Genomic DNA, 71,364 nt, shown 5'->3' with positions numbered 1-71,364 from the left:
GGCCACTGCCTCTTCAAAGTGTTCAACTGTGGTCCCTGTCTGCTGAAAATATGCATGATAATGATTTAATGTGTTGACTGATTATTCCTCCTCAGAATCTGCCCCCACACATTTAAACACAGAGAACCTACTCTGTGCTGTCCCTGGTACTAGGTAATGATGGTCCTGGTCCTGAGCTATGAGATGCTGCTTACATGAAGGACATGGTTCATCATTAGACTTCTCACTGAACTGGTGAAAGGGTCTTGACTTCACTGTCTATTAAGGTAGCTCCAGTCCCATGTGGCTACTAAGCACCTGAAACGGGCTTGTCTGAGAGATGCTCTGATTGTAAACACACACTGGACGTCAAGCATCTGTTAAGACAGAGAGACAGTAAACTGCCTTTTCAAGAACTTTTCAGAATTGATTATAGCTTGTGCTCAGTCGCTCACTTGTGTCCGACTCGTTGCGACCCCATGGACTGTAGCCCGCCAGGCTCCTCTGTCCATTGGATTCTCCAGGCAAGAATACTGGAGCGGGTTGCCATGCCCTCCTCCAGGGGATCTTCCTGATCCCAGGATCGAGCCTCCGTCTCCTGTGTCTCCTGTGTTGCAGGCAGTTTCTTCACTAGCTGAGCTATCAGGGAAGCCCCCATCCTTAATAAAACCTCACTTATTCCAGAAATAAGTCAACATTTGATGGGATTAAGGAGGTGGGACGTAAATAAGGAGGAAATGGGAACCATATTCAATAAAATCCCCTTGCAGGGGAGCTGAGTGGCAGTGGGGGCATGTGGAGGCCACAGGTGAACCTAGTGGACTTGAGGTGGGTCCACCTGATGGAATTTCTTCTTCACGTCTCCGATTTCTCCAAAAGACAGATTTCAGAGACAAGGTCTGCAGTATGGAGGCATTTGTTAATTCAGCAAATATTCTGGAGGTCAGCTCAGTGCCAGGCAGTGTGTGTCCATTTAGGGGCACTGGACAGAGGACTCTGTCCTGAGAGGAGTGAACTGACCCTGGCAGGGTCTTCTTCATTTTCTTTATCACCACAGCTTCACATTTTAGGCAAGATGGTGACTTTTCCCCACTGACTTAATCAACCTCTCAGGCCCTGCCAGGCCTCCTCTCATGGCCAGGTGGGTCCTTCCTGCTGGGGTCAGAAGGCTCAGCAACGTGCAGTAGAAACTGAATGCGGCCTAGTTCAATGTGCACCTGAAATGAATGTGTGTTTTTCAGCTGTTGAATGAAACTGATTGCATGCACACATTTTTACTCTTGAAACAACTCTTGTTTCTATCATATAAAGAACCTCCATCACACACTAGGTTACACTTGCAGAAAATTAAAAGAAAACATTTGGAAATTGCTCTGGGGAAAAAAAAAAAACCAACAATAATTGAAATAGAAATAAGTCCGGAAACCACAACACTACTTCTGGAAATGTAAGCTTCTCTCATACAATTTGTGTTAGTGATTCATGAACTGTAATTCTCTGCTGCGCTTTTGCGCCACGTGGGCAGCAACCGGGGACGTCCCGGCCACAGCCACGCGCACTCGAGAGTTCTCTCCCCGCGCCTCCGCGGTCGGTGTCACTCGCTTTGCCTCGGATTCAGCGGCCGGTGTCACTCGCTTTGCCCCGGATTCAGCGAGGACCGCCAGTGCCCAGACTCACAGGGTAGATCCTCAGGAAGCTCTGGTCGTCCTGGCTCGGATGCTGTGCAGAGAAAAACAGACACAGCGGCTCCGCAGCGGGAACTTTGAGTGAATGTAAAGATATGGGACCCCTCACCAACGTAGTAGAAGGAAACGACCCCGACATTCAGGAAGACCCCCGCTCGGTGCAGGAAGGCTCGGTGCAGACGGAGAACACGGCTCCTTCTCAAACTCACAGCCCGGAAGCCGCGCCCGCAGTCGGCCGCGTCTCCCCTCGCCGGCGCGCAGTCTCGCAGGCGACGCCCAGGTCCCCTCGGCCGGACCCCGCCTCCACCTCCAGGAGTGGCGCCGGAGGTGAACCGCGGGGAGCGCAGGACGCAAGTGCTGCGGTGAACCTCTCAGGTCTCGGCTTCTTCTGCTGCTTGTAAACCCACGCCAGACAGATCTCAGGTCCTCAGAAATGATGAGGTGCTTGGTGGCCGTGTCAACGTCCAAGGGCACGTCCACGACGGGGAGAAAGGTCAGCAAGTAGGGACACTGGACACTGCACTTCCTGCCCTCTGGGGGTTCACGTGGCTGACTCACTTCACTTCCGTAACGGCACTTCTCACCCAAGCAGAGGGTTCCTGACCCCTGACCCTGATGAGATAGTTCCACGTATAAACTGAATGATTAAAGAGATACAATTCCATGTATAAACTGAATGATTAAAATTGAACCGGTCTTTCTCATTCATGTCCATGTTCTCTTTGCATTAATTGGATTATTTGATTCAAGACTTTTCTTCTGTTTAGAACATGATATGCATCCAAAAAAAAAAAAAAAAGTCCCTGGGTGTTGATTTTCCTCAAAATTGTCCAATTGTGACAGACTTTGTCAAAATACAGACACTGAATATACACCTGAATGGTGGTGATTTGATGTGTCCCAGAATAATGTTGAAATAGTCAGGTATCTTTTTCTTCTTTTTGCATCTTCCCTCTCTGTAAATGAACAACAAGCAATTGCATTCCAGTCCTTCCCATTCTCTGAGTTGTAGAAAATATAAGAAGATGTGTCAGAGGTCTCTGGATGAGGGGGTTAACTCTGGAAGTCAAGACGGAGGAAGGGATTCTTGTGGACACGGGAAAGGATGGGCTTGGATACTGTAGTGACTCAGACCCAGAACTTGATGCGGCCAGGCTCAGAGGGCCCCGGGGTGGAAGGACTAGCTGCATTGGCAACATCTCCGCCTAACCAAGCAATGAGGAGGGGGCCTCGACCCGCCTGTCCTGATGTGACCGTGTGGATGCGGCCACATTTCAGTTCAGTTGCTCAGTTGTGTCCGACTCTTTATGACCCCATGGACTGCAGCACGCCAGGCCTCCCTGTATCACCAATTCCCAGAGTTTACCCAAACCCATGTCCACTGAGTCAGTGATGCCATTCAACCATCTCATCCTCTGCCGTCCCCTTCTCCTCCTGCCCTCAATCTTTCCCAGCATCAGGGTCTTTTCAAATGAGTCAGCTCTGAGTATCAGGTGGCCAAAGGATTGCAGTTTCAGCTTCAGCATCAGTCCTTCCAATGAACACCCAGGACTGATCTCCTTTAGGATGGACTGGTTGGATCTTCTTGAAGTCCAAGGGACTCTCAAGAGTCTTCTCCAATGCCACAGTTCAAAAGCATCAATTCTTCGGCACTCAGCTTTCTTTATAGTCCAACTCTCACATCCATACCTGACCACTGGAAAAACCATAGCCTTGACTAGACAGACCTTTGTTGGCAAAGTAATGTCTCTGCTTTTGATGGGGCCACAGGAGACTCAGAAATAAACCCTCTGCCGCAAAGGCCGACGACTCTGCTTGGCTCCCTCCTCACACGGCTCTTTGGGAGATGCTGAGACTTTCTGACCGTTGGAGAGAACATGCAGTTTTCTAGGTCCCTATCATAAACACGGGTGTGCACAGAGCAGGTGGAAGCACACTCAAGAGGCTGAGCAGCTGGCTGCTTTCCTGATGACATGCAGGCTTGAAGGGGCACCGGCACACAGTCATCACAGCCCACGGATGATAGGACCCCTCACAGGAGGAGGGCGCGGGTGGAGGGGATGGAAGGAGCCTGGGCACTCTCTGCACAGCTGGGGAGGTCAGCTCTGGCATTCGGAGCTAACCCAAGAGACACAGCTGAGCTGTGGTCATTACCCTTCCCTAGGAGTCCTGAGCCGGAATCAGGCACCTTAGGTCCCAGCCAGGGCAGGAGCGCAGGAGACAGGACTGAGACCTCCGGTCACACAGCACACGCTCCTTTCCCTTCGGCTGGGCGTTCGTGCCTTCAGTACGCCCTGTCCACTCGTGCTGTGCAGAGTCACCTGGGGCTTTGCCACATCCTGTGGGAGGTGCTCCGTCACTCAGTCATGTTGGACTCTTGGCAACCCGTGGACTGTAGCCCACCAGGCTCCTCTGTCCACGGGATTCTCCAGGGAAGAATGCTGGAGGGGGTCGCCATTCCCTTCCTCCAGGGGATCTCCCCGATCCTGGGATGGAAGCCACCTCCCAGGCATCTCCTTCATTGGCAGGTGGATTCTTTATGACTAGTGCCACCTGCGAAGGCCACACAGGACTAAGGCATGGCCTAAATGTATCATTGCTTAAAAAATAAAAATCTACAGATAGCTCTTACCTACACCTAATGGAGAAGAACACTTGCTGGTTGGAAAGAATAAACATTTTCAGGTGGCAGAATTCAGCGAGGCCCTCAGCGAGGCCTTAGCTAGCTGAGCGCTGTTGAAAAGGCGCTTTGCCCCGGGCGATTGTTGGTTGGGGCACGGTACACAGACGCCTCACCTCAGAACTTGCGGATCCTTGGGTTCGTCTGGGGGACGGCTCTCAGCTGGGGCTCGAGGCCTTGACCTTGCACACTAGTGCTCCCAGCTGCAGCACGTGCCTGAGGTCAGTCTTCTGGGAGACCACCAAACAGTTGGGGCACAGCAAGCCCTCCGCACCGGGCGCCTTCTGCAGCGAATCCAGGCAGCGGAAGCAGCAGCCAAAGCTGCATTTCAAGTACCTGGGGTTGTCCAGGTACATTAGGCAGACCGCACATTTACTCGCTTTAAAGAAGTGTTCAGCCATGGGTCCTCTCTGGGGAAACGTGCCTGAGACGAGAATTTCCATGAGCTGAATGGATACTAGTCCCTGGGGCACTTTTTTCCCCAGAATTTTTGTCTCATAGAGAATATGACTTCAGTCATGTCTGCTTCTTTTGCGACCCCATGGATTGTAGCCCGCCAGGCTCCTCTGTCCATGGGATTCTCCAGGTTAACAGTACTGAAGTGGGTTGCCATTTCCTTTTCCAGAGGATCTTCCCAACAGGGTGATCCAACCTGAGTCTCCTGCGTTGGCAGGTGGGTTCTTTACTTTTGAGCCACCAAGGAAGCCTGATAGATAATATAAATCTCTACAATTTAATTTTTTTTGGCTGCGTGGAGGATATTATGCACAGTGAAGTCAGTCAGAGAGAGACAAACACTGCATGATATCACTTTTATGTGGAGAGTAGAAAACAATACAAATGAACACATATGAAAAACAGAAACACATTTACAGATAGAGAAAAAAAAATGCGTGGCAACCAGAGGGGAGGTTGGGTGGAGGGCAGTACTATAGATTAACAGACAGAAATTACTATATGTAAAATTGATAAACAAGGACCATACTGTATAGCACCAGGGATGTACACCCATTACCTTGTAATAACTTAGAGAATACTTTGAAAAAATACTGAATCACTGTGCTGTACCTCAAAGTAACATATTGGAAATCAGCTAGTCTTCAATAAAAAAATAAGACTAATAGGGATGCTAGTGTCAAGGCAATAAAGAGTAATTTGTCTTTTAACATAAAAAACCCAAAAAGATTTAAAAAATGATGTTGCAATGATGACACTTTGCCTTTTAACACTGGTTAGATTTATCTGCTTCTCCTTTGTTTATGTGCATACTGGAAAATGAACTTAGAATCACACATGTGGGTCACCCTGGACTCTCCACCTGTCCAAACTGCATGTGGCAAAAACTCACAGAGGAACTTGAGAGGTGGAACCAGTCTGTGGCTGAAACTTCATCTCACAGAGTCTACCAAGCTCTGATTAGACTCAGGATAATGAAGATCAAACCAGTCAACCCTAAAGGAAATCAACCCTAAATATTCACTGGAAGGACTGATGCTGAAGCTCCAGGACTTCGGCCACCTGATGCCAAGAGCCAACTCGTGGGTAGAGACCCTGATGCTGGAAAGACTGAAGGCGGGAGAAGAGGATGACAGAGGATGAGATGGTTGGATGGCATTACCGACTCAATGGACATGAGTTTGAGTAACCTCCGGGAAATAGTGAAGGACAGGGAAGGCTGGCATGGGGTCACAAAGAGTTGGACACGACTGAGTGACTGAACAACAACAGTGAAGACTTTATTACTTCTCCAGCCTGGATACTGAACATCTAAATTCTGCCTGTTCTCCTGGAGGTCCTTGTGTCTCCAAGTGCACGCACCGTGCCTCAGGTAACTCTCCAGTTTGAATACATTTACAAATCCCTGCCTTCTGTAGAACAGAAATATAAGAATGAACGCTCCTAAGACAGACTTACCTCTCTCAGCCAGGTCCAGCTGCTTGCCCCCTCTCACAGCTCAGTTCTGTAGTGAGCCACCTCCAGGGGCTTTTATAAGGGATGGCTTCTCCCATCTCACGCCCTTCTTTGCTAATCCAATCAGGTTGTGATTTAATTCTGGCCTTAGGTTTCTTTATCCTCCAGTCATACAGAGATTTCACACACACAAAAGAGATAATTGTATCTTGAAAGTGCTATTTTTAATCTAATAGGAAACAAATATTGCCAATTCAGTCTGTCCTAAAGGAAATTCACCCTGAATATCCATGGGAAGGACTGATGCTGAAGCTGAAACTCCAATACTTTGGCCACCTGAGGGGAAGAGCTGACTCATTGGAAAAGACCCTGATGCTGGGACAGACTGAAGGCGGGAGGAGAAGGGGATGACAGAGGATGAGATGATTGGATGGCATCACCGACTCAACAGACATGAGTTTGAGGAAACTCCAGCAGATAGTGGAGGACAGAGGAGCCTGGCCTGCTATAACCCATGGGGTTGCAAAGAGTCAGACACAACTGAGCAACTGAACAACAACAAATGATATCCAAATAGCTGTCAGAAAAAAGTTTTCTGTATTTCCTGTGGAAATTTTAGTTCAGAGTCAAAGTTAAATCAGGCGTTAAAGGGACCATTGAAGGTGCATCAGGGATTTCATTATTTCCAACTGGGCTGGTTCCTCAGTGCTTTTTCATGTCTCCAAAATACCGTGTCACCAATGGATCAGGAGTCTGTTTTCAAGGACCTTAAATTCCATGCTTCTTTCTAATTATATTCCTAGGTCTTTTTCATCTGTGAAATCCCCCATTTTAGGCCATCTTTTCAACCTCAAAATCCTTTGTATCCATAATGTCAACATGATGGCACAGGTAAACGGTCAATTTTATTGGAAAGTTTTGTTGCGTTTTACTGGAATGCAGAGGGGCTTCACAGGTGGCGCTAGTGGTAAAGAACCCACCTGCCAATGCAGGAGACATGAGAGGCGGGGGTTCCATTCCTGGGTTGGGAAGATCCCCTGGAGGAGGGCATGGCAGCCTACTCTAGTATTCTTGCCTGGAGAATCCCATGCACAGAGGAGCCTGGTGGGCTAGAGTCTATAGGGTCACCAAGAGTTGGACACGACTGAAGACGGGACTAAGCATGCACCCATTGGAAAGCAGCCACCTCTGTCTGCATATTGTCTAAAGAGACCATGTGGCCTGTGAACCTAAAAATATTTACTATCTGAGTCTTTGAGTAAAAGTTTGCTCCCAAGAACTAGTTTGTTGTACTTTGTGAGAATTCCAGCGCCCACAACCCACCCCATCTGAGAGTTCATGGTGCCCCAGCCCCTGGGACAATCCCACACTCCTCAGGCTTTTCACTGAGAAACTGTTCTTCCTGCTGTCCTTCGTTTCATATTGAGTATGTTTTCATGCTTTTGTTCTCATGCTAGGGCTAATTCTTTGTTTCAGCCATGTTATCTTTTTTTTTCTGTTTGAATATTATTAGAATTTCCAAGAGTACTGCTAAAAATTTCTCCTTTAAATACAATTTTTATTTATTTTAAACTTAATTTTTACTGGAGTATAGTTGCTTTACAATGTTGTGTTAGTTTCTATTGAACAGCAAAATGAGTCAGCCACAAGGACACACATATCCCCTCCCTTAATGGATGTTTTCAAGCGTACAAACTGTAGACAACAGGGTAATCATCCACTCACCCACCCATACCTCAAGCTCCTTGTCTACTTTTAAGCATCATCTACCTTGAGCAGATCCGGCAGTTCTTTCCACTGGAGAGTTTTTACTTTTTGGCTGTGCCATGTGGCATGTGGGATGTTAGTTCCGTGATCAGGGATTGAACCCACGCCCTCTGCATTGCAAGCTCAGAGTCTTATCCACAGGACCACCAGGGACGTCCCTCCATTGGAGAATTTAAGTGATAATTATATCCTGGCTAGGGACAGTTTGGTGTTAGTGTTAAGAGATACAACTCTGAGGCATTTATGGGGGGGAAACCCTGCAACAGTTACCACCAAACACTCAAAGGGGAATGAGAGGAGAAGCTCATGATACAACTGTGGCTGAATCACTTATGTGCTGCCTTCTAGAATGTTCCAATCGACAGCTTCAAATCTTCTCACTCCAGCAGAAAAGGTAAGTTGAATCAACCATCATTAACTCCAAACATTATAGAGAAAAATGATAATTATTTGAGAGTGTGCATAAGACAGAATGTTAAAAAAAGGCACCGTAGGGTATGTGGTTGGGTCCCTGCTCTGATGCCTACATCCGAGCTGTACCTACTCCATTCTCTCTCTTAATCTCACTGTTTGAATAGCAAACATCTTCTGGGGACCTGGGTATTCACAGTATGAAGCTGACAGCGTGGAGCTGATTGACATGGAGAGGAGGGGTGTGCACATGTCTGTGTCGCTCTGCCCTGAGCATCTTTGTCTTCAGGGGCTGAAGTGGGAAAGATGATGCCAAACAAGGGGATTCTAGTCCTGCTGCTGATGCAGAAGAATTCCAGGTCTCTCGTGTTCACATGTGTATGTGTGTGCATGTGTGTGTGAGAGAGAGTGTAGGATGGATGCATAGTTGGGCACCCTCTTTTCTCTTACACAGAGTTAACTGTATCTGGTGTTGGGTGGAGGAGAACTTTGTGAGGTGATGAAAATGTTGTGTTGTACAGAAATATGTCACTATGGAGCACCTGGAATGAGTCTAGGGCAAATGAGGAGCAGAATTTTAATCTTACTCTGCTTGAACTTAGATGTAGGCAGCTCCACGTGGCTAGCCCAGGGACTGGGAGAAGTGAAAGGTGTCTTCCCTTGCAGTGTGGGGCACCTGGCCCAGCAGATGGTGCCAGAGCTCCAGGACAGAGAATCAGGGCTGGTGTTGCTGGTGGGGCGGGAGGAGGCTGGAGAAAATGCTAAAGCCTGGGATCCACACACTTGCAGCTGCTCTTCCCGGGTCACAAGAGATTATGAAATACAGGAACTAAGCTTCTTAAAGGGTTTCCCAGGTGGTGCTAGTGGTAAAGAATACACCCGTCGACGCAGAAGATGCCAGAGATGCAGGTTTAATCCCTGGGTTGGGAAGATCTCCTGAAGGAGAAAATGGCAACCTGCTCCAATATTCTTGCCTGGAGAATCCCATGGGCAGAGGAGCCTGGTGGGCTACAGTCCATGGGGTCGCAAAAAGTTGGACACGATTATGCATGCACCCACACAAGCTTCTCAGAACTGTTTCTCCTCTGTCTCCTATTTTCTCTCCTTCAGGGAGAGACACACACTCCCTCTTGCTCACACACACACCCTCACAATCTTACTCGTGGTCTCAGTCACAGTCTCTCTACTGTGCTTCCCAATATGCACACCCTCTCTTTCACACACTCTCACACACCAGTTCTGCTGTGTGCTTTGCAGGAGTGCTAGTACAAGAACAAAGAGGAACTTCACTGCTTCTGGTTCCAGTAAAATGGTGTGTGGAACCGAGAGAGACCCGTCTGTCACGACCACATGAGGATGCTGCAGAACCAGCACCAGTCCTTAGCTGGCCCAACACGGCATGTTCTCTAGAGACGGGAAAGTGCAGAAACTGGCGCAGCCTTTGGGTGGCATGATGTCAGGACTGAAATGAACTCCACCAAAACTGGCTTAGGGGCTGAAGTAGTGTGATCTGTTGAATCCAGTTACAAGAAAACACCAGAGAATTTTTAAAAGCTAGGAAACAACTATATATATTTTTCCTATGGTGGTTTCCAATCACGTTCTACCTACATCATTCCTTCTACATTTACTCATTACTATTATAAGTATCTATGTTTAAATCCTGACTTTGCCATTCTAAATATAACTGAATTATTTTTTTTGTACAGCTGAGGCTAACACAATATTGCATCTTTTTATTTTTCTCAACACCAACACATTTTGTATTGGGGTAAATCTGATTAACAGTGTTGTCATAGTTTCAGGAACAGTGAAAGGATTCAGCCATACATGTACATGAATCCATTCTCCCCCAAACTCCCCTCCCATCCAGGCTGCCACGTGACATTGAGCAGAGTTCCATGTGCCATACAATAGGTTCCCATTGGTTATCCACTCTAAACACAGTAGCTAACACAATACTGTAAATCAACTATACTTAGATAAAAAAATGTGTATGTGTTGAGTGTAGCTAAGTATGTCTGCATGTGTGAGTGTGTTCATGAAACCGAATTATGAGCTGTTTGTGCTGAGAGGCCCCAGAGCAGTGACACAGTCTCGGCAGTGTGCAAGCTAGTAGTGCACCCTGGCTTCTCAAAACTGACTCCATTCGAAAGAATCTGTATTCTTTGATGAAAACATAAAAAAATAGCAAAAAGCATTACAAGACCTGTGGAATTATACTATTTAAAAGTTTTTACATGTTCTTTGAAAGGGTTGAAAGCAGTCGGGACAGACTATGATACTTTGGGAACCCATATACAATGGCTACCACAAGCAACAGAAAGTACTTACACCTTAACACTATCAAAATAAATTTTTTGCCTTAGAAAGGTGAAAAAGATTTATGTATTAAAGTGAAAAGATATCCTTGATATACTGTTAAGTAAAACAGGAGGTTTCAGAAGGATAAATAAGGCTTGCATGCATGTGTGCTCAGTCACGACAGTCGTGTCCGACTCTTGGCAACCCCATGGACTGTAGCCCGCCAGGCTCCTCTGTCCATGGAATTTTCCAGGCAAGAACACTGGAGTGGGTTGCCATCCTCTCCCAGGGGATCTTCCCGACCCAGGGATCGACCTGAGTCTTTTGCCTTGCAGGTGAATTCTTTACCGCTGAGCCACTGGTGAAGCCTTAAACATGGTTTAGTTTCCTCTCATTCAATAACTCAATGTGAATTCATTTTTATTATTTTTCTATTCTTTTTCAAATTCTTTTCCCATTTAGGTTATTACAGAATATTGAGCAGAGTTCCCTGTGCTATACAGTAGGTCCTATTGGTTATTTATTTTAAATACACTACTAAAATTAGAACAGATATAGAGAACAAACATATGGACACCAAAGAGGGGAAAGGGGGGTGGGATGAACTGGGAGACGAGTTGACGTATATACAATGTTAAATTAGATAACTAATGAAAACCTACTGTATAGTACAGGAAACTCTATCAGTGCTCTGTGGTGACCTAAATGGGAAGGAAATCTAAGAGAGAGGAGATATATGTATAGCTGATTCACTTCTGTGCAGCAGAAACCAACACGACATTGTAAAGCAACTAAAGACCAGTTCTAGGACATGGAAGCAACCTAGATGTCCATCAACAGATGAATGGATAAGGTAGTTATGGTACATATACACAGTGGAATACTACTCAGCTATAAAAAAAGGAATGCATTTGAGTCAGTTCTAATAAGGTGGATGAACCTTACAGAGTGAAGTAAGTCAGAAAGAGAAAGACAAATATCACATATGAATGCATATATATGGAATATTGGAGAAGGAAATGGCAACCCACTCCATTCTTGCCTCAAGAATCCCATGGACTGTAGCCTGTCAGGCTCCTCTGTCCATTGGGTCACAAGAGTTGGACATGAGTTAGTGATAAAACCACCATCACCGAGGAATCTAGAAAGATGGTACTGATGAACCTACTTGCAGGGCAGCAATGGAGACACAGACATAGAGCAGAGAGTTACGGACACAGTGGGGGAAGGAGAGGGTGGGAGGATTTGAGAGAGTAGCAGTGAAACATATACATTACCGTATGTAAAACAGATAGCCAATGGGAGTTTGATGTAAGATGCAGGGAACCCCAAGCTGGTGATCTGTGACAACCTAGAGGGGTGAGATGGGGAGGGAGGAGTAGGGGGGTTCAAGAGGAGGGGACATACGTATACCTATGGCTGATTCATGTGGATGTATGGCAAAAAAATCATAATATTGTTAAGTAGTTATCCTCTAATTTTAAAGCTCAGGGCTGGTGCACTGAGATGACCCAGAGGGATGGTATGGGGAGGGAGTTGGGAGGGGGGTTCAAGATGGGGAACACGTGTACACCCGTGGCGGACTCATGTCGATGCATGGCAAAGCCAATAGAATATTGTGAAATAATTAGCCTCCATTTAACATAAATAAATTTTTTAAAAAATAAAGAAAATGCTGAACTATTAAAAAATAAAAAATTTAAACAATTTTAATGGTATATTAAAAACAACAGTCTGTCACAAAACAAGGGGGGAAGGAAAAACAGAGAGAGTAAAAACCTAAGAGAACAGATAGACAACTGAGACTAGAGGAAAGCTATACATTTAAGTGACAAATATAAAAGGCGGCAGTTTTTACTCCTTCTTTCATATGACTTCATCCATCCAATCAACCAGATTACTGAGACTCAACCATATAAAGAACATGCAGCTTTCAAGGTGAAGCGATCCATTGAAGAACACTGATTTTCTGTGTAAGACTATAGCTGACTGGAGAAACATGAGTTAAACAAAGATTCAAGGTAATACAGAACACCGTCTCCTTTTCCCAGTTTTTAAACAATCTTCTTCACTGAAATAAAATCTCTGTCCATTCTGGAATAATATTTATCTGGACCAAATACTGGATTATGTGCCAGTGTATTTCAGGTATTATTCACAGTAACACTGAGATAAAATTTGTGGAAATACTTTAAATATTTCTTTATAAAGGAGATTTATTCCAGACGGTTGGATGGATTGAGGGAGAAATCGGTTTCCTCAAAAATCTGAAGTATCCTTTTCAAGTTGATATAATTTGATGGGTGGACTATCAAATATACCAGTGCAGCACCTTATTAAACTGATCTTCCATGTTCGTTGGATTTTATGTAAAAATTTGGTACTTATTATAAACATCAAAAAGTACAAATGTTCAGTTGTAAAATAAGTCCCAGGGATATACAATGGCACCCCACTCCAGTACTCTTGCCTGGAAAATCCCATGGACGGAGGAGCCTGGTAGGCTGAAGACCATGGGGTTGCGAAGAGTCGGACACGACTGAGCGACTTCACTTTCACTTTTCCCTTTCATGCATTGGAGAAGGAAACGGCAAGCCACTCCAGTGTTCTTGCCTGGAGAATCCCAGGGACAGGGGAGCCTGGTGGGCTGCCGTCTATGGGGTCGCACAGAGTCGGACATGACTGACTCGACTTAGCAGCAGCAGCAGCAGCAGCAGCATAGTGACTATAGATAATAATACTGTATTGCATGGTTTTAAATTTGCTAAGAGAGTAAATCTTAAAAGTCCTCATTACAGGAAAAATAATTTTTGTGTCTGTGTATGGCACCCCACTCCAGTACTCTTGCCTGGAAAATCCCGTGGACGGAGGAGCCTGGAAGGCTGCAGTCCTAGGGGTTGCTGAGGGTCGGACACGAGTGAGCGACTTCACTTTCACTTTTCCCTTTCATGCATTGGAGAAGGAAATGGCAACCCACTCCAGTGTTCTTGGCTGGAGAACCCCAGGGATGGGGGAGCCTGGTGGGCTGCCGTCTATGGGGTCGCACAGAGTTGGACACGACTGAAGCGACTTAGCAACAGTAGCAGCAGCATGAATACAGCAATTTGTTCTTACTGAGGTGATATTTTGCAACATATACAGGTATAGAATCGTTATATTCTACAACTAAAACTACTAAAACATTTTATGTTAATTATATCAATAAAAACGGCACTGAGTAAAGAGTCACAGAATAGAGTGATCTCAGGTATTAGTGAAGCTGTCTTCTACACATTTGCACTTCAGCCGTGACTTCTGACAACATGAGAGCAGAATCTAGGAAATCTAGGATCCCTAAGGATAAGCAGAAAGGGGCTAAAAGTGCGGAAACATGAAATCAAAATATGAGTGGTCTGTATCAAGCATAGATGAATACTTGAGAAGGAAGCGAGATAAAAAGAAAAAATGGAATTCAGTATGTAAACGATGACAAAGGTGACCACCAGCATCAGGATGCTGTGGGCGGCTCTGGTCTCTGGGGGGCATCTGTGGTGCCCAGTGAGGGGTGTGAACATACTGCACCTTCTGGCGGTGTCTGTGCAGAAGCACCATGGAGCCACTGGACTGGACCATGAGGCCAAGAAACACGGCATCAGAGATGAACCACAAGTAGACAGAGCCATCAGCAGGACCTGAGGATGAGTAAAACCACACTCCTTGGTTATCAGTACAGTTGTGTGTGTTCTGTGGAGCAGCGGTTTTCAGAGGAACAGTGATGCACATTAAGAGACTGAACATCCAGCAGGTGCAGCAGGAAGGACCAGTGACCTTGGGGGCCCTTCCTCTGAGCATCATCCACTCTGCTCTCCTCGGGGTGAGAGTGAAGGACTGATAGGTTCTCAGGACGCAGGTGGAGCACAGGGCGGTGCTGAGAGCCGCTCTCCGTAAGTAATACAGAGTTTACATCCAAGACTAGACAGGGGGCTCTTTGACACAAAAGTTGCCATTGTGTGGAGAATGCCAAGAGCAAGAAGAACCAGGACACTGGCCACGGCCATGTGGGTGAGAATCACGTATGTGGATATCTTCTTGTGGCCAAGCAAGATTGGAGAGATGCTGTAGAGGAAAAGGATGGCATTGACCAGAGCCCCAACCACCGTCTGTAACTACAAGATAGTTTTCAGAACCATGTCCCCTGGGATTGTCAGGGCATCTTTGTGAAAAGACATGGAGGGGATGCCAGAGTGTCCTGGAGCAGAAAAGAGGCTGTGCTAATGATGACATCAGCAGTCTTCTTTCAGAACCAGCACTGGAAAAGAATTCTCAGAATAAAAAAGAATTCTTACTCTTCTTTCTTCCAAGAAAGCAGATACTTTTATACTCTATAGGAGGGGCCCAACTCAAAGAACAAGCGCATAACAGCTGTATTATTCACCAGTACTGTTTTGTATTTATATCTGTCTCCCATGACTTGGGAATCATGTCTGTCTTGTTCAGCAACATGGTTGATCTCTGACAGGTGTTAAATAATACATACTGAGTATATGAATATGTGACAGGAGATAGAATCAAGGATATAGTCTACCACCCACAGAGCTCATGATTATCCTGCCTATGGTAAAAATGTATTAAGAAAATAAAATGCAAAAATATCACTCAGGTTATAAGAGTATCCAACTAATTTTAACATGGCTGCAATCGAATTAGCTGTCAACATTGGAGAACTCATGTATCATCAGAATTCCTCTACCCAATATAACTTAAGAAATCAGTCATGGATTTCTGGTTTCTGGTTTTTCATGCACGGAGCTTGAAAGTCACCACTCTGTTCTAACAACAAGAAAAAACACTGAACAGAGGAAAAATTCTTTGATCTGTAAAAAAGGTGAGAAAACCGGGGGCATCACTGCCTCAAAGACTGAAGACTCGGACAGTGAATAGAGGGGATCAAAGCTTATGGGGGCAGAGACTCACGATGGAAAGAAACACCTTGGGAACAAGACCTGGGGCAGGAAAACATGCACTCTGTCCTTGGGTTGATGGGGGCTCAGTGTGTAGAGCCTGAGGGTAGAAACTCCAGGAAGAACAATTGCATTGGGTTCTCCAGAGTTTTGTGGGTTAAAAATTATTACCGATTAGAAAAAATAGAGAGGGGACATTAGAATACTTTAAATTGATCATAGCAACTATCAATTTACAATTGGTTCTTGGGGACCAGTTTCCTAAGCTGGGAAATAGTCCTGAGTTCATCCTTCTGAAGCCCACAGAGCAGAAGTGGTACAGTTAATCATCCCCACTGTGCTCCTCTGCAGGGAGTTGATGCACTGTGGCCAGCGGACTTGTCCACAGTTCAGGTACATGGGTTTGAGAAGAGAAGGCAGGCAGATAAGATGACCACTGCCTCTTTAAAGTGTTCAACTGTAGTTCCCATCTGCAGAAAATATGCATGATAATGATTTAATGTGTTGAATGATTATTCATCCTTGGAATCTGCCCCCACATATTTAAACACATAGAGTTACTGTGACCCTACTGTGTGCCGTCCCTAGTACTAGGTGATGAAAATGCAAACAGAAATAATACTCATGGTCCTGGCTCTGAGATATGAAATGCTGGTTTCATATGAACCACATGAAGGATGGTGAAAGTGTCCACATCTGGGTTGTCCAGTGTGGAAGCTCCAGTCCCCTGTGGCTACTGAGCTCCTTAAGTGGGCTCATCTGAACTGAGAGGGGCTGTGGGTGTAACACACACACTCAATTTCAAGAAAGTATTAAGACAGAGATTTTAAACCATCTTGTCAAGAACTATTCAGAACTGATTACAACTTGAAATGGTAATAGTTATGATATTAAAATAATTGACACTGTAAAAAATTGACACTTAACGTGGCTACATGTAAATTTATAATCATAATCGACCTCTATGGACCAATGTCTTTTTCCATTGGGTGCTGCTGGTCAGACTCAGACCTTCTGCCCCTCAGCTGAACCCACCTGGCTGTGGCAAAGCACCTGGCCCAGTACGTGGGGCTGAATCAGTCAGCAGGGGAAATGCAGCATCTCAGGCAGCCTGAGAAGCCTTCTTCAACATCTTTGGAAAATAACGCGACATTATTTTGTCACGTGAACATTTATATTCTTCATGCAGATCAGCTGTATAACCAAGAGAAACTCTTATACGTATTCATCAGAACACATGTGTAAGAAAGTTCATTGCAGCATGTCTCACAATGGTAAAAAGCCAGAAAAGACTCAAATACCCATCAGCACTAGAATAAGTAATGAATGGAATATTATAAAGCAGTAATAATGAGTGTTCAACATTACTAGTCATCAGGAAAATGCAAGTCAAAACCACGATGAGATATCACCTCACATTTGTCAGAAAAGCTATTATTAAATAGACAACAAATAACAAGTGTTGGTGAGGATGTGGAGAAAAGGCAACTCGTGTGCACCGTTGGTGGGAATTAAACTGGTGTGGTCACTGTGAAAAGCAGAATAGAGATTCCTCAAAAAATTAGATATGGAACTACCATTCAATCCAGAAATTCCAATCCTGGATATTTTTCCAAAAAACAAAAACACTAATTCAAAAAGATATGGACACCTTAATGTTCATTGCAGCATTATTTACAATAGCTAAGAAATGGAAACAATCCAAGTATCTATCAACACACGAATGTATAAGGAAGATGTGGTATACAAAGGAATATTACTTGGCCAGAAAAAGAATGAAATTTTGCCATCTGCAACAACATGGATGAACCTAGACCTATTATGCTAAGTGAAATAAGTCAGATAAAGAAAGACAAATATCGTGACTTCACTTACATGGGGCGTCTGCAAAAGAAAACAAAACAAACAAGATCAGACTCATAGAGGCAGATACTCTGGTGGTTTTCAGGAAGGAGGAAGTTGGAGGTTGGATGAAACAGATGAACTGATAAGGCACAAACCTCCAGTTCTGACATGAATAAGTCACTGAGCTGTAACATAAGGAATACAGTCAACACTTTGCAGAGAGGAGTGGTAACGGGAGTTGCGGCGATCAACTCATAACGTAAATAAATGTGGAATCACTATGATGTACACCAGAAACAAATATAACATTGCATGTCGACTATTATTAGAAAACAAAATAAAAAAGAGAGAAAAAAAGAAATCCTCTTGATCCATATCCTTTCAACACTTGGTATTACCAGACTTGTTGCATTAGAGACAACTACCTTATCACAGCAAAAATCATAGCATGAACTGTGGGTAATAATATGTATAGAGACTAAGCATTTATAAAAGCAGTGCCATAAAACATTACAAATGTGTGGAACTGTATAGTCTAAGAAATTCCTACATATTCTGTAAAATGGTCAAAAGTGATTCTGAGCAGAATATAAACACTTTAGGAACTCATACAATAGCTACAAAAATCAAACCAATAAAAAAGTAGTTATACCATAACACTATATACTTTTCAAATGGAATGCAAAAAACAAAACATTAGACTATCCAAATAAAAGGCAAAAAAAGAGGAAAAAAAACAGGAAAAACTGAAAACTAAGATCCAAGTTTCTGATTTTCAGTGATGAATAATAAACACTCAAGTGACAAATATAAAGACAGTTTTTACTCCCTCCTTCATGTTACTTAATCCTTTCAATCAACCAAATTTATTGATGGTCAATCACATAAAGAAAATTCAGGTTGAAAGAAGCAGCAACCCATATGAATAACATTTATTTTCTGAATTAACGCTACAGCATACTGGAAAGTACAAGTGAATAAAGGTATATGGTAATACAGAAGAACACCTCCATTTTCTGGATTTATTATCTTCATCCATGAAATAAAAATTTCCATCCACCCTACAGTAATATTTATCTAGACAAACATTAGATTATGTGTCAATGTACATCAGGTATTAGATGCAACATATGGAAAAAATAATTTGCAAAAACTCCTGAAGAAGGTTTCTTTTAGAGAGCTGAACTGGCCATCAAGGAAATGATTTCCTCAAAAAGAGCTTGTATTTTTTTAATGATAAATTTCTTTCTTTTAAAATTATTTATTTATTTATTTATTTTATTCTGGGCTGCACTGGGTCTTTGTTGCTATGCCTGGGTTTTCTGTAGTTGCTGTCATGGAGGCTACTCTCTAGTTGCAGTGCGCAGGTTTCTCACTGTGGTGGCTTCTCTTGTTGCAGAGCACAGGGTTAGGGCTCTAAACCTGTGCTCTTTGATTTTTGTAGCCATTGTATGAGTTCCTAAAGTGTTTATATTCTGCTCAGAATCACTGTTGACCATTTTACAGAATACGTAGGAATTTCTTAGACTGTACAGTTCCACACATTTGTAATGTTTTATGCAGGCTTCATATCAATCAGACACTGTGGTGACCATTTTGCAGTACATATAAATACCCATTTATCATGCTGCATAACTGAAACTGACATTATGTTATATACTAATTATACTGGAGAAACACTATTACTGAGGAAATAGTTACAGAACGGAGTCACTACTCTCATTATCGAAGCTGTCTACTATACATTTCGCACTTTAACAATACATTTTAATAATTTAGGAGCAGAATCTAGGTGCTCTAGGATCCCTAAGGAGCAAGAGGAAGGGGGAAACAGTGGGAAAACATGAAACTAAGACACTAGAGGTCTGCAGCAACCATAGACGAAAATCGTGAAAAGCACTAATACAAAAAGCAAAAATAGAATTCAGCACATAGAAGATGACAAAGGTGACCACCAGCATCAGGATGGTGTGGGTGGCTCTGGTCTCTGGGGGGCATCTGTGGTGTCCAGTGCGGGTATAAATATACTTCATTTTCTGGTGGTGTCTGTGCAGAAGAAGCACCATGGAGCCACTGGACCAGATCATGAGGCTAATAAATATGGCATCTGAGACAGACCACAAGAAGGTAAAGCCTGATTTATGACCCAAGGACATGCAGAACCACCTGCCTTGAGTATCAGAATAGTTGTGCGTGTCCTGTAGACCAGTGATGTTCACAGGAACGTAGCTATTCACTAAGGCACTGAATATCCAGCAGATCCAACAGGAAGAATCTGTGACCCTGAGGGCTCTTCTTCTGAGCAATGACCTCCCTTCTCTCCCAGGGATGAGCGTGAAGGACTGATAGGTGCTCAGGACACAGGTGGAGCACAGGGTGGTGCTGCGAGCCACTCTGTGTATGTAATATACAAGTTTACACCCAGGACTGGACAGGGGCTTACTTGAAACAAAAGCTGTCATTGTGTGGGGAAGCCCAGAGGAGAGAAGAACCAAGAGATTGGCCAGGGTCATGTGGGTGAGAATAGTGTCTGTGGGTCTCTGCTTGTGTCCAAACAAGACTGGAGAGATGTTTTGGAAGAAAAGGATGACATTGACCACAGACCCAACTCCCATCTGTAAGAGATAGATGGTTTTCAGAGCTTCCTGGCTTGCAGTTCGTAGGACATCTTTCTGAAAAGACATGGAGAGGATTTCAGAGTGTCCTGGAGCAGAAAGGAAGCTGTGCAGGTGATGACATCAGCAGTCTTCTTACAGAACCAAGACTGGGAAGGGACTCTCACTCTTTACTTCTCTTGAGAAAAATGGCACTCTCATATGCCAGATAATCAGTTTTACCTGGAGAACATACACTTGACATTAGTTACAAGTTTCACCATTATAATTTTTTATTTACTCCTATTTACTTGTATATCCTGTTCTCCACCTGTATGTAAGGTCCATGAACTCAAGAACCATGTCTGTCTTGTTCAACAACATTTGATGACCCATCATAGGTATTAAATAATATGTATCAGGTATACGAGTGACAGAAGACAGAGACAAGAATGTGCTCTACCACTTTAGGATTCATGATCATCCCACTTATTACAAGAATGTACTGAGTGATTTCACCAAGATGGCAACACAGAGGCTTGCTCCTCCCATGGATACAGTGAATATATTTACACATGGATCAATTCCTTTGAGAGAAATTCAGGAAATCATTGAATGACTTGTACACATCAGATGACTTTGAAAACACCCACATCAAAACAGGTGGGAACGTCTGGGACACCTGCTCACCATGAGCCCACCTGTAGCACAGTGCATTCCAATCACAATGAAACACGAAACTACTTGCTTCTCTGAGAAGTAAGGGCCTGAACCACGTTAGCTCCCTCAAATCACTTAGCTCTGGTAGCCAGTGTGGATGGGCACTGTGGAGCCTCAAAGGGCTAAGAAAATAAAAAGTAGCTGTGAAATGACCTGCTAGCACCCACCACGGCCACATCCCCAGGATCAGTGCAGCATGAATAGGCTTTAACACCATCACCCTGCTGGAGTTTGACTGCACTCTCTACCAGCTACTGCCTGAGGATCTGGCGTTTAAGCACTGCATCGAGCGGCTGACTGGGAGGCTCTCAGGAGACTGAAAGAACAAGTGGCCACTGCTTCCACATTCTCCCTCAGGTTTGATTCAAAAAATGAAACCAAGCCTTCAGCTTGTGCCTGGAAGGAACCTGTCCACACATATCTCATGCCCCAACCTCTGTGGCTGCCCCTGAAGGGGTGGACCCTCTAATAACCCACCCCAACAGTGAAGGGTACTTAGCCTACTGGAGTCCCACAGGACCATGTTATGTAGAATTGAAGTTTTCACGGTCATACATAGACCAACAGAGAAGGGATGGAAAAAGATAGTCCATGCAGGTAGAAACCAAAAGAAGTAGGGATAACTATAGTCATCTCAGACAAAAATAGACTAAAGGGCAAAAACTGTAAAAACAGACAAAGGAAGTCATTATATAATGATGAAAGTATCCATTCATTAATAAAATAGAACAACTGTAAATATTTGTAAGCCCAACATTGGAGGACCTCAATATACTAAGGACTTGTTCACATAAATCAAGGGGAAAAATATACAACACACAGTAATAATATGGACATTAATTTCCTAGTCTCAGCAATAGATTAATCATATAGAGAATCAATAAGGAATCACTGAACTCAAACTATACATGAGACCGCATGAACTTAACAGACTCACCATCCATCAGCCACAGAAAATATATTAAGTGTATATGGTCCATTCTCCATTCGTCTTAACATATTAAAGACTGAAATCATTTCAAGCATCTTTTTCAACCACAATGATATGAAACTACAAATTATTAAAGAAAATGGGATAATTCAATAATAAGTGAAAGTGAAAGTGAAGTTGCTCAGTCGTGTCCGACTCTTAGCGACCCCACGGACTACAGTCCACCAGGCCCTCCGTCCATGGGATTTTCCAGGCAAGAGTACTGGCGTGGGGTGCCATTGCCTTCTCTGTTAACAGCGGCTAGGCATATTATATTTACTTGGAGCTGGTATACTTGTGTGAAGATTAAACTACATGGATGAAATGAAAAATCAAAAATAAAACATCTTCAGAAAATGACAATGGAAATACAAGATAACAAAACTTATGGGAAGCAGATTAAGAGCTAAGTTGATAGTGATAAATGTCTATATGAAAAAGGAAGAAAGGTCTCAAACAAAATAGTTTTACACCTCAAGGAACTACAAAAGAAGAACGAATTAAGCCCAAAGGAAAGAAATTGTGAGGTTCACAGCAGAAATACAGACGTAATTCAGAGAAGTTGTGTTTGGCTCCAAACCATAGCAATAAATTCAATGTCACAATATAGTGGGTCACACAATTTTTTGGTTTCCCAGTGCATATGAATATTACATTTATACTATGCTGTAGTCTATTTAGATCACAATAGTCATCATCATGCTGGTGCACAAGACAAGACTCATATAAGTTCTCACTCACCTCAGAGCATCTAAACAATAAAGCAAACATTATCATATCTAAAGCAAGAAACATAATCATAGTGGGGACTGCAATACTCCCACTTTCATCAGACAAAAAATCAACATGGAACTGTTGGAGTTAGCTACGCATTAGAACAGTTGAACTTTATGGACATAACCAGATCAATCTATCCAAGAGCAGAAAAATATACATGCTTCTCAAGACCACAGAGAACATTCACTAGATCACATCACATATTAGGACTCAAGCAGGTCTTTTTTTTAAAAGTCTTTATTGAATTTGTTATAATATTGCTTTTTTTAAAATGTCTTGATTTTGGCCCTGAGACATGTAGAATGTTAGACCCCTGACCAGGGATCGAACTCCTACACCCTGCTTTGGAAGGTGAGGTCCTAGTCACTGGAACGCCAGGGAAGTCCCCCAAACAAGTCTTAACAGATTTAACACCGAAATCACATGAAGTGGCTTTTTCCCACGGTAATTATATGCAATAAGATGCCAATAACAGCATGAAAGCTGGAAAATTCACACATATGTGGAGATGAACAACCACTCCAGAACAAACAGTGGTCAAAGAAAATCCAAATGGAAATAAAATACCTTGAGATGCAAGCGTGAGTGGGAACACAGCAAACCGAAGGCTACGGGAGTCAGCACAGGCTTTGTTCTAAGAGGGATGGTTTAACAACAAATGAAATTAAGAAAAAAAGATTATAATAATCAACATAACTTTATACTAGAAAGAACTAAAACAAACAAACAAACAAAAACAACCAAAAAATCACATAAAATACCCCCCCCCCAAAAAAAACCCCAAACCAAACCACCCACCCAAAACTAAGGCAAAGGTTAGCAGATACATAAGGAAAAAACAGTAGAAATGAATGAAATAAGAACCAGAAAAGAAGTAGAAACTACCAAGGAAACTATGAGTTGGTTTTTGAAAGATGAACATTCGCCTCGTCACTGAGCACCTGCAGCAACATGAGGAGGAAACAGTGACTTGGGGCACCTAAGGCGTTTCTAACCCCACGGCCGCCCTCGTTCCGTTTCCCACCGGAGCGGAGGCATTGCTTCCGCTCAAAGCAGGAAACGCGTCCTGGCCTCCCCTCCCAGCTCCTAGAGGCCCCTCTTCCCGCCACTTCAATGGTCTCGTCCTTCAGGCTCAGCCTCCTGGCTCCACCTGCTCAGAATCACCTCAGGAGCCCCTCCGTAGTCACAACTGACTCACTCTCTTCACCTCAAGATGAGATTCATACCTTTTTGTTCGTTTCCTTCTCTCTGCTCTCTCTTCCTGATAAATCGAGAGCTCTTGGAAACAAGAAATACTATCCTGGCAGATGCAGAGGCCGCCGACGAGCACCGTGGCTCCCGGCCCTCTGGGCCTTTCGCGGCGGCTCCTCGTGCTGGAGCTGCTGTGCGCCGCAGCCGGGACCAGGCACCACCTCTGCTCTCGCGACAGCTCCCAAGACAGGACGTGGACATTCACCTCAGTTCTCGCGACAGCTCCCGGCCCCGGACCTGGATGCTTGTCCCTCCTGTTGCGTTAGCTCCCTGAACGCGGGCCTGGACACGTGTAGCCGTGGTCTCACGATTGCTTCGGAGGTGCGGGCCTGGACACGTGCCCTGACCATTGCGTGGAGAGCCACCTCTTGGCAGGTGGAGCTGGACAGTGCTTGGACTGCGCGTCCTTCCCCGTGTGAGCACACACGACTTCTACCTGCTCTGTATCCCCGTCCAGCCTCCTTCAGGCTGTGGTGGCCCATCCTGGGGGTACCCTGAGCCTGGTCCTCGTGATGGAGCTGCTCCATGAATCCCATTGAACTTTCTTTATTGGCAAAAGCTCGAACATGAGTCTCATGCACAGTGAATCCTCATAGGATCCTCCCTGAAACCCCCCTCATTTCTCCCTACATCACGGCTCCTCAGTCACGTTACAGTGACTCCTAAGTACATGCAGTTCTCTTCATCCTCTTGCATCTCTCCTCCCATACACATGGCCCATGATTTCCTTTCTATGGGGCTGAGTATTTATTGGGGTGAGTGATGTGGTCATAGCTACTGTTTGCCATTTTGTGGGACACACAGAGGTCAACCCCACAGAGGAGGTGCCTCCCTGACACCATCGTGACCCAGAATTGCAGAAGGACACACCTGCCCCCACACAATCCATGACACCCAACCCCACACAGTCACACATGGGGCACCACCACAGCCAGAGTCAAAAAATGAACCCGCAGAGGATGCCCTTGTGCTGTGAGAGGAACACACATTCCACTGCTTGCCGACCCTAGGGAGCCTCTCTGCTCCCACAGGCGTGGGGGGACCAGTGTGAGCAGGTCACTCTCTATGTAACAGGACAAGCTGGAAGTAACCTTTCTTAGAAGAAAACAGAGAACCCATAAAAGCCTTGTTTTCCAGCAACTTTTCTGATGACACAGCTGTGCTTGCACACACACAAAAAACTATTTAAAGGCAGTTCTGTCTCTCCTTTGGTTCTGAGCACTTTCTGCTACAATAGCTTCCTCATTTTGTCTTGGTTTTCTTTTCTTTTTTACTTCTGTGAATAAAAATGCTTACAATACAGTGGAAGCAGCAGGAATTAATTTTGTTGTGTTGACAGAGGAGTGTGTAACTCATCACAGGTGAGCCCTGAAATCAGAGCTGCTGTGTAGCCCAGTGCTGAGGGAGAGCCGAAAATGAGCTGCTTAGAGGCATCGTCATGAGCTGTGGGCAACAGGACTGAAGGAGCCTGGAATAAGGTCCCCGGTGGAGATGATCTGAGAAAGGGGGCAGGGGGACTCCTTCCCCTACAAGCATAGATCTGTGAGGTCTGCTACAATGAGAAGTCTTTGTTAACAACAGGGAGGAGCTCAGTGGCTGGATCATCCAAGACTTGGCAACATTCCAGAGACCACATCCCTCCTCTCTCATCTTTAGAGACTCTAGGGCACAGGGATCTGCGGTGGGCCACCTGGCTCTGCTCCCGGCCTAAGACACTCCCCGGCACACAGCCACCCTCCACCCAGCAGAACATGGATGTGGATGCTCAAGTGAGGCCGTGTTGCCCCTGTCCTGCCCCGTGTGAGTTAAGTCTTAAGTCCCTCTCCTGCTGGAGGCAATGTCTCTTCCAGTCTTTGCCCTGAGATTGAACAGAAGGAAGCACTCACCTGGCTGGTCTTTGCTTCAGAGCTCTGTGCAGGGACGTGTCACTCAGGATGAGCGCCGAGCACCTGAGGTCATGATTATAGCGACGGTGTTTGTAGCCTTGGTCTCTCCACAGAGATTCCATTATCACGTCACCTGCTGTGTGGGTGGCACTGACTGCAAGGGGAGTCTGGGGATTTCCAGTGAGGAGCGAATGTTATCCCCAGTGTACATCACCTTCCTTCTTGGGTGATTAAGGACACCTTTTGAGAATCAATGAAAAGATCCGAATGGGCAGTCAACTAGCTGGCCGAAAACTATACACCAGCACCCTACTACACAGTAGGTCATTATTAGTTACCTATTTTATATATAGTAGTGTGAAAATGAAGCAGATTTGAAATTACCTCTAATCAATTATTTAAAAAAGAAAAACAATTCATAGGCATTTAATTCCTTAGTGTTTAAGAGGAGGTTGTTGCTAAGTATACCTTTATTATTGATCATGTTTTATTAGCTTTTTATATTCTCTAATAGGAAAAACAGTAAAATTATGATATTTTTAGATAAACGCTGAAACAATTCACTCATAGTAAAACTAGCTCCTTAATATTAAAGGAAATTTTTCAAACAGAAGGCAAGTTATACTGAAGAAAAAAACACAAAAAAGAACTACACGCATTGGAAAAGGCAATCATATTGATACATGTATAAACTATACTTTCTCTTCATTTCTTATTTTATATAAGACACAACTAGTTCATGACAGCTACAATCATAGCATTAATTGTCAGTAATTACATATATATATACACAGTACTGATGGATCCATATGTGATGTCCAAAATATCACTGAAAAATAGTATACCTTAGCACGTTGAGTTTTTAAATTGGAACTTAAAAAATAACACAACAGAAAATGACCCAAAAAACCCCAGAAAATAAGACAAATAGAAACAATCTCAAGTTTGCAAAATGCAATCATGAACACTACGTATTCAAGTGACAAATGAAAAAGAAGACAGCTTCTAGTCTGTCCTTCAGATTATGTCATCCATCCTATCTATTAAATTTATTGAGGGTCCACCATGTAAACAATCCAGTTTTAGAGAAGAAGCAAGACACTGCCTAATGTCGATTTTCTGTGTAACACTATAGCATACTGGAGAAATAGGAGTGAACTAAATTTACAAGGTAATACAGAACACATTCTCTACTTTCCTGTGTGTTATCTTTATCTAAGAAATCCAATCTCCACCCACTCAAGAGTAATATTTATGGAGACCAATGTTGGATTCTGTGCCAGTGTGTGTCAGGTATTAGCCACAACACACGGAGATAAAGTCTGTGGAAACTCTTGAAATGTTCTGGAAGAAAGGACATTTCTTTCAGAGTGCTTCATTAGTTAAGGCAGAAATGGTTTCCTCAATAATGGTTTGTACATTTTTCAAACTCATAATTTCATGGATTGACTTTCAAATCTCCTAAGTGAACCTTCTCAGTTCATTGGAAATTCTGTAAAAATTTGGTATTGAGTACAAACATTAAAAGCTATCAACATCTAGTTATAAAACAAGCAAGTCAAGGGGATATGGTGTACCACATGGTGAATATAGTCAATTATATTCATTGCATACTTGAAAAAATAATCAAAGATCATGGCATCCAGTCCCATCAGATCAGTTCAGTTCAGTTGCTCAGTCATGTCTGATTCCTTGTGACCCCATGGACTACAGCTTTGCCAGGCTTCCTTGTCCATCCCCTACACCCAGAGCTTGCTCAAACTCATGTTCATCGAGTTGGTGATGCCATCTAACCATCTCATCCTCTGTCGTCCCCTTCTCATCCTGCCTTCAATATTTCCCAGCATCAGGGTCTTCTCCAATGAGTCAGTTCTTCCCATCAGGTGGCCAAAGTATTGGAGCTTCAGCTTCAGCATTGGTCCTTCCAATGAATATCCAGGACTGGTTTGATCTCCTTGCAGTCCAAGGGACTCTTAAGAGTCTTCTCCAACACCACAGTTCAAAAGCATCAATTCTTCTGTGCCCAGTTGCATCACTTCATGGCAAATAGAAGGGGAAAAAGTAGAAGCAGTGACAGTTCTTATTTTCTTGTGCTCAAAAATCACTGCGGACAGTGACTGCAGCGGTGAAATTAAAAGACAATTGCCCCTTGGAAGGAAAGCTATGACAAACCTAGATAGCATATTAAAAAGCAGAGACATCACTTTGCCAACAAAGGTCTGTGTAGTCAAAGCAATGTTTTTTCTAGTAGTCATAAATGGATGTGAGAGTTGGATCATAAAGAAGGCTGAGCACCGAAGAATTTATACTTTCGAATTGTGGTGCTGGAGAAGACTCTTGAGAGTCTCTTGGACTGCAAGGAGATAAAACCAGGCAATCCTAAAGGAAGTCAACACAGAATATTCATTGGAAGGACTGATGCTGAAGCTCCAGTATTTTGGCCACCTGATGTGAAGAGCTGACTCATCGGGAAAGAGCCTGATGCTGGGAAAGACTGAAGGCAGGAGGAGAGGGGGCAACAGAGAATGAGATGGTTGAATGGCATCACCCACACAATGGAGGTGAATTTGAGCAAACTCTGGGAGAGAGTGAGGGACAGGGAAGCCTAGCATCCTGCAGTCTATGGTGTCTCAAAGATTCAGATACAACTGAGCGATTGAACAACAACAAGAGAGTCAATCTTCAAAGTTCTCATCACAAGGACTTACTGGTGGTTAAGACTTTGAGCTTCCACTGAGGGGGAGCTGGTTCAGTTGACGGTCCAGGAACTATTACCCCATATGCCACACAGCCAAATAATAACAAAAACTAACTAAATAAATAAACGTGGCAGTTTGTGTCACAAGAAAAAAATTTGTATCTTCTCTGAAGGTGAGAGGATGCAACTAGCTAGACTTATTGTGATCATTTTGCAACATGTACAAATGCACATTCATCATGTTGTATATCTGGAACTAATACAATGCTATGTGTTAGTTATATTTCAGTAAAAAATGGATACTGAGGACTTGCAGAATAATTACAGTTACTATTGAAGGTGTCTACTAGATATTTAGCACTTTATTCATACATTCTAATGACTCAAGAGCAGAACCTAGGCGTTCTAGGATCTCTCAGGAGCAGCAGGAAGGGGGAAATAGTGGGGAAACAAGAAACCAAGACATTAGAGACCTGGAGCAACCACAGACGAAAATCTAAAGAGGCACTGATATGGAAAACAAAACTATAATTCAGCATGTAGAAGATGACATAGGTGACCATGAGCATCAGGATGGTGTGGGCGGCTCTGGTCTCCGGGGCGCATCTGTGGTGCCCAGTGGGGGTGTGGATATACTGTACCCTCTGGTGGTGTCTGTGCAGGAGAAGCACCATGGAGCCACTGGACCAGACCATGAGGCCAATAAACATGACATCAGAGATGAACCAAAAGTAGCCAAAGCCTGTGACAGTACCTGAGATTGAGCAGAACCACTTGCCTTGGGAATCAGTATTGTTGTATCTATCCCAAGGACCAGTGATTTTTATAGGAACGTAGATGTACATTAAGAGACTGAACATCCAGCAGGTGCAACAGGAAGGACCAGTGACCTTGGAGGCCCTTCCTCTGAGCATCACCCACTCCGCTCTCCTGGGGGTGAGAGTGAAGGACTGATAGGTGCTCAGGACGCAGGTGGAGCACAGGGCGGTGCTGCGAGCCACCCTCTGTATGTAATACACAAACTTACACCCAAGACTGGACAGGGGGTTTCTCAAAACAAAACCTGTCATTATATGAGGGATCCCAGAGGACAGAAGAAACAAAAGATTGGCTAGGGATATGTGGGCAAGAATTGTGGGTGTGGGTCTCCGGTTGTGGCCAAGCAAGATCGGAGAGATGTTGTGAAAGAAAAGGATGATATTGGCCATAGACCCAACTCCTATCTGTATAAGATACGTGGTTTTCAGGGCTGTCTGGCTTGTGGTTCTCAGGGCATCTTTGTGAAAAGACATGGAGAGGATGTCAGAGTGTCCTGGAGCAGAAAGTAGGCTGTGCTGGTGATGCTATCAGCAGTCTTCTTACATAATCACTGTTGGACAAAGATTTCCACATTTTATTTCTCCTGAAAAGGAAGACACTGTCATAGTCCAGAGAAATGACTTTACCTGGATAACATACTCCTGACAGCAGTTAAATCATTCACCATTACTATTCTGAATTTTTCCTACTTACTTTTATTTAAAAAATTTTTAAATTGGAGGTTAGTTGCTTTAAAATGTTGTGTTAGGTTCTGCTGTACAACAATGTGAATCAGATGTGAATACACCTATATCTCCTTCCTCTAGAGCCTCCCTCCCATCCCCTCATCCCACCCCTCTAGGTCATCACAGGGCACTGACCTGAGCTCCCTATGTTATACAATAGCTCTCTATTTACTTGTATAACTGATCTTCTATCTTCATGTAAGATCTATAAACTTAGAAAACATGTCTGCCTTGTTCAGCAACATTGTTGGCTTAGTTCAATCATTTTCAATGTTAGTATTCACAGAAACAGAAAAAAAAATCCCCAAATCCGTATACAACCAAAAAATACCCCAAATAGTCAAAGCATCACGTGAAAGATGAACAAAACATCAAACTTCCTCATTTCAAACCATATGTCAAATTTATGGCAACATAAATTTGCATAAAATATGCATAAAAACAGACAGACTGATGGGACAGAACAGAAAGCACAGAAATTAACCCATGCACTTCTGGTGAATTAATTTTTGACGAAGGCACTAAGGGTATGCAATGGACTAATGATAGTCCCTTCAATAAGTGGTGTTTGAAAACTGGAAATCCACATCTAACGATGAAAAGAGAGACAGTAAACCTTACAGATTCTGGTCGAATAAAAAAATATAACTACATGTATAACAGATGTAAACTAGACTGTCTGTGATCAACTGGCAATGTAGAGAAATATTTAATTGTTATTTTGTACCCGTGAAACAGACATAATATTGTATCAATTATATCCAAATTTAAAATTCTAAAAAAAAAAAAATCTGGACACTATCTTACACCACACACAAAAATGTTCTAAAGTGGATTAAACTTGGATGTAAGATCTGGAACCATCAGACTCCTAGAGGAAAGAAGTAAGCTCCTTGAATTGATCTTGGCGGAAATGGTTTGGATTTGACAACAAAAGCACAGCAACAAAAGCAAAAGAGTGAGAGTTTATCATATAAGAGCCTCTGCAGGGCAAAGGAACTACGCAATAGGAGACGATATTTGCAATCCACATATCCAGGAATGAATGAATATCCAAAATGTAAAATAATATTGTGCAAAACCCCAAATAATCCAGTTTAAAATGGGCAAAGGACGTGAACAGATTTTTTTTTTCAAAGACGACATACAAAGAGCCTAAAGGTACATGGACAGGTGCTCAACATCTCTAGTCATCAGGTCAAAATTACAATGAGATAGCATTTCTCACCTGTTAGAGTGTCTAGTCTCCAAAAGAGAAGAGATAACACATTGGCAAGGATCTTGACAAAAAGGAACACTTCACACACTGTTGGTGGGAATATTAATGGGTACAGCCTCTGTGGAGAATGTTATGGAAGTTCCTGAGAAGTTAAAACCAGAACTCCCATATGACCCAGCAATTCAGCTTCTAGTATATATACAAGGAGATGAAATCAGATCCCGAAGTAATATCTGTAGAGATGAATATCTGTAAATGAACCCCTATGTTCATTGCTGTATTGTTACAACAGCTGAGACATGGAAACAGCCCAAGGGTCTACTGATAGATAAACCGATTAGGAAGCTGTGGAATATTACACAGTGAAATATTACTCAGGTTAAAAAGGTGGAAATCTTTCCTTTTGCAACAACGTGGGTAAAACTCGAGGACACTTTGGTATGTGAAATATTCATACACAGACACTGCCTTCTATCACTTATACGTGGAGTTTGAAAAAAAATTCCATTTCATAGAAAGAGAGTCGAATGGTGGTCACTTGGGAACTGGGGTTCGGGGAAAGAGGAGAAGAGGGTAAAGGGGTACAATCTCTCAGTTATAAGATGAACAAAGACTGAGGATTAATGTAGAACCTGGTGACTACAGGTGATGACACCTATGTGAGGTGATGGAGGCATCGATTCAGTCAGCTGTGGACTCCTTCCCAATGTGTACATATATTAAATCACGATGTACATTTCAGATACACTGCAATTTCAATAATCAGTTATGGTCCATGACCGCCTTCCCATCAGATCAGATCAGTCGCTCAGTCGTGTCCGACTCTTTGCGACCCCATGAATCGCAGCACGCCAGGCCTCCCTGTCCATCATCAACTCCCGGAGTTCACTGAGACTCACGTCCATTGAGTCGGTGATGCCATCCAGCCATCTCATCCTCTGTCGTCCCCTTCTCTTGCCCCCAATCCCTCCCAGCATCAGAGTCTTTTCCAATGAGTCAACTCTTCGCATGAGGTGGCCAAAGTACTGGAGTTTCAGCTTTAGCATCATTCCTTACAAAGAATACCCAGGGCTGATCTCTTGCAGAATGGACTGGTTGGATCTCCTTCCCATAGGGCTGAGTATTTATTGGGGTCAGTGATGTGGTCAGATCTCCTACCTGGACATTTCCTGGATACAGAGACCAACCCCACAGGGGAGGTGCCTCCTTGACACCAGCAATCATGACTCAGGTTGCAGGACATACCTGCCCCCACATGACCCATGACCCCCCAGCCCCACACAGTTACATACGGGGCACCCCCACAGCCAGAGTCAGAAATGAACCTGGAGCAGGTCCCTTGTGCTGAGTCAGGAACACACATCCCAGAGCCTGCAGCCCCCCAGGAGCCTCTCTGCACCCACAGGTGTTGGGCGGTGGAGGGAAGTCCAGTGCGGGCAGGTCAGTTTCCATGAGTTTTGACAAGGTAGGAATTCTGTTCACAAATGCCCACCCACTTAATATGAGCACTTTCAAAGGCTCCATCTTCTACCACCAGTATCTTTAAGGTTTAGGTTTTCAACATACGAATATCTACAGATACACACATCAGACGATAGCTGTATTTCCAAATATAATGTTGAATTACCATAGGGAAAACTGCTTTACTTCCTAATTCTAATCTTTTCAAAAAACTTTACTTTGCAACCTTTATACTCATTTGGCAGACTGGAGGTTAACTGGATTCTATCTCAGTGCAAAATTTTTTTTTCTCTTTCCCCTGCTCCTCATGTTAAAGAGGCTGAGTGCATTTTGTCATTTGATAAGAGAGAGAAAAACATAAGCAACATTGGTATACATAATACAGAACACAGAGAGACTCGAGACAGGATACTACGGCAGAAATTACTGAGCCAACTGCATCCTGTGAAGGAAAATGTGAAGGTTGTCACAGGGCAGCCTTTCTCTCTGTATTTCTGTTTGTGTGTGTATGTGTCTGTTACTGGATCTTATTTCAGGACTTTCAGGTTCTAACCCAAACTCTGCACATCATTATTCCACCTTATTCACACTCAACCCTAATCTATTAGGTCTGAGGAGGTCTCTAGATCATTTTTTATGTGGTTGAGACGTCCAGGGCTCTGGCCATACAGGACTTGGCACAGATTCCACAGTGACCCCTCCCTCTTCCCCTCATTGTCAGGGACCCCAGGAAACAGGGATTTGCAATGAACTCACAGCTCTGGTCCCCCTCAGATACACACCCCAGAACATTCCCCCCTTCCACCTGGCAGCCAGGGCATGGACGGGGCAGCCCAGGACAAGGCAGGGGAGCACGTGTCCTGCCCAAGGCGCTGACAACACAGCTCTGAGCTCCTCTCCTGCTGAGAACTGGCTCTCCTGTTTCCTGCCCTGAGACTGAACACAAGGGAGCACTCACCTGCCTGCACTTGGCTCCACACTCTGTGCAGGGAAGTGTCAGTCAGCATGGGCCCCAGTTATAGGGACAGGGTCCCTGGGCTGCTCTCCCCACAGAGGAGCCATTATCATGTCATCTGGAGCGGAGGTGACACTGTCTGCATGGAGAGTCTGGGGCGTCTCCAGTGGGGGCAGATCTTACGCCCAGTGCTCGTCACCCTCACCCACGCCTGGGGACTAGTGACAACTCCTGGCAGTTACTGAGAAGGTCCACATGAGCAGCTGAGCAGAGGGCAGGGAGAGTTTTCTGTGTTCCCTGTGGGAGAACCCAAGTTTAGAGTGAAAGTCACAGCTGGGGGAGGGACACTCACAGAGCACCGGGGCTCCCTTCACTGTATCTCCCGTTGGGCATTTTCCCTCATGGTCTCACTTTTCCAAACTGTTCCAAAGTGTATTCACACTGATCATCAGCATGGGATCCGGAGGCTGGGCTTTCTCCTGAGTTGAAGTTCCACAGCCCTTTCTATTTATGGCCTCAGGTCTGTTTAATCTGGAAAACGCCCCCTTTGAAGCCAGAGTTTCCCTCCTCAGAATCCTCAGGTCTCCCTTGTGTCCACAGGACTCTGCAAGGACTTTGTCATTGGTTCCAAGTCACCCATGGAGCCCCCTCCTTAAGTCTTTCATTGAACCTCCAGCATGTCACCACATTCTGGGCCATTAGTACTGGAAAAAAGCATTCCTGGACATATAGAAAGGGATTTAAAAAAGCATTGATAGGAAATATAGAGAGATAACATTAAAATGCATGAAATTGGTCATTGAAATGATCAATTGAACCTTTAGATCATGAAATTTTTACACCTTGTTTTATGTCCCTGGATATGTTCCAGTGTCTCTTATTTTATAGTCTATGGGAACTTGACTAGAATTTGTATCCTGCTGTTATGTGAAAATTGTATAAATCTTACTTATGTTGAATTGGTTTATAGTGCTCTTCAGGTCTACTATATCTTTGTACCTGTCTGTATGTTCATTCTATTAATTTTTGACAGTTTGATATTGAAACTCCAACTAAAACTCATAAGTTATCTACTTAAAAATAATGATAATATGTAGTAGAACCATGTGTAACTTTGTTCTGTATTTTCCAAATCTCCTGTAAATGTGTTATCATACTTTCATAATTCAAAAAATAAAAAGGAAAGTGAGAAAAAGAGAAATGATCAACTGATAATTGTGAATATTCTCTGGGAAATGAATCTGATGTCTCCATCCTGAGACATCATAGAGCAGTAAGGACATATGTGTGTGTGCTCAGTCGCCGAGTCGTGTCTGACTCTTTGCAACTCCATGGACTGTAGCCCGCCAGGCTCCTCTGTCCTTGGGATTTTTCAGGCAAGAATACCGGAGTGGGTTGCCCTCCTCCAGGGGATCTTCCTGACCCAGGGATCGAACCTGTGTCATTTACATCTCCTGCATTGCCAGGTTTTTTTTTTTTTTTTTTTTTTTTTTTTAACCACTAGCGCCAAAAGGACATGTAAACCTCCCCGCAGTGGGCTCCTCCTGCAGCGCATGGATGCTTTCTGGGCAGTGAACGAGTCCACATTCTATAGGCATGGGCTTGTCAAGAGAAGCCAGGCAAGTCAGACAGCTACTGCTTCTGTGAAGTGTACGACCTTGTCCCCTGTCTGGGGAAAATGTGTATGAGAATGTTTATAATGTGTTGAAAATGATTCATTGTGAGGTTCTGTCCCCATGAATCCCAACCCATAGAGATACTGTGGACCTAGTTCACTACCATCACTAGTACTAAGTCACAAAGACACCAACAGAAATACTAACCCTCCTGGTTCTGGTATTTCAACCCAGGCCTCCCGCTGTACTGTCTGAGCCACCAGGGAAGCCCAAGAATACCGGAGTGGGTAGCCTATCCCTTCTTCAGGGGATCTTCCTGACCCAGGAATCAAACTGGGGTTCCCTGCATTGCAGGCGGATTCTTTACCAGCTGAGCTACCAGGGAAGCCTGATTTAACATAGAGGGAATTTAACATCTTGATCTTTGTCAAGATCTTTCCAGAACTGATTATAGTTTGAACGGACGAAGTTTAAGATGTTAAAATAATTGACATAGTTTCTTTTTTACTTTCTTTAATGTGGCTACAGTAATTATATTGCTACAGCCATGAGACTTGTTCTATTGCTTTTGAAAACATGTTTGCTTATTTATCTTCGGTTGCCTCCGGTCTTCGTTGCAGCGCTCTCTTTAGCTGTGGCGCCCAAGATCAGTAGTTGCGGTGCCCTAGCTTAGTCTCCCTGAGACATGTGGGATCTTTGTTCCTCGACCAGGGATGGGACCTGCGTCTCCTGCACTGCAAAGTGGATCCTTAACCACTGGACCACCAGGGAAGTCCCCAGAGTTTCAGTCTTGCAAAACAAAACGTTCTAGGCATGGATCATAGCGATGATTACAATATGAATGCTCTCTAATTCCACTGAATGGTATACTTAAAATGTACCTTAAAATTTCCTTGGCGTGTGTACTTTACTACAATTTAAAATGTTTTAAAAGATGGAATAAAAATTAAAAATGTCTGTGGGGAGAGAAAAGTGTCTGTAGGATAATATCAAGTATTATCAACATCAATGACATACATGTCATTGGAGTCACGGATGGTGTCAAGAGAGGAAAATGGCCAGAAATTAACTGGAGAACTAACAACTGAAAACTTCCAAATTTTGGTAAAAAATAGTAGAAACTCAACCAACTTTTCTAAGTACAAAAGCAAAGAAGGGCTTCCCTGGTGGTCCTGTGGTTAAGAATCCACCTGGCAATGCAAGGGACACAGGTTCGATCCCTGGTCCTGGAAGATCTTCCATGCAGAGCAACTAAGCCTGTTCCCCACAATGACTGACACCCATGTGCCCTAGAGCCTGTGCTCTCCAACAAGAGAGGCCACCACAGCGAGAAGTCCGCACACCACAGCTAGAGGGTAGCCAGTGAGGGGCAGCAAAGACTCAGCACGGCCCAAACTAACTAACTAAATACTAAAGAAAACCAAAGAGAAGCATTTGTGGACATTACCATAGTCAAATTAATAAAGGGCGTTGGTAAAAGAAAATCTTAAAAGTTGCAATAGAAAAAAAAAAACATATTCCTAAGTTTTGGTTTTGGGCAACTCCCCCCACCCCCACTCCCTAGCCCTGCCCCAGATTTAACATTCTGGGCAGGAAAGCTTTTTGTTGTGGTTGGCTTTCCTGCACCTTTTATGTTATTTTGCAAATTTTCTGGGCTCCACCCTCTTATTTTCTCTATTCTCTTGTTAACATCCATAGAGTCTCTCAGTCGTGTCCACTCTTCATAGCCCCATGGACTGTAGCCCACCAGGCTCCTCCGTCCATGGGGTTCTCCAGGCAAGAATACTGGAGTGGGTTGCCCTTCTTCAAGGGATCTTCCTGACCCAGAGATTGAATCCGTGTGTCTTGTGTTGGCAGGGGAGTTCTTTACCACTGAGCTGCTGGGAATCCCTGATGATGCCATTCTGAGTGGTTCCTCATTGTAGTTTTGATTTGCATTTCTCTAATAATGAGCAATGTTGAACATCTTTCCATGTGTTTGTTGGCTGTCTGTATGTCTTCTTTGGAGAAATGTCTGTTTTAGGTCTCCTGCCCATATTTTTTATTTTCTGTCTTCTTTTTTTTTTTTTTTCTCTATTGATTGGTGCAGGGCCAGGAGGGCTGACTCAGGGCTGGGCCAGGAGAAGGGCAGGAGATTTCTGGACCCTGGTCCCCAGCTGGCTCTAGCCATCCTTATTTATGGACATCCACTTGATTTGGGGGCCTTCCTGGTGGCTCACACAGTAAAGAATCTGCATGCAATGTGGGAGACCTGGGTTTGATCCCTGGGTTGGGAAGATCTCCCTGAGAAGGGAACAGGCAACCCACTTCAGTATTCTGGCCTGGAGAATCCCATGGATAGAGGAGCCAGGCAGGCTACAGTCCATGGGGTCTCAAAGAGTCGGACATGACTGAGCGACTTTCTTCACTTTCATTTTTCACCTGACTTGAGGTCTCTGGTCCTCTTATGGAGGTTTCCATTTCCCAGCGGATGAGTTCTCCAACTCAGGCCTGATGCTCCATCACTGGGTCTCCCTGGTTTCCAGGTCTCTTGTTGCCAGGCAACCTCCTTCCCATCCATTCAGGTGACTCTCTGGAGGAAAGACCCTCGAGACCCTTCAGAGGCGGGGGGCGGGGCTGCCTTGGCTGGGTCGATGTCAGTGGGTCCCAGCTACACAGAGTGCCCCCGACCTTGCAGCAGGCCACTGCTGACCCATGCCTCTGCCAGAGATTCCTGGACACTCACAGACAAGTCTCGGTCAGTCTCTTGTGGGGTTATTGCTCCTTTCTCTTGGATCCTGGTGTGTACAAGGTTTTGTTTGTGCAACAGTATGTGAACGATGAACTTTGAGATGTTCAAGCTGGTTTTAGAAAAGGCAGAGGAACCAGAGATCAAATTGCCAACATCTGTTGGATCATTAAAAGAGCAAGAGAGTTTCAGAAAAAGATCTACTTCTGCTTTATTGACTACTCCAAAGCCTTTGACTGTGTGGATCATAACAAATTGGAAAATTCTTCAAGAGATGGGAATACCAGACCACCTTACCTGCCTCCCGAGAAATCTGTATGCAGGTCAAGAAGCAACAGTTAGAACCAGACATGGAACAACAGACTGGTTCCAAATTGGGAAAAGAGTACATCAAGGAGGTATATTGTCACCCTGCTTATTTAACTTATATGCAGAGTACATAATGCAAAATGCCGGGCTGGAAGAAGCACAAGCTGTAATCAAGATTGCTAGGAGAAATATCAATAACCTCAGATATGCAGACGACACCACCTTTATGGCAGAAAGCAAAGAAGAACTAAAGAGCCTCTTGATGAAAGTGAAAGAGGAGCGTGAAAAAGTTGGCTTCAAACTCAACATTCAAAAAACTAAGATCATGGCATCCAGTCCCATCACTTCATGGCAAACAGATGGGGAAATAATGGAAACAGTGAGAGACTTTATTTTCTGGGCTCCAAAATCACTGCAGATGGTGACTGCTGCTGCTGCTAAATCACTTCAGTTGTGTTGGACTCTGAGCGACCCCATAGACGGCAGCCCACCAAGCTTCCCCGTCCCTGGGATTCTCCAGGCAAGAACACTGGAGTGGGTTGCCATTTCCTTCTCCAATGCATGAAAGTAAAAAGTGAAAGTGAAGTCATTTAGTCATGTCCAACTCTTAGCGATCCCATGGACTGCAGCCTACCAGGCTCCTCTGTCCATGGATTTTCCAGGCAAGAGTACTGGAGTGGGTTAGTGCCTTCTCTAATGGTGACTGCAGCCATAAAATTAAATTCTTGTTCCTTGCAAGAAAACCTATGATCAACCTAGACGACATATTAAAAAGCAGAGACATTACTTTGCCAACAAAGGTCCGTCTAGTCAAAGCTATGGTCTTTCCAGTAGTCATGTATGGATGTGAGAGTTGGACTATAAAGAAAGCTGAGCGCTGAAGAATTGATGCTTTTGAACTGTGGTGTCGGAGAAGACTCTTGAGAGTCCCTTGGACAGCAAGGAGATACAACCAATCTATCCTAAAGGAGATCAGTCCTGAGTGTTCATTGGAAGGGCTGATGCTGAAGCTGAAACTCCAATCCTTTGGCTACCTGATGGGAAGAGCTGACTCATTTGAAAAGACCCTGATTCTGGGAAAGATTGAAGGCAGGAGGAGAAGGGGGTGACAGAGGATAAATGGTTGGATGGCATCACCAACTCAATGGACACGAGTTTGAGCAAGCTCCAGGAGTTGGTGATGGACAGGGAGGCCTGGCATGCTGCAGTCCATGGGGTCGTAAAGAGTTGGACACAACTGAGTGACTGAACTGAACTGAAGCCACACCTGCCCACTGATTCAGCCTCACTCTCTCTAAACTCCCAGTGGGATTGATGTTTCCTGGGAGGCTGCTCAGAAGAAAGGTTAAAATTAAGGCTAACCAAGTAGGGATGTTCTAAACTCTGGCCTCCACCTGATGGCCTCACATATCTTTGAAAAGCGGGGAGGGTGTAAATGATACCACCTGCTTCAGAGGGCTGAAGACTATCAGATCTTGCCTGAAATGCTCTTACCTGGAGGGCTTTTGCATTATTAGCATCCAGTGAATGTTAAAGCTGGTGGAGACTCTTATGATTGTCAATGGTGGGTGATGGTGATAAGAGTGATGCTGGGGCAAAGTCCCCACAAGTCTCAATGATGACTGTAATGGGGTATCAAGAGACACCTGCGGTGGAACCTTCACCTTTGAAAAAGAAGGAAATTCTGCCATATGCAAAAACATGGATGGGCCTGGAAGACGTGGTGCTCAGGGAAATAAACCAGCTACAGAAGGAAAAATACTGCATGATTCCACTCCTATGAAGTATCTAAAATAGTCAGACTCATAGAACCAGAATAGAACGTGCGTTTCCAAGGGCTAGGGCAGAGGGAGGAGGAAGTTGGGGATAAATGTTCAGTGTGTATAAACTCTTGGTTATATGAGATGAGTTCCAGTGTTCTGCTATTCAAAACATGCCTATAGTTAACCATACTGTGTCAGACACTTAAATATTTAAGAGTGGGACTTCCCTGGTGGTCTATTGGTTAAGACTCTACCTTCTGATGCAGAGGTTGTGGGTTCAATCCCTGGTCAGGAAACTAAGATCCCACATGCTGAGGGGTGTGGCCAAAATTCAATAAGTAGTAGATAAATTAAAAAAAAACATTTAAGATTGTAGGTCTCACGTGAAGTGTTCTTATCACAATAGAAAAAGACATTTGCTAATTCTAATTTCTGCCCTTTCCATCTAGAGTTAGTTTACTCGGGAATATTCATAGATTTCCTAATATATGAATGCTTCATCTAGGTGCTGCTATGAAAGTTGAGAGGACACACGCCATAGGCTCCCTTGGGAAGCACACATCTGAGAAATTAGACACTCAGAGGATGAGCGGAAGGTTCCCGACACCAGTCTCCACACTTTCCATCAACGGTAGTGAGAGAACACTGTTCAGTTCAGCCCAGTGATGAGATGGTAGAAAGAGAGCTGTGAACAGCTTCATGGAAATGAATATCCAGGAGCCAGCAACTCCTGAAGCAAGATCATTCACACCTGAGGTGGAAAAACAAGCCCAGTTTCCCATCACCTTCTGAGACTTATCAATCAAGAGCCACGCCAGCAAATGGGAAGAGAGAGATTTTGTGACCAATCAGGAGCAGGCACAGCCTTTACGTCTCAGTCTCTACAGCTGCTCCTTGATGGCCAGTCAGGAGGACCAGGGACCAGACTGGGTGAGGAGGTCTTATCTCTGATCTTTCTTTTCCTTCATTTTCCACTCTCAGAGCTTACTGTAGGTCGGGGGGTGCTTAAAGGACAAGAGAGAGGGGTACCAGAAATGGCCAGGTCCCCCCCGCTTTGTTTTGGCAAGGGTGTACTAAAGTGAAAAGCATTTAAATTCACAGAGAGGTTGTGTATCCAGCACTTTCCCTCTGTAAATCTCCATGTTTCTCAACTTTTTTTTGCTGGTATTTACCTGTTCCCCGCCCCCCTCCCGCCCCAGGTAGTTCCGATTTTTATTTTAACAACACATCTTTAGGCTGACCCTTGCCTACATGAAACAAACAATGCTAACAAAGCAACACAGACTTCCATTTGTATTCTTATTTCTATTTTTAATTTGAGGATAATTACTTTACAATGTTGTGTTGGCTTCTGCCATACAACAATCCTCTCTCCCACGGACTGCAGCACACAAGGCTTCCCTGTCCTTCAGTATCTCTGGAGTTTGCTCTAATTCATGTCCATTGAGTCGGTGATGCCATCCAACCATCTCATCCTCTGTGGCCCCCTTTTCCTCCTGCCCTCGATCTTTCCCAGCATCAAGGTCTTTTACAATGAGTTGGCTATTTGAGTCAGGTGGCCAAAGTATTGGAGCTTCAGCATCAGTCCTTCCAGTGAATATTCAGGGTTGATTTCCTTTAGGACTGACGGGTTTGGTCTCCTTGCAGTCCAGGGAATTTGGTTTAGTATAAGCCACATTTTCAGTTGCTAGCACTGAATTCACATACGTGATTTTGGGATGTTGAGAAAGGATGGGGTACTTCCCCCCCTCCCCAATTGAAGCTGGGAAGATAGATTTTAAAGCAAGAAATGCATGATATGATATTCACATCTGTTGAGGTTTAACTTCATCATGACACCCTTCTTCCCAGGTATCATATCACTTATTGCTTCTTTTTGAGAATTTCCCCCTCCCCCTACCGGCTGGAGAAGTCCAGCTCCGCAATCCCGTGACATGATGGCCGAATCTTTTTTTTCTGACTTTGGCTTGTTGTGGTACCTGGAGGAGCTCAAAAAGGAAGAGTTCTGGAAATTTAAGGAGCTCCTCAAGCAAGAACCTCTGAAATTAAAACTCAAGCCCATCCCGTGGACCGAACTAAAGAAGGCTTCACGAGAAAATGTGTCAAAGCTGTTGAGCAAGCATTACCCGGGAAAACTAGCCTGGGACGTGACCCTGAATCTGTTTCTTCAGATCAGTCGGGATGATCTCTGGAGGAAGGCTCGGAATGAGATCCGACGTAAGTGTCCTGGAAGGGATGGGGGGCAGGGACCCACGGGGGTGGCTGGTTTACTGGGAGCTTCTAATGAAGGTCACATCATTACTGAGTTAGCGGCCACGCCTCCATTTGTTGATAATGTGTTAGGGGTCAGTAGGACCCTTGGAAATAGTAGAATTTCAAGCCAGCTCTGGTCATTCATGGGCCAGAGTGGATGAATAATGTCCTCAGACCATTCATCTAAGTGTCTTCTCCTCATTTTTCTGTTACAAGCTGAGTCAATGCTAGTTTAAAAGATCCCCTGGAGAAGGAAGTGGCAACCCACTCCAGTATTCTTGCCTGGAGAATCCCATGGACAGAGGAGCCTGGCGGGCTATAGTTCATGGGGTTGCAAAGAGTCGGACACGACTGAGCACCTGGGGCTTACTGTCTGTGTCACCAGGACTGCTGAGATGGAATTTCATGATGCTTCTGACCCACCCTTTTTTTTTTTAATAATTTAAAAAAAATTTTATTTTTTAATTGAAGGATAATTGCTCGACAGTACTCTGTTGGTTTCTGCCATACATCAACATGCATCAGCCATAGGTATACACATGTCCCCTTCATCTTGAGCCTCCCTACCACCTCCCACCTCATCCCACCCCTCTAGGTTGTCACACAGACCCAGTTTGAGTGCCCTGCGTCACACAGCAAATTCCCACTGGCTATCTGTTTTACACCTGGTAGTGTATGTTTTCATGCTACTCTCTCCATTTGTCCCACCCTCTCCACCCTTCTTTTGATTAAATATTTTTTTATTGGAGTAGAGTTGACTTGCAGTGTTGTGTTATTGTCTGCTGTACAGCAAAGTGACTCAGTTATACATGTACATGTGTCCACTCTTTTAAAGGTTCTTTTCCCATTCAGGTCACATCTTTTTCACCAGATTTGCACAAGAAACTAGGCAGAATCCTAAGATGAGGAGATAGCAGATGCCCCCGCTCCCACAGGAAGCACTTCTCATGTGTGACGTTTCATTTTTACCATGACTCTGAGGTTTGCAAATGAGAAAAATGCAGACCTAACAGTGTCCCCGCATGTTAGATGACGTTTCCAAAAGGGACACATCTGATTCAGGACCAGTTATTTTTGACTTACTGAAGGGCTTTACATCCTCCTCTGGAAGAGTACGCTATTTTTTTTCCCCTCAGAGAATAACATCAGTTGAGTTGTAAATCCTGGCAAACAAAGTGACAAAATACCAGACAAATCACCCAGTAATTTTTTTCTCTTTATATATATACACACATATATTTAAATTTATTTTTGAGTGACTGTTTGATCTTAAATTGGAGTTCATGAACATGGAAACTCTTCCAATATTTCTTTAGATTTTATTTTTCTGCTCTCAAGGTTCTCTTTTATCTGTTTTCATGGCTTTATTATGATTTCTTAAAAGGAATTATTGTTGATTTATAATGTTATAATGTTGTGTACGTTTCAGATGTATAGCCATGTAATATATAATTTATATTATACATTAAATATGTTAGTAATAATTTGTTGTTGTTTAGTCACCAAATTGTGGAGAAGGCAATGGCAACCCACTCCAGTACTCTTGCCTGGCAAATCCCATGGACGGAGGAGCCTGGTAGGCTGCAGTCCATGGGGTCGTGAAGAGTCGGACACGACTGAGCGACTTCACTTTCACTTTTCACTTTCATGCATTGGAGAAGGATGTGGCAACCCATTCCAGTGTTCCTGCCTGGAGAATCCCAGGGACAGGGGTGCCTGGTGGGCTGCCGTCTCTGGGGTCTCACAGAGTCGGACACGACTGAAGCGACTTAGCAGCAGCAGTCGCCAAATTGTGTCCAACTCTTTGCAACCCCATAGACTGTAGCCCTTCAGGCTCCTCTGAACATGGGATTTCCCAGCCAAGAAAAACTGGAGTGGGTTGCCATTTCTTTCTCCAGGGGATCTTTCTGACATATAATTTATATATTATGTATTATAAACACAATATACATAAATATTATATAGTACATAAATAAGGTATATATATTTCATATTCTTTTCCTTTATAAGTTATTACAAAATAATGAGTAAAGTTTCCTGTGCTATGCAGTAGGTCCTTGCTGGTTATCTGTTTTATACATGTTCAGTTGTGTCTGACTCTTAGTGACCCCATGGATCGTAGCCTACCAGGCTCCTCTGTCCATGGAATTCTCCAGGCAAGAATACTGAAGTGGGTTGCCATTTCCTTCTCCAGAGTGTCTTTCTGACCCAGGGAATGACCATGTCTCCTGCATTGGCAGGTGGGTTCTTTGCTGCTAAGCCATCATGGAATCCCTAAATAGCAGTGCTTATGAATTCTTGACTGTGCAGATAGTGTTCTTCTAGTTTGAAATGTAATCCCCAGGCATTCATATTCTGTGTAAAATCTGGGGTAGATTTTTTTGGGGGGATTATGTTTTTGTCTAGGTCTATGCCCAGCAGTGGGATTTCTGGGCCATGTGATAGTTTTATTCCTAGGTTCTTAGGACACATTGGGAGAAGGTGAGGGTGGGATGAATTAAAAGAGTAGTACTGACATATACACACTACCATGTGTAAAACAGATAGCTAGTGGGAAGCTGCTGTGTAGCACGAGGAGCTCAGCTTGGTGCTCTGTGATGACCCACATATTTAGGGATTCCATGATGGCTCAGCAGCAAAGAACTCACCTGCCAAAGCAGGAGACATATAACTAATTCACATTGTTGTACAGCATAAAATAACACAACATTATAAAGTAATTACCCTCTAATTAAAAAAATCCTATAAGCCATAATGGAAAAGAATATTAAAAAGAATGAATATATAAGTATAACCGAATCAGTTTGCTATACAATAGGAATGAACAACATTGTACATCAACTATACTTTAATAAAAATGGTCCCCTATGGGCATACATCAGTCTTTGCATGTATGTTTGAGTAAATCCATAGGGTTTGTTCTCAGTACCAAATATGGGGTGTATTTTTTTAAATTATCTTCTCTTCTGTCCCTGTTAATTCAGAGAGGATAAACCCATATAGAAGCCACATGAAGCAGAAATTCCAAGTCCTATGGGAGAAGGAGCCCTGCCTTCTGGTTCCTGAAGATTTCTACGAAGAGACCACAAAGAGCGAGTACGAACACCTGAGCACTGTCTACCTTGATGCCCTCAAGCCTGGAGAGTCCTCACCCACTGTGATCTTGCACGGTCCTGAAGGGATTGGAAAAACAACCTTTCTGAGAAAAGTGATGCTGGAGTGGGCCAAGGGAAACCTATGGAGGGACAGGTTCTCGTTCGTCTTCTTCCTCACGGGCCGTGAAATGAATGGTGTGACGGACATGAGTCTGGTGGAGCTGCTCTCCAGGGACTGGCCTGAGTCTTCAGAGCCCATTGAAGACATCTTTTCCCAGCCAGAGAGAATCCTCTTTATCTTGGATGGCGTGGAGGAACTGAAGTTTGACTTGGATTGCAACACTGACCTCTGTGAAGACTGGGAGCAGCCACGCTCCATGCAGGTTGTCCTGCAGAGCCTGCTGCAGAAACGGATGCTCCCAGAATGCTCTCTGCTCCTCGCACTCAGCAAGATGGGGATGAGAAAAAACCACTCCTTGTTGAAGCACATGAAATGCATCTTTCTCATGGGGTTCTCTGAGCGCCAAAGGAAACTGTATTTCTCCCATTACTTCCAGGAAAAGGATGCATCCTCGAGAGCCTTCAGTTTTGTGAGGGAGAAGAGCTCACTCTTCATCTTGTGCCAGAGCCCCTTTCTCTGTTGGCTGGTCTGTACCAGCTTGAAGTGTCAGTTGGAGAAAGGAGAAGACCTGGAGCTGGACTCTGAAACCATCACTGGTTTGTACGTGTCTTTCTTCACGAAAGTATTCAAATCAGGAAGTGAGACCTGTCCACTGAAGCAGAGAAGAGCCCGTCTGAAAAGCCTGTGTACCTTGGCTGCCGAGGGTATGTGGACTCACACGTTCCTGTTTTGCCCCGAGGACCTCAGGAGGAACGGGGTGTCCGAATCGGACACCTCGATGTGGTTAGATACGAAACTTCTTCACAGGAGTGATGACTGCCTTGCCTTCATCCATACCTGTATCCAAGAATTTTGTGCCGCCATGTTCTACATGTTCACACGCCCCAAGGACCCACCTCACTCGGTCATTGGAAATGTGACCCAGCTCATCACCAGGGCTGTGAGCGAACACTACTCCCGCTTGTCCTGGACAGCGGTATTCCTGTTTGTGTTCTCAACTGAAAGGATGACCCACAGGCTGGAGACGTCCTTTGGTTTTCCACTGTCTAAAGAGATAAAGCAGGAAATAATGCAAAGTCTTGACGCTTTAAGTCAGTATGACCCCAATAATGTCATGATGAGTTTCCAGGCATTGTTCAATTGTTTGTTTGAGACCCAGGACCCAGAATTTGTAGCCCAAGTGGTGAATTTCTTCAAAGACATTGACATTTATATTGGTACCAAAGAGGAACTGATAATATGTGCAGCCTGTCTGAAATATTGCCATAGTCTGCAGAAATTTCACCTGTGTATGGAACATGTCTTCCCAGATGAGTCTGGATACATCTCAAAGTAAGTCCATGTATTAATTCCCTCTCTCCTACATGCCATATTTGTGCCAGTCCCAGATAGGCTTCCCTGGTAGCTCAGATGGTAAAGAATCCACCCGTAGTGCCGGAGACCCGGGTTCGATCCCTGGGTGGGAAAATCCCCTGGAGAAGGGAATGGCAACCAACTGCAGTATTCTTGCCTGGGAAGTTCCATGGACAGAGGAGCCTGGTGGGCTACAGTCCATGGGGTTGCAGAGTCAGACACAACTGAGCGACTAACAGTCTTGCTTTTCACTTTCTTTCCAGCCCCCTATGGGTATTTCATAAAACACTGTACTTCTGTACTTAAAAAACGTGACTTTTGTAGTCAGAGACATTGGTTAGAGCCCTTGCACTGCAATTTGCTAGTGTTGTGACCATGAACTGTGAGTCTTCAGTTTTTCCATCTGTATAAACAGGGTTCAGCATCTTCATAGGGCCAATGTCAGGTTGAAAGGTAAGCAGTTTTTATTGTTGCCAGAACAATGCTTCCCCCCACCCCGCCCCATAGCATTTTAGCATATCCTGATAATTCCACTGGGAAGGCACACTTAGAAGATTGTGCCTGATTTCTTTCAGATTTTGCCAATGTGTCTTTTCTCTTTGCTGATTTTATTTATTTAAAAAAAGGATTTATTGATTTTAATTGGAGGCTAATTACTTTACAATATTGTAGTGGTTTTTGCCATACGTTGACATGAATCAGCCATGGGTGTACATGTGTTCCCCATCCTGAACCCCCTCCCTCCCCATCCATCCCTCAGGGTCATCCCAGTGCACCAGCCTTGAGCACCCTGTCTCATGCATCGAACCTGGACTGGCGATCTATTTCACATATGATAATATACATGTTTCAATGCTATTCTCTCATCACCCCACCCTCGCCTTCTCCCACAGAGGCCAAAAGTCTGTTCTTTACATCTGTGTCTCTTTTGCTGTCTTGCATATAGGGTCATCATTACCATCTTTCTAAATTTCATATGTATGTGTTAATACACTGTATTGGTGTTTTTCTTTCTGACTTACTTCACTCTGTATAATAGGCTCCAGTTTCATCCACCTCATTAGAACCGATTCAAATGCATTCTTTTTAACAGCTGAGTAATATTCCATTGTGTATATGTACCATAGCTTTCTTATCCATTCATCTACCAATGGACATCTAGTTTGCTTCCATGTCCTGGCTACTGTAAACAGCACTGTGATGAACATTGGGGTACATGTGTCTCTTTCAACTCTGGTTTCCTTGGTGTGTATGCCCAGCAGTGGGATTGCTGGGTTGTATGGGAGTTCTATTTCCAGTTTTTTAAGGAGTCTCCACACTGTTCTCCATAGTGGCTGTACTAGTTTGCATTCCCACCAACAGTGTAAGAGGGCTCCCTTTTCTCTGCACCGTCTCCAGCATTTATTGTTTGTAGACTTTTTGATAGCAGCCATTCTGACCAGCATGAGATGGTACATCATTGTGGTTTTGATTTGCATTTCTCTGATAATGAGTGTTGTTAAGCATCTTTTTATGTGTTTTGTTAGCCATCTGTATGTCTTCTTTGGAGAACTGTCTGTCTAGTTCTTTGGCCCATTTTTTGATTGGGTCATTTATTTTTCTGAAACTGAGCTGCAGGAGCTGCTTGTATATTTTTGAGATTAATTCTTTGTCAGCTGCTTCATTTGCTATTATTTTCTCCCATTCTGAAGGCTGTCTTTTCACCTTGCTTATAGTGTCCTTCGTTGTGCAAAAGCTTTAAGTTTAATTAGATCCCATTTGTTTATTTTTGCTTTTATTTCCATTACTCTGGGAGGTGGGTCATAGAGGATCCTGCTGTGATTTATGTCAGAGAGGGTTTTGCCTATGTTTTCCTCTAGGAGTTTTATAGTTTCTGGATTTACGTTTAGATCTTTAATCCATTTTGAGTTTATTTTTGTGTATGGTGTTAGAAAGTGTTCTAGTTTCATTCTTTTACAGTGGTTGACCAGTTTTCCCAGCACCACTTGTTAAAGAGATTGTCTTTTCTCCATTGTATATTCTTGCCTCCTTTGTCAAAGATAAGGTGTCTATAGGTATGTGAATTTATCTCTGGGCTTTCTATTTTGTTCCATTGACCTGTATTTCTGTCTTTGTGCCAGTACCATACTGTCTTGATGACTGTAGCTTTGTAATTATAGCCTGAAGTCAGGCAGGTTGATTCCTCCAGTTCCATTCTTCTTTATCAAGATTGCTTTGGCTATTCGAGGTTTTTTTGTATTTCCATACAAATTGTGGAATTCTTTGCTCTAGTTCTGTGAAAAATATCGTTGGTAGCTTGATAGGGGTTGCATTGAATCTATAGATTGCTTTGGGTAGTATACTCACTTTCACTATATTGATTCTTCTGATCCAAGAACATGGTATATTTCTCCATCTATTTGTGTCATCTTTGATTTCTTTCATCAGTGTTTTATAGTTTTCTATATATAGGTCTTTTGTTTCTTTAGGTAGATTTATTCCTAGGTATTTTATTCTTTTTGTTGCAATGGTAAAAGGAATTGTTTCCTTAATTTCTCTTTGTTTTCTCATTGTTAGTGTATAGGAATGCAAGGAATTTCTGTGTATTAATTTTATACCCTGCAACTTTACTATATTCATTGATTAGCTCTAGTAATTTTCTGGTGGTGTCCTTAGGGTTTTCTATGTAGAGGATCATGTCATCTGAAAACAGAGTTTTACTTCTTCTTTTCTAATCTGGATTCCTTTTATTTCTTTTTCTTCTTTGATTGCTGTGGCTAAAACTTCCAAAATTATGTTGAATGGTAGTGGTGAGAGTGGACACCCTTGTCTTGTTCCTGACTTTAGGGGAAATGCTTTCAGTTTTTCACCATTGAGGATAATGTTTGCTGTGGGCTTATCATATATGGCTTTTATTATATTGAGGTATGTTCCTTCTATGCTTGCTTTCTGGAAGGTTTTTAATCATAAATGGATGTTGAATTTTGTCAAAGGCTTTCTCTGCATCTATTGAGATAATCATATGGTTTTTCTCTTTCAATTTGTTAATGTGGTGTATTACATTGATTGATTTGTGAATATTGAAGAATCCTTGCATCCCTGGGCTGATTTTAACTTGCATTCTTTCATTAGGCTCAGGCTCCCAGCTCACACTTTAGCTCTCAAACACATACCCTCTTTCATTGTCATTAAAAAAAAAAAATTAATGTATAGTTGAGGGATTTCCCTAGTGGTCTGGTGGTTAAGACTCCATGCTTCCATTGCAGGGGACATGGGTTTGATCCCTGACTGGGGAACTAAGATCCCATGTGCTGTGTGGCACAGCCAAAAAAATGTATAATTGACATGCAACATCATATTGGATTCAGGTGTGCAGCATAATTTTTAATATTTGTATATATGGTGAAATGGTCACCACAGTAAGTCTAGTTAATATCTTTTACCATACATGAAAAGTGAAAGTGTTAGTCACTCAGTTGTGTCCAGTTCTTTGCAATCCCATGGACTGCAGTGTGCCAGGCTGCTCTGGCCCATGGAATTTTCCAAGCAAAAATACTGGGGTGGGTTGCCGTTCCCTTCTCCAGGGGAACTACCTGACCGACGGATTGAACCCAGGTCTCCCGCACTGCAGACAGATTCTTTACCATCTGAGGACCAGTTAACATCTGTCATACATAGTTACAGATTATTTTGCCCATAATGAGGACTTTTGTATCTACCCTAATGTTTGTAGCAGCCTTATTAAGGTATGGAAAGAACTTAGGTGTCCATCAATAGATGAATGAATAAAGAAGATGTGATATATATATATATATCTATATATATATATATATCACATATATATGGAATGTAGAAAGATGGTACCAAAGAATTTATTTGCAGGACAGCAATGGAGAAACAGACAATAAGGGACAGACTTATGGACACGGGGGTGGGGAGGAGAGGGTGAGATGTATGGAGAGAGTTACATGGAAGCTTATATTACCATATGTAAAATAGATAGCCAATTTGTGAATTTTCTGTAGGTCTCAGGGAACTCAAACAGGGTCTCTATACCAACCTAGAGGGGTGAGAGGGGAGGGAGATGGGACAGAGGTTCAAGAGGGAGGGGACCGATGGCTGATTCATGTTGAGGTTTGACAGAAAACAACCAAATTCTGTAATGCAATTATCTTTTACTTAAAAAATAAATTTAAAAAGATGTGATATAGATAGATAGAATATTAACTCAGCCATAAAATTGATATCTTGCCAATTATGACAGCATGGATGGATCTGTAGGATATTATGCTTAGTGAAATAAATCAGAGAAAGATAAGAACTGTACAATTTCACTTATATGTGGAATCAAAAAGATAAAACAAATGAACAAACATATATAGTAGTATATATGTGTCAATCCCAAATTCCTTATTTATCTCTCCCCCTATGTTTCCCCTTTGGTAGCAGTAAGTTTGTTTTTAAAGTCTGTTTCTGTTTTGTAAATAAGTTCATTTGTATTATTTTAGATTCTGCATACAAGCAATATCCCATGATATTTGCCTTCCTCTTGCCTGACTTACTTCACTTACTTTGGTAATCTCCATGTCTGTCCATGTTGCTGCAAATGGCATTATTTCATTCTTTTTTAATGGCTGAGTAATATTCCATTGTGTGTATATGTATATACACTACATCTTTATCCATTCATCTGTTGATGGACATTTTTGTTGCCATGTCTTGGCTATTGTTAACAGTGCTGCGGTGAACATAGGAGTGCATGTATCCTTTTGAATATATCTGCTTTTCTCCAGATATGTGCCCAGGAGTGAAATTGCTGGATTGTATGGCAACTCTATTTCTGGCTTTATAAAAAAATTAATTTATTTATTTTTGGCTTTGCTGGGTCCTTGTTTGCTGCCTGCAGGCTTTCTCTCGTTGTAGTAAGCAGGGGCTCCTCTCTAGTTGAAGTGTGCGGGCTTCTCATTGCGGTGGCTTCTCTTGTTGCAGAGCACAGGCTCTAGAGCACATGGGCTCAGTAGCTCAGACTTAGTAGTCATGGCACACGGGCTTAGTTGCCCCAAGGCACGTGATCTTCCCAGATCTGGGATCAAACTTGTGTCTCTTGCATTGGCAATTCTTTACCACTGAGCCATCAGGGATGGAAGCCCTATTTTTAGCGGTTTAAGGAGTGAGTTGAGTGGAGCCAAGGGAGAATCATGGTATTTGTCTTCCCACAGCACCATCGAGAAGCTCACCCTCTGGCGGGATGTGTGCTCAGCATTCACTGCCAGCGAGGACTTTGAGGTGCTAAATCTGGAGAACTGTCAGTTTGACGAGGCCTCTCTGGCTGTTCTCTGCAGGACGCTATCTCAACCCGTCTGTAAACTCCGCAAGTTCGTGTAAGTCGGATCTTCACCTGTTCTTTAAGTCAATAGCAGGGTGTCATTTTTTTCCACTCTGTTTTCTTTTGAAAACCCGAGCTACAATCTCATGTGTCAAAAGCAAATTCTGAGTGCTTTCCTTGATTTAAGATGTTTCACTGAGTGAGACACAAACTGGGAAAACAGGGAGACTTGAAGACATTCGCTCAAGAAGTTTGGTTGCCAGGTTACAGAGCCTGGGTGAGAAAGGACAGATTTTCCTTTTTTCTGCCGTGACTGGTCCCTAGAACCAGACCTTCCTTCCCACGGCATCACCTCACTTGTGTGCAGACGATTAGCTGTGGAGTTCCTGCTGACTTGGAAAAATCTTGTTGCTGTTTAGTCGCTCAGTTGTGTCTGACTCTTTGCCAGCCCATGGACTGTAGCCTGCCAGGCTCCTCTGTCCATGGGATTCTCCAGGCAAGAATACTGGAGAATACTGGATACTGGAATGGGTTGCTGTGCCCTCCTTCAGGGGATCTTCCCGACCCAGGGATTGAACCTGCGTCTCCTGCATTGGGAGGCAGGTTCTTTACCACTGAGCCACTTGGGAAGCCCAGAGAAATCTTGTTTTGTTTCAGAAGCAGAATTGGCATTTTGGGGAACTTGGTGTTACCTCTGGGTGACACAACTGTGTGTTTTGGTCTAGCGATGTGTTTACACTGAGGCCCCCATTTCAGTTTCTCTGTCACAGATGTTTTAACTGTGATGTAAAACTTGCTTGGGAAGCCCAAGAGCAGATAGTCCTGGTAGTTGGTGATGTTTGCTTGGATGCCGATGGATTGAGAATAGATGTTTCCCAGGAAATGGTGGAGGAAGGTGCTGAGGACAGGTGGTAAAAGAGTCTTAAGTTCATAAAAGAGAGAAATAATAAGAATAGCATAGAATGGGTAGTGTGTATAGAACAATTCTTAGGCCCTGAGCTGGTTGCTTAATATGCACCATCTCCTCTGTCTTGTAATCCTTATAACAATTTCGTCATGACCTTTTTACAAAACAAATACCAGAAGCATAGTGAAGATCACAGTAATTCTCTGATGCTTTTCTTTCTATGGTGGAAAGACTGCTTTTTATGACAGCTAGGAAGTCAAGGAGAGGAGATGTTTCTCTAATGGAGAGACTGCCTTTATGTACAGAAATGTAGTTTTTTCTGTGTAATTTTTAAAATTTAACTTTTATATTATATTGAACTGTAGTTGATTCACAATGTTATGTTAGTTTCAGGTGCACAGCAAAATTAGTTAAAAAAATATATATATACACACACACATACATATATACATACATGCATACATACATATATCTTGGCTTCCCAGGTGGTGCTAGTGGTCAAGAACCTGTGTGCCAATGCAGGAGACATAAGGGACTCAGGTTCGATCCCTGGGTTGGGAAGATCCCTTGAGGAGGGTGTGGCACCCCACTCCAGTATTCTTGCCTGGAGAATCCCATGGGCAGAGGAGCCTGGCGGGCTACAGTCCCTGGGGCCACAAAGAGTTGGACCAGAGTGAAGCAACTTAGCGCACAGGCACACATACATGTATCCACTCTTTTCAGATTCTTTTCCCATACAGATCATCACAGAGTACTGAGTAGAGTTCCCTGTGTTACACAGAGGGTCCTTGTTGGTTATCTGTTTTGTAAACAGGAGTGCATATGTGTTAATCTCAAACTCCTAATTTATTCCTCCCCGCCGACCTTTCCCCTTTGGTAACCATAAGTTTGTTTTTGAAGTCTGTGAGCCTGTTCCTGTTTTGCTAATAAGTTTCTTTGTATCATTTTTTTTTTAAAGATTCCACATATGAGTGATGTCACATGGTATTTGTCTTTCTCTGTCTCACTTTACTTAGTGTGATCATCTCTAGGTCCATCCATGTTGCTGCAAAGGCATGATTTCCTTCTTTTATGGCTGAGTAGGATTCCATTGTATATATGGACCACGTCTTCTTTATCCATTCATCTGTCCATGGACATTTAGGTTGCTTTCATGTCTTGGCTATTGTGAACACTGCTGCTATGAGCACTGGGGTACTTGTGCCTTTTCAAATTATGGTTTTCTGTGGATGCATACCCAGGAGTGGAATTGCTGGATCATATGGTATCTCTGTTTTTAGGTTAAAACCTAAAATCTCCGTTCTGTTCTCCTTTGTTCAGTTCAGTTCAGTTCAGTCGCTCAGTCGTGTCCGACTCTTTGCGACCCCATGAATGGCAGCACACCAAGCCTCCCTGTCCATCACCAGCTCCCAGAGTTCACTCAGACTCACGTCTATCGAGTCGGTGATGCCATCCAGCCATCTCATCCTCTGTCGTCCCCTTCTCCTCCTGCCCCCAATCCCTCCCAGCATGAGTCTTTTCCAATGAGTCAACTCTTCGCATGAGGTGGCCGAGAACTTCCTTCTCTCCACAGCCTCTCCAGCATTGATTATTTGCAGATTTTTTGATGATGGCCTTCTCTGATACTTTGAGAAACTTGGTTTGCCCTAGGCCATCCTGTTGTCTTCAACTCCACAAGCTTATCACTTTCAAGCTAAATTTAACTCCTCCTTCAGCTTAAGTGTCGCTTCTTGCTATATACCAAAACTTGTGAGCCTAGAAACCCACCATAGCTGGGGGTGGTCTTGAGACACAGTGTTTCTCTGACTAATTCACCATGAAGAGGGAAAAAATCTCTCTCTTGTTTACCCTGATGTCTCCAGCAGCCAGCAAAATACAGAGTTTTCCAGGGGCTCTTTAAACTGAGGTCGAGTGAATGTATGGATCCTTGCATTCTGAAAGTGGTTTATTCATTTCACAGAAAGAAACGGACTCATAAATGAATTGCTCTAGATCCTGCATAGATAGTAAAAAATGGACCTCGTCGCAGTATTGTTGTTTTATTTCTTCTGGAAGCTCTGTCAAAAATAAAGTAGGGGACTGACTTGCTCATACATCAGTTCAGTTGTTGTTCAGTCACAAAGTTGTGTCCAACTCTTTGAGACCCCATGGACTGCAGCATGCCAGGCCTCCCTGTCCTTCACTATCTCCTGGAGTTTGCTCAAACTCATGTCCATTGAGTCGGTGATGCCATCCAACCATCTCATCCTCTGTCATCCCCTTCTCCTCCTGCCTTCCATCTTTCCCAGCATCAAGGTCTTTTCCAATGAGTTGGCTCTTCACATCAGGTGGCCAAAGTATTGGAGCTTCAGCTTCAGCATCAGTCCTTCCAATGAATATTCAGGGTTGATTTCCTTTAGGACTGACTGGTTTGATCTCCTTGGACTCTCAAGAGTCTTCTCCAGTATATACAGTTTATTGAAAAACGAGGACTAGTGGTCTTATACGGAGAAGGCAATGGCACCCCACTCCAGTACTCTTGCCTGGAAAATCCCATGGACGGAGGAGCCTGGTAGGCTGCAGTCCATGGGGTCGCTAAGAGTCGGACTCGACTGAGCGACTTCACTTTCACTTTTCACTTTCATGTGTTGGAGAAGGAAATGACAACCCACTCCAGTGTTCTTGCCTGGAGAATCCCAGGGACGGGGGAGCCTGGTGAGATGCCCTCTATGGGGTCGCACAGAGTCGGACATGACTGACCGACTTAGCAGCAGCAGCAGCAGTGGTCTTCTAATTGAGAGATTGGCTGTTGATTTTAAACGGGGCAGATGACTCTGTAAAGAAGGGGACCAGGTATCTGAAACCACCTGAGTGAAGGTGTGAATGAAAATGTGCATGTCCTTCCAAGGACCCTGGGGTTCCAAAATGAGGAAAACAGTTCCTCTTCAGTGTACACAGAAATGAACTATCATCATACCTAGAGTTTTTTTTTTTTAAAGAACTTTTTATTTTGTGTTGGGGTAGAGACGATTAACAATGTTGAGGTAATTTTAGGTGAACAGCAAAGAGACTTAGCCATACAGATACAGGTATCCATTCTCCCCCAAGCCCCTTCCCCTCCAGGCTCCCACATAACACTGGACAGAGTTCCCTGTGCTCTACAGTAGGTTCTTGTTGGTTATCCATTTTAAATATAGCAGTGTGTACCTGTCCATCCCAAAGTCCCTAACTATCCCTTCCCTTCTGGCAACCATAAGTCCATTCTCTTAAGTCTGTGACTCTCTTTCTATTTTGTAAGTAAGTTCGTTTGTATCATTTATTTTTATATTCCACATATAAGGGATGTCATACAGTATTTCTCATTCTCTGTCTGACTTACTTCACTCATTATGACATTCCCTGGGTCCATCTGTGTTGCTGCAAATGGTATTATTTCATTTCTTTTTAATGGCTGAGTAATATTCCATTGTGTATATGGAATGTAACACATCTTCTTTATCCATTCCTCTATCAGAGGGGGCAATAAATGGTAATTTCTTAACCATCATGATCTACTTGTTTTGTGATGAACCTTCACCATTAAGTTAATTTACCCAACCTTCAGAATATCCAGGAGAAAAGCAAACATTTGAATCCAGTTTTCTCAACCTCAGGAGCCTGGGTCTCCAACCAGGGCATATACCATCTTTCTTTAATTTGTTTTATTTTTTTAAAGAAAACTTTAAAAAATTGTTTCCTTTAAAAAAAAAACCCTTAAAAAATTTTAGACCAAAATGATCTTTTCCTTGGGGAAGACAGTCTTGTTTGGACATGGGAGGTATTGCCAGATATAGGAGTGCAGGGAGGCACAAACATGGTGCCTGGAATTTAACATGGGCTCAGTCTGGTTTCCTTATAATATCTGTGGTGGAATGCAGAAGTGGAGGGACTAGGCAGAAACAGGAGACCTCTAAGCACCTGATGTCCAAAGATCCCAGAGAGAATTCATAGGCGGGAATAACCAGAAGAGGGCTTCCCAGATGGTGCAACTGGTAAAGAACCCGACTGCCAGTGCAGGAGACATAAGAGACACAGGTTCAACCCCTGGGACAGGAAGGTCATGGCAACCCACCCCAGTTTTCTTGCCTGGAGAATCCCACGGACAGAGGATCCTGGTGGGCTACAGTCCGTGGAGTCACAAAGAGTCAGACATACTGAAGTGACTTAACGCACACACACACATATACCACCAGAAGAGCCAAATTATTGGAAAAAATTCTGAATCTGGGAAAGATTGAAGACAAAAAGAGAAGAGGGCGGCAGAGGATGAGATGGTTTGATAGCATCACCTACTCAATGGACATGAATTTGAGCAAACTCTGGGAGATAGTAAAGGACAGGAGAACCTGGTGTGCTGCATTCCATGGGGTTGCAAAGGGTTGGACATGACTTAGTGACTGAACAATAACAAACCAGATATTAAAAAAAATATATCAGGAGCCTAAGCATGACAAGTAGGAAGAATTGTATAAGAGGTATCTTGCTTTGGACTTCGTTGCATGAGTTACTGTGTCTCTTCCTCTTCTGCAGGTGTAACTTTGCTTCGAATCTGGCAAATAGCCTAGAATTATTTAAGGCCATTCTTCATAACCCTCATTTGAAGCACCTGAACTTCTATGGCAGCAGCCTCTCCCATATGGATGCCAGGCAGCTGTGCGAGGCGCTGAAACACCCAATGTGTAACATAGAGGAACTCATGTAAGTCTTGGGGTTGTCCTCCGTGATGTAGATTTTTCCCTGTGTGAACCTGGCAGATCGAACATGCCTATCTCCTTTCCTGCCGTGGTCTCTCATGTGTTTCACCACGTCCATCTCAGTATTGGTAGACCTCCTACTAAGATGAGCATGGATGGGTTCTCAAGGGCAAAGCTTCCTCTCAGAAGGTCTGTCCCATCTTTTCTTTTGTGCTCACTTGAATGACCTTACAGATCCCTTATCTGATTCTCCTTGACTCTCCTCTCAACCAACCCTACCAAAGCCATAATTCCCATTTCTTTTCCCTTGAAGACAGTCACAGAGACTTAAAATGAGAAAGGTTGTGGATGATCACAAATGTCATCTTGGAATGTGGCAGATAATAGAGGATAGAGGGAAAGTAATTTCCCCCAAATCATTGCTTTCTCCTGAAAATTATCTGGGATGCCTTTAGTCTCATTGGGGGATTTCTAAACAGACTCAGTCTTTTTTTCAGCAGGAAGAACAACGAGAAGTAGTAGAAATAGCAATAAACAAAAGCAACTTGTTAAATCCACCAAGAAGACACACTCTTCTCTCCACCAGTAATATGACTGACAGATCACATGCACTTGGTTAATTTCACCTATCAAGATTCATCAGGAGGGAGAGGAAGGGTCCATGCATAAGAGTTGTTTGAACATACAGGCTTGCTTTGTTGTTGTTGTTCAGTTGCTAACTTGTGTCCGACTCTTTGCGACCCCATGAACTGCAGCACACCAAGCTTCCCTGTCCTTCACTATCTCCCAGAGTTTACTGAAACTCATGTCCATTGAGTTGGTGACACCATCCAACCATCTCATCCTCTGTCATCCCCTTCTCTTCCCGCCTTCCGTCTGTCCCAGCATCAGGGTCTTTTCCAATGAGTCGGCTCTTCACATCAGGTGGCCAAAGTATTGGAGCTTCAGCTTCAGCATCAGTCCTTCCAATAACTATTCAGGATTGATTTCCTTTAGGACTGACTGGTTTGATCTCCTTGCTGTCCAAGGGACTCTCCAGAGTCTTCTCTAGCACCACAATTTGAAAGCATTTCTAATTTGAGTGGAAAGCAACAGGGATTCATGCAGAGAATGGTGTAATTACCTCTGCTTTTTGAAGAGTCTGGAGTTGGCAGGTGCTGGATTGGAGGCTCTGATGTGGTCCAGGGCCAGTTGCCCAGACACCCTGTAAACATCCTGGCCGCCCCCCACCACCCGTCTCTCCCGCAGGCTGGGGAAATGTGACATCACGGGTGAAGCCTGCGAAGACATCGCCTCTGTTCTCGTCCACAACAAGAAGCTGAAGCTTCTCTCCGTGTGCGAGAATGCCCTGAAGGACGATGGGGTGCGGGTGCTGTGTGAGGCACTGAAGAACCCAGACTGTGCCCTGGAGGCGCTGCTGTGAGTCGGTGTCGGGGAGGGGAGCCTGGGGGGACGGCCGCGGACCGCCCCCACACCACGGTCCAGCAAAGCGGGCTTGCCCTGCAGGGGGGCCTGGGGTTGAATGATGAATTCTAGAGAAGCAAGACTAGCCCTTAGCATCCAGCTTGGTGCCCTGGTTATCATAAAAGACGGTTGGTGCTTCTGTAGGTATACTGGGTGCTTGGTGCGGGGGATTCATCTGATTACTTGCAGGTGTGGGGCTTCACATGTCCTCGGTTATCACTGGACCCCTCCCCCACCCCCCAGTGTCCCCATCTCTTTCTTGCCTGGAGTTTCTATAAACCAAACTGACTCTTTGTCGGTGGCAGTAGAAAGGGTTGTCTATTTACCCAGGGGGCCACAGGAGAAACTTAGTGTTAATTTCAAAAGAATACCTTAAAGTGGGGGAAGGGAGCAAGCATGCCCAAGTGTATGGAAGTGAATAGGTGGTCTAGAAACAAAGCTTTTGTGTGTGTGCGTGTACACAGGTGTGTATATAGACATAAGTATTACATGCACACACAAAGTGGCATTTACAATAGAAGGCTAGAATATTATTACTGAGATGATTTTTTTTTAGATTATAAAAAAGTCAATACTAAAATAAGTTCCAGGAACATTAAACATTAAAACCAAACTATTAAAAAAAAATAAGGGAAAACGCTGAACTATAACGATTTAGACCAAGAAATATTTAGAGGCACAAAAGAAATTACATATTGGAAGATGAAAGGACTTGGCTATTAAATCTTGCCTGATATTATTCAGTAAATAAAATTAAAGCATATTCAATAGCTGGTAATTTAAGTGGGATACATTTATATAAGAGTTCTTTAAAATACATCATTTAACCTTTTTTGTTTTTAAACTTGAATCTTTATTCCTTTAAAAATGAAAGACTACTGAAGGTGCAAGAAAGTCACTAGTAATTTTAAAATAAAAAATGTTTAACCGATTTCTGTACTTTTTATTTTGAACTAGTTTTAGGCTTGGAACAAAGTTGGAAAAATAGCAGAAAAATTCTCTTATAGCCCTTACCCCATTCCCCTAATGTTCAACCTTTTTTTTTTTTTTTTCCAAATAGTTAATATTTTTAGTATTTAAATGTTTAATACCATTTTAAACAAATGTGCAGATTTTAAAAATATATTCCACTAGGTCAGAATTCTGCAAAATGGGCAAATTTATAGTATAATAGAAAGCATTAAGTTTTAATTGGCTAATAAATAAAAAAAAAATGAAAAGTCCATTTATAACAAACCTTGCTGCTGCTAAGTCACGTCAGTGTGTCCGACTCTGTGCGACCCCATAGACGGCAGCCCACCAGGCTCCCTCGTCCCTGGCAAGAACACTGGAGTGGGTTGCCATTTCCTTCTCCGATGCATGAAAGTGAAAAGTGAAAAGGGAAGTCGCTCAGTTGTGTCCTACTCTTAGCGACCCCATGGACTGCAGCCCACCAGGCTCCTCTGTCCATGGGATTTCCCAGACAAGAGTACTGGAGTGGGGTGCCAAAAATTTTTGATGCAAGGTATTAATTCAGTACAATGTAAAATGGCAGAAAGTGGAGATATTTAGGGAAGGCATAATTGTAGAGTCATGGAAAATTTGGAGATTATATTAAGTGACCGTTAAAGTCTTACATTTTCTTTTTTTAACTTTTTATTTTGTATTGGATTATTGCTGATTAGCAATGTTCTGATAGTTTCAGGTGGACAGCAAAGGGACTCAGCCACACATATACATGTATCTGTTCTCCCCCCAAACCCCCCTCCTTTCCAGGCTGCCATAGCGTTCCCTGTGCTTTACAGTAGGGCCTTGTTGGTTCTCCATTTTAAATACAGCAGTGTGTACATGTTTGTCCCAAACTCCCTGACTATCCCTTCCCACCTGACCATAGTTCTTTCTCTAAGTCTGTGAGTCTCTTTCTGTTTTGTACCTAAGTTCATGTGTATCATTCTTTTTAGATTCCCCTTGCTACACATTTAAAAAATTTTTTAAATTTATTTTTGGTCGCGCTGGGTCTTCACGGCTGCGCACAGGCTTTCCCTAGTGACGGTGAGCGGTGGCTTCTCTTGTTGCGAGCACAGGCTCAGGAGTTGTGGCTCACAGGCTTCATTGCTCTGAGGCATGTGGCATCTTCCCGGACCAGGGATCGAACCTATGTCCCCTTCATTGGCAGGTGGATTCCTATCCACTGTACCCTCAGGGAAGTCACCTCTGCTACACGTTTTAATCCTCTTATTTTTCTAAATGACCACAGAGTACAAGAAAGTTTTTACATGTAGTTTCATGAAAAGAGTACCCTATTGAGCTTATGTGGGCCTGCCAGGTGGCGCAGTGGTGAAGAATCCGCTTGCCAGTGCAGGAGACTTAGTTTCCATCCCTGAGTCAGGAAGACCCCCTGGAGGAGGAAATGCCAACTCACTCCAGTATTCTTGCCTGGGAAATCCCATGGACAGAGGAACCTGAAGGGCTACAGTCCATGGAGTTGCAAAGCGTAGGACATGACTGAGTGACTGAATGAGAACATAGAACTTGCACAGACTGACGGATGATGTGTGTGTCTTTGCAGATTGTCCCACTGTTGCTTCACCTCTGCAGCCTGTGACTACCTCTCCCAAGTCCTTCTGTGCAACAGATCCCTGACTTTTCTCGACCTGGGGTCAAACGTCCTGAAAGATGAGGGAGTGACAACTTTGTGTGAATCAGTGAAGCACCCAAGCTGCAACCTACAGGAGTTATGGTACGCCTGGCTGGGGTTTGTTTGAATGTCAGTGTTTGATTTTGATTTTTGGCTCTTAGCAGCCCAGGAAAGGAACAGGAAGAGAGGAAAAGCATGGAGTCTTCTGAAAAAGAAAAAAAACCAGCAAGGCTCAATGGTTACCCCACCTGATACTTCTGGGGCTTCCTGGCTGACAGATGTGTGTCTATTTTTTTTTTTTTTTACTCTACCTTTTCAAGTTGATTTTTTTTATTGCAGGATAATTGCTTTACAGTGTTGTGGTGGTCTCTGCCATACATCAATGTGAATCAGTCATAATTCTATATATAATCTCCTTGCTCTTTAGCCTCCTCCCCTCATCCCACCCACCTTGGTCATCACAGAGTGCTAGGCTGAGCTCCCTGTGCTATATGGCAGCTTCCCACTAGCTATCTGATTTATACAGGTTGTGCTTGCTTAGTCGCTCAGTCATGTCCAACTCTTTGCAACCCCATGGACTGTAGCCCGCCAGGCTCCTCTGTCCATGGGGATTCTCCAGGCAAGAATACTGGAGTGGGTTGCCATTTCCTCCTCTAGGGGATCTTCCCAACCCAGCGATTGAACCCAGGTCTCCCGCAGTGCAGGCAGATTCTTTCCCGTCTGAGCCACCAGGGAAGCCCGTTTTATACGTGGCACTCTATATATCAGAGAAGGCAATGGCACCCCACTCCAGTACTCTTGCCATGGAAAATCCCATGGACAGAGGAGCCTGGTGGGCTACAGTCCATGGGATCACTGAAGAGTCGGACACGATTGAGCGACTTCACTTTCACTTTTCACTCTGATGCATTGGAGAAGGAAATGGCAACCCACTCCGGTGTTCTTGCCTGGAGAATCCCAGGGACAGAGGAGCCTGGTGGGCTGCCGTCTCTGGGGTCGCAAAGAGTCGGACACGACTGAAGTGACTTGGTGGCAGCAGCAGCAGCAGTCTATATGTGTCAGTGCTTCTTTGTCAGTTTGCCCTACCATCGTCTCCTTCCTCCACCGTGCCCACCAGGCCATTCTCTCTGTCTGCATCTCCATTTCTTCTCTGTAAATAGGCTCATCAGTGCTGTTTTTTCTAGATTCTTAAGATGTGCATATATTATTTGATACTTGTTTTTTCTTTCTGACTTACTTTACTCTGTATATCAGGCTCTAGGTTCATCCACCTAATTACAACTGACTCAAATGCGTTCCTTTTTGTGGCTGAGTACTATTCCATTGTATATATGTACCACAACTTCTTTATCCACTCATCTAGTTTTTTTAAAAATTTTTATTATAGTATATTTGCTTTACAATGTTGTGTTGGTTCCTACTGTAAGCAAAGTGAGTCAGCTATGTGTGTGCATAGATCCCTTCTTGGATTTCCTTCCCACTCAGGTCACCACAGAGCACTGAGTGGTTCCCTGTGCTGTAGAGTAGGTCTTTGTTAGTTATCTGTTTTGTATATGGTAGTGTGTACATGTCAACAATTTGAGCACACTCTGGGAGATAGTGAAGGACAGGGAAGCTTGGTGTGCTGCAGTCCACGGGGACACAAAGAATCGGACACAACTTTGCAACTAAACAACAAGAACAACAGCATGTCAACTGTTGACATTTTGGCTGAGATGGTTTTTTCTTGGGGAGGGCGACTGTCCAGTGGGCTGTAGGATGGTGGTAGCACCCTGTCCCTGTGTGGCAAGCCAAAAAATGTCCCCAGGCACTGCCCAGTGTCTCCTGGGGGCAGGAAGCAAAAATCATTCCTGCTTGAGAACATAGACACACATATACACACTCTATACGTATTCCATATATGTACATAGCAGACATATATGTGTGTATAAATGTGTCTATACATGTGTCCACAGTCTTGCCTACACAGATACACGTTTATCAGATTTACAATATGTACATATGTATGCACGTATGTTCTGTAGACACACTTGCATACTGTGTGAGTTGGGCACAATACTGTGAGGAGCCGTGAGCTTGGAGACAGGAGATACACAGGAGATATCAAATTATGTGAGATATTCAGTGAAGTCCTTCCCAAAACGTACTTTGTATACAGAGACTTGAAGGAAGTAGGGGGTTAACTTGGCATATACTTGGATAAAGAGCATTAGAACCAGCAAGAACAGAGGTCCCTGAGGGGAGAGACTGGGCAGGAAGGAGAGTGCAGGGAGCCCAGGGTTGGGCAGAGGGCAGAAAGGGGAGGAGCTGCGTTGTCTCATCTCTATCATCATCATCTCTATCATTACCTCTATCGTCGTCTCCATCATCTCTGTCATCATCATTGCCATCTCTATCATCTTTCTCATCTGTCATCATCATCATCACCGTCTCCTCTATCACCTCATCGTCGTCTCTGGTATCATCTCCATCATCATCGTCACCATCGTCATCATCTCAGGAACACTTGAGCATTTCTTCCTTTACAGGAATAAGTGAACATAAGTGAAGCCATTACAGATTGGACCTCAGGATCAGATACATTTGCATTTTTTTTCCCTCCAGGTTGATGAATTGCTACTTCACTTCTGTTTGCTGTGTGGACATCTCTACTGTTCTTATCCACAGCGAAAAACTGAAAACCCTGAAACTAGGGAACAATAAGATATACGATACTGGTGCCAAACAGTTATGTAAAGCTCTGAAGCATCCTAAGTGTAAATTAGAGAAACTTGGGTGAGTGTCCATGGATGGTGGGAAAGCTTACCTATTTCAAGAAGAAGAAAAGCTGGAGAATGAAAGGGACGAATGGGATGCAAGTTTAAAAACAAGTGTTTCTGAAGCAATCTGTTAAGTAAAATGCCAGCCATGAAACCAGGGTTTGCTCCAGTTTGCCACGGGCTGACTTGTGGGACTTGTGGGACTTGGTGGTTTTGTTTGTCATATATAGTTTTATCTGTTTATTTGGCTGCTCTGGGCCTTCATTGCTGTGCACGGGCTTTCTCTGACTGCAGCCAGCGGGGCCGAGCGGGTCCCACTCTCTACTTGCGGTGCGCGGGCTTCTCTTTGCAGTGGCTTCTCTTGAGGAGCACAGGCTGCAGGGCACACAGGCTTCAGCAGTTGCGGATTCCGGGCTTGATGGCACAGGCTCAGTAGTTGTGGCTCACAGACTTGGTTGCTCCATGGCATGTGGGATCTTCCTGGACCAGGGATTGAACCCGTGTCTCCTGCATTGGCAGGCGTATTCTTCACCACTAAGCTATCAGGGAAGCCCTGGGACTGGGTGGTTTCTTCCTGGGATGGGGAAGTGAGCTGTTGTGTGCATTGAGGGAAGTTTAGCTGTAACTCTGGCCTCCCTCCACCCACGGGAGGCTAGCAGGACTCCTCACATGTGTCAGATGCCTGCAGACACACTGTGTGCCCCAGTTGAGACCCACTTGTCCAGACTGAATGTCTCTTCTCAGAGGCATGGCCTTGGCACCTCGAGGTGGTGTGTATGCCAGCCCACCTTATGCTGGTGTGTCCCCCTGTGCAGGCTGGAGGCCTGCGAGCTCAGCCCTGCCTCTTGTGAGGACCTAGCCTCGGCTCTCACCACCTGCAAATCGCTGACTTGCGTGAACCTGGAATGGATCACCCTGGACTATGATGGGGCGGCGGTGCTGTGTGAAGCCTTGGTCAGTCTGGAGTGCAGCCTGCAAGTGCTTGGGTGAGTGGTTGCTGTTCTCTCGGTGGTGAGTGACCCCCAAGGGAGGTGGGACCACCGTAGGTTTGTGCAGTCTTGGCACCATTGACATTTGGGCTGGAGACTTCTTTGCTGGGGGTGGCTGTCCTGTGCATTGCAGGATGTTGGTCGAGCGTCTCTGGTCTCAACCCACTCGTTCCATTCCCTGGGGCAATTCCTTTGAGAGATGATGACCAGAGATACAAACTGTAGGCACTCCCATGGTGGTCTGGTGATTAGGCTTCTGCGCTTCCATTGTCATGGCCCGGCTTCAATCTCTGGTTGGGGAACTGAGATCCTGAAAGCCACATGCCCCTCCAGCACCAAGAAAAAAAAAAAAAACCTTCAAAATTGCTGAGACAAGATTCTAATTGTTTTCACCACCAAAAGAGAGAGATTGTGTGATGTGGTAGAGATGTTCGCTAACGCTCTGATGGTAATCACTTTGCAGCATATAAACATATCAAACTTACGTGTTGCGACCTTAACCTTACACAATGTTGTGTGTCAGGTATATCCCAATAAAATTTTAATTAACTTTTAAAAAAGAATGCCCATCGTATCTATCCCCTGAAGTTTTTTTTTTTTTAAAGGCTCCTGGTGTCAAAAGTCCCCTGACAAGCAGAACCACCTCCAGGCAAGAATGACTCCTTTACTAAAAACACCATCTCCTACTTAATTTTCCTGAAAAAGTGCAACCGCAGCTCAGAGCCAGGAGGGTTTCCATCAAGGACAGAGCAGGGTCTTGACACAGAAGTACATTTCTTGAAGAGCAGGAGTCAATATTGTTTGGAACATTATGTTTTTTTTTCTTTTAAACTTTGTATTTTGTACTGGGGTACAGCCAATTAACAAACGTGATAGTTTCAGGTGAACAGTGAAGGGACTCAGCCATACATGTACACGTACCCGTCTGCCTCCAAACCCCACTCCCATCCAGACTGCCACATAACACTGAGCAGGGTTCCCTGTGCTCTACAGTGGGTCCTTGTTGGTTCTCCATTTTAAATACAGCAGTGTGTACATATCCATCCCAAACTCCCAAACTATCCCTTCCCTCCATCCTTCCCCTCTGGCAACCATAAGTTTGAAGAACATTATATTTACATTTAGAGTGTGTGTAGCTGACTTCCATAGAATGAACATTTGAGTGCCTTCCATGTACCAAGACCCTGATGACCTGCAGGGGAGGGACAAATGGTTCACACCCCTCTTGCTCACTTTCCTAGTCTCTAGTAAGGATTTTGTGCATCCTTGGTACAACTCTCCCAGTAAAGAGTGAAGGGGAACTAGCCATTGGGGTGTAGAGAGGGCAGCAATCATGTATCGAGTCAACACAGCTTCTCTTTTTGTATTTTCCCAGCCTGAACAAATCTTCATACGATGAGGAGATTAAGATGATGCTGACGCAGGTGGAAGAGATGAACCCCAACCTCATCATTTCACACCATCTCTGGACTGATAACGAGGGCAGACTCAGGGGTATACTTGTCTGACAAGGGCGCATCCTGAAGTAATCTTCTCACAAAGGTGTCCCCCTTGGTCACCTTGGCATCTCCCCTCCTGAAACACCCTGTCCTGTAAATGGTTCATCAGGGCCAGTTGATGATTTTGGAGCTCTTCCTTCACAGTATTCTAGTGATACGATTGTGGGTTGACTATCTGTGCCTAAATCCTCTACCTCCCATTAAAGTTCCTATCCTGCCTTGCAATGTATAGAAGAAAAAAAAATACATTACATGTAAACACTTGGGAAAGCATGACTTTATTTTCTTACCAGATTTCTCGGGGATGTAGGAGCTTGGGGTTGAAGGAACCATGATCCTCTGACACTTCTGACATAGAACTGCTGCTAGGATGTGTCTCTAGATTTTAGAATTTATTCCCTACATCTAACATCCCACTCACGCCTTTCACTTTGTTTGTCCAAATTTAGTGTTTTTGTTTTTATTTATTTTAATCGGAGGATAATTACTTGACAGTATTGTGATGGTTTGTGCCATACAGCAGTTTGAATCGGCCAGAGGTATACATGCGTCCCCCTCATCCCGAACCCCCTCCCACCTCCTTCCCCCATCCCTCAAGGTTGTCACACAGCACCGGCTTGGGTGCCCTGTGTCATACCCCAAACTCCCACTGGTTATTCTGTTTTATGTATGGTAATGTATATGTTTCAATGCTATTTGCTCAAATCATCCCACCCTCGCCGTCTCCCACTAAGTCCAAAAGTCTGTTCTTTACATCTGTGTCTCCTTTGAGTTTTCTGGTTTAGTTAAAAAAAAACAAACGTATATTACCATATCTCTACTATCTATTAGTACATGCCACTCAATTTTCTTAATTCAGTATTTTTCAAATGTATCTACACAGTTTAATATTTCTTTTTCAAATATACATCAATACCTCACTGACATCATTAAACATTGTGTAGTTCTCTATTGGCAGTACCATAAATTATTAATGCCTTACTGGCCCTATATAGAATTTTATTTTTGTTGAGTATAATGCATTTTAAAACCTTAATTTACTGAAGTAGAGTTGATTTACAAAGCTGTTTTAATTTCTTCTGTACAGCAAAGTGACTGAGTTATATATATATATATTTTTTTTTTTTTCCTAGTTCTTTCCATTAAGGTTTATCACAGGATACTGAATGTAGTTCCCTGTGCTATATAATAGGACCTTGTTGTTTATACATCCTATATGTACTAGTTTGCACCTGCTAATCCTAAACTCCCAATCCATCCCTCCTCCATTTTTAATAAACTTTATTTTTAGAGAAGTTTCATATTCACAGCAAAACTGAAGGAAGGCACAGAGGTTCCCATGTTCCCCCTGAACCTACGCACTCTTAGTTGATCTAAAGAGTGGACAGATCCCAAAGACAATCCAGTCCTGCTTGTGTTGTTTTTATGTTGCTACCATTGTTTGAATTGGCAAGCTTATTCTAAAGATATGAAAATGTAAAAAATATAGAGTACCCAAAGCCATCTTGAAAAATTGAATGACTTGTTATAATTAACATATGATTCAGGGTCAGTCTTTTCATCTATCTTGTGAAGTCTCTTTTTTTTTTTTTTGCGCAATTTGCCATTGGTTTTTGGCCTTTATCTCATTTTTAAAGAATTTTGATGGTCTCCTTCTGTTGTTGTTCAGTCCCTAAGTCCTGTCTGACTCTTTGAGACCCCATGGACTCCAGCACACCAGGCTTCTCTGCCCATTATCTCCCGGAGCTTGCTCAAACTCATGTCTGTTGAGTCCATGATGCTGTCTAACCATCTCATTCTCTGTTGCCTCCTTCTCCTCCTGCCTTCATTCTTTTCCAGCATCAGGGTCTTTTCCAATGAGTTGGCCCTTTGCACCAGTATCTATATATTACTTTTTGCTGAATCCTGTCTGTAGGTCCAGAAATATCACTTGTGGAGATAAGTCCTCAAAATAAAGAAGGAAAGTCTGGTTGTCCCACAGGAACCAAGGAGCAGTCCGTCCTCCACCAGGGACCCATGCCATCATACCCTGCGAGCCTTGTGTACATCTGGGATGCTCACAGATGCTGAGGTGGGATGGACTAGCTTTAAATGGGACACTCTCCAGGTTTAAGAGACCTCAAGGCTACATGAAGCAACAACCGTGGTGCTTAAGGCCTTTTGACTAAGATCAAGTGTAGTATGGGGGCTTCCCAGGTGTCACAGTGGTTAAGAACCTGCCTGCCAATGAAGGAGATGCAAGAGATGCAGGTTCAATCCCTGGATCAGGAAGATCCCCTGGAGAAGGAAATGGCAACCCACTCCAGTGTTCTTGCTTGGGAAATCCCATGGACAGAGGAGCCTCATGGGCTATAGTCCATGGGGTTGCAAAGAGTCAGACATGAGTGAGCAACTGAGCACACAAACACAGAGCATAAGTCAAAGGAGAAACCAGATTCCAGATCAAATGGAAATACTCAGTATAAGCTGATCACAGGTGTCAGCTTGACTCTAGAAACATTAGAGCATTGACAGAAATGGCCAATGGGAGTTACAGTCACATTATTCACAGTAGCCATGACGTGGACCAGCCTACGCATTGCACTGCCAGTTGAATGGATAAAGAAGATTATGGTGCATATATACATACAATACAGTGGAATACTACTCAGGCATAAAAAAGAATGGAGTAAGGTCATCTGCAGCAACATGGATGGACCTAGAGATTGTCATACTAAGCAAAGTAAGCCAAAGACAAATATGGTAGTCAATCAAGTTCAAGAGGCGCAAAGAGTTCCATATAGGATAAACCCAAGAGGAAACATGCGAAGACACATACTAATCAAACAAAGATTAAACACAAAGAAAGACTATTAAAAGCAGCAAGGGAAAAGCAACAAGTAACATACAAGGGAAACCCCATATAGCTAATCTTTCAGCAGAAACTCTGCAGGCCAGAAGGGAATGGTAGGATATATTTAAAGTACTGAAAGGGAAAACCTACAACCAAGATTACCCAGAAAGGATCTCATTTAAAATTGATGGGGAAATCAAAAGCTTTTCAGACAAGCAAAAGTTAAGAGAATCCAGTACCACCAAATAAGCTTTACAACAAATGTTAAAGGGACTTATGTAGTCAAGAAATACAAGAGAAGAAAAAGATCTACAAAATCAAACCCCAAACAGTTAAGAAAATGGCAAAGAACATATATATCAATAATTACTTTAAATGTAAACGGATTAAATGCTCCAACCAAAAGGCACAGACTGGCTAAATGGATACAAAAACAAGACCTGTATATATGCTGTCTACAAGAAACCCACTTCAGACCTAAAGACACATATAGACTGAAAGTGAGAGGATGGAAAAATATATTCCATGCAAATGGGAAGCAAAAGAAAGCTGGAGTAGCAATCCCCATATCACAAAATATACCTTAAAGAAGATTATAAGAGATAAGGAAGGACACTACATAATGATCAAGGGATCAATCCAAGAGGAAGACATAACAATTATAAATATCAATGCACTCAACTGAGGAGCACCTCAATACATAAGACAAACACTAACAGACATAAAAGGAGAAATTGACAGTAACACAATAATAGGAGACTTTAGCACTCCATTCACATCAATGGACAGATCATCAAAGCAGAAAATTAATAAGGAAACACAAGTCTTAAATGATATATTAGATGAGATGGATCTCATTGATATCTTCAGGACATTCCATCCAAATGCAGAAGAATACAGCTTCTTCTCAAGTGCACATGGAACATTCTCCAGGATAGACCACATCTTGGGTCACAAGTCAAACCTCAGTAAATTTAAGAAAATTGAAATCGTATCAAGTATTTTTTCCAATCACAATGCTATGAGACTAGATATCAATTACAATAAAAATCTAAAAAACACAAACACGTGGAGATTAAGCAATACATTTCTAAATAACCAACAGGTTACTGAAGAAATCAAAAAGGAAATAAAAAAAATTTCTAGAAACAAATGACAATGAAAACACGACAACTCAAAACCTGTGAGATGCAGCAAAAGCAGTCCTAAGAGGGAAGTTTATAGCAATATAATCCTACCTCAAGAAACAAGAAAAACATCGAATAGACAGCCTAACTTTACATCTAAAGCAACTGGAAAAAGAAGAACAAAAAAACCTGAAAGTTAGCAGAAGAAAAGAAATTATAAAGATCCAAGCAGAAATAAATGAAAAAGAAATGAAAGAAATAATGGTAAAAAATAATAAAACTAAAAGATGGTTCTTTGAGAAGATAAACAAAATTGA

At 43.6% G+C, this 71,364-nt stretch overlaps 3 protein-coding genes, 1 long non-coding RNA gene and 1 pseudogene across 9 annotated transcripts; 1 reads left to right on the top strand and 4 right to left on the bottom strand.

The window, feature by feature from the left end:
* Positions 1–1,250: 1,250 nt before the first annotated feature.
* Positions 1,251–6,308, bottom strand: LOC129630860 (uncharacterized). Of its 2 annotated transcripts, none has more exons than XR_008703791.1 (2): positions 6,259–6,308; positions 1,251–2,276 (listed from the first exon to the last, which is right to left on the bottom strand). It is a non-coding gene; the product is annotated as an uncharacterized LOC129630860 (long non-coding RNA). The 2 variants fall into 2 exon arrangements; XR_008703790.1 differs by having other exon boundaries at positions 1,251–2,301; positions 6,259–6,306.
* A 7,465-nt stretch (positions 6,309–13,773) lies between these two features.
* LOC129630742 (vomeronasal type-1 receptor 4-like) lies at positions 13,774–15,219 on the bottom strand (annotated as a pseudogene).
* Positions 15,220–17,722: 2,503 nt separating this feature from the next.
* Positions 17,723–26,554, bottom strand: LOC129630859 (vomeronasal type-1 receptor 4-like). 3 transcript variants are annotated; one of them, XM_055551374.1, is made up of 3 exons: positions 23,469–26,554; positions 23,151–23,217; positions 17,723–20,359 (listed from the first exon to the last, which is right to left on the bottom strand). In XM_055551374.1, the coding sequence occupies exon 3, from the start codon at positions 20,204–20,206 to the stop codon at positions 19,298–19,300; it is 909 nt and encodes a 302-aa protein (XP_055407349.1). In that variant the 5' UTR covers positions 20,207–20,359; positions 23,151–23,217; positions 23,469–26,554; the 3' UTR covers positions 17,723–19,297. The 3 variants fall into 3 exon arrangements, with proteins under 3 accessions (XP_055407349.1, XP_055407351.1, XP_055407350.1); XM_055551376.1 differs by having other exon boundaries at positions 23,525–26,554; XM_055551375.1 differs by having other exon boundaries at positions 23,810–26,554.
* Positions 26,555–28,801: 2,247 nt separating this feature from the next.
* Positions 28,802–30,040, bottom strand: LOC129632610 (vomeronasal type-1 receptor 4-like). Its single transcript, XM_055554408.1, has one exon. The coding sequence runs from the start codon at positions 29,708–29,710 to the stop codon at positions 28,802–28,804; it is 909 nt and encodes a 302-aa protein (XP_055410383.1). The 5' UTR covers positions 29,711–30,040.
* Positions 30,041–40,810: 10,770 nt separating this feature from the next.
* Positions 40,811–67,357, top strand: NLRP9 (NLR family pyrin domain containing 9). Of its 3 annotated transcripts, XM_055551705.1 has the most exons (10): positions 40,813–40,943; positions 41,865–42,230; positions 45,251–46,814; positions 52,034–52,195; positions 57,596–57,763; positions 59,008–59,178; positions 61,772–61,942; positions 64,445–64,615; positions 65,415–65,585; positions 66,964–67,357. In XM_055551705.1, exons 2-10 carry the CDS (start codon positions 41,948–41,950, stop codon positions 67,094–67,096), a joined length of 2,994 nt encoding a protein of 997 aa, XP_055407680.1. In that variant the 5' UTR covers positions 40,813–40,943; positions 41,865–41,947; the 3' UTR covers positions 67,097–67,357. The 3 variants fall into 3 exon arrangements, with proteins under 3 accessions (XP_055407682.1, XP_055407681.1, XP_055407680.1); XM_055551707.1 differs by lacking the exon at positions 65,415–65,585 and having other exon boundaries at positions 40,811–40,943; XM_055551706.1 differs by lacking the exon at positions 52,034–52,195 and having other exon boundaries at positions 40,812–40,943.
* Positions 67,358–71,364: the final 4,007 nt, after the last annotated feature.

Source organism: Bubalus kerabau, chromosome 17, assembly GCF_029407905.1.
Source record: "Bubalus kerabau isolate K-KA32 ecotype Philippines breed swamp buffalo chromosome 17, PCC_UOA_SB_1v2, whole genome shotgun sequence".
In the NCBI taxonomy this organism is placed as follows: Eukaryota; Metazoa; Chordata; class Mammalia; order Artiodactyla; family Bovidae; genus Bubalus; species Bubalus kerabau.
Note: the sequence above shows the minus strand (reverse complement) of the source record. Positions and strands in the feature narration are given on the sequence as shown.

Bases quoted from the DNA above. Each gene is read 5' to 3' on its own strand.
- NLRP9 (XM_055551705.1), top strand. From the start codon at position 41,948: ATGATGGCCGAATCTTTTTTTTCTGACTTTGGCTTGTTGTGGTACCTG. The intron at 64,616-65,414 runs GTGAGTGTCCAT...CCCCCTGTGCAG, and splicing joins TGTAAATTAGAGAAACTTGG to GCTGGAGGCCTGCGAGCTCA. The intron at 65,586-66,963 runs GTGAGTGGTTGC...GTATTTTCCCAG, and splicing joins TGCAGCCTGCAAGTGCTTGG to CCTGAACAAATCTTCATACG.
- LOC129632610 (XM_055554408.1), bottom strand. From the start codon at position 29,710: ATGTCTTTTCACAAAGATGCCCTGAGAACCACAAGCCAGACAGCCCTG.
- LOC129630859 (XM_055551374.1), bottom strand. From the start codon at position 20,206: ATGTCTTTTCAGAAAGATGTCCTACGAACTGCAAGCCAGGAAGCTCTG.